The sequence below is a fragment of the Pinus tabuliformis genome, chromosome 8, assembly GCF_031772625.1.
Source record: "Pinus tabuliformis cultivar Carrire ecotype Pingquan chromosome 8, CPIR1, whole genome shotgun sequence".
In the NCBI taxonomy this organism is placed as follows: domain Eukaryota; kingdom Viridiplantae; phylum Streptophyta; class Pinopsida; order Pinales; family Pinaceae; genus Pinus; species Pinus tabuliformis.
Window position 1 is genome coordinate 1,308,434,596 of NC_142294.1, and position 72,089 is coordinate 1,308,506,684.

Here is a 72,089-nt window from a genome sequence, read left to right on the forward strand (position 1 = left end):
CGTGCTTCTTTTCAGCAGTTTTTTCCTTTTGTCTCACTACTTCTATAGAAGTGATGTCATGAAGCTCAACCTCAGCCTGGAGATGGGGTTTAAGTTCAGTGATGTATAACTGAATGAGATGAGTTTTCGATAGTCCAAGTACTCATGTAGCTAAAGTTTCCCATTCTCGGGTGTATTCGTCCACATATTTTTGTTGCAATAGACTACTGAGTGTTGAGAAGAACTTGTCTTACTTGACACCTTGGAACCTCTTAAAAAATGCATTTTTGAATTTCTTCCAACTGATAGCAAGTGTCGTCTTCTTCCACCACATATACCAGTTATATACTTCTCCTTCCATTCGCATGGACACATGTCTAATATTTTCATCATCATTGTCAATACCATAAATCTTGAAATATTCTTCTGCTTTATTAGACCATGCAACACTGCATTTCTCGTTACCCTCAAATTTGGAAAACTCGAGTTTTTCTCTTCGTTGATATGTAGCAACTGTTGGAGTGAAGGAGTATTGATTCGCGAGCTTCATATTTGAGTATTGATTCCAGAGCCGCATATTTTGAAAATTCATGTTACTATTTTGTTGATGGGGTATGGACGATGCTTTTGGAGACTCATGTGAGTTTGACGAGTTTGATGTATTCAGAGAATTGAGATGTTGAGTAGCTTCATTATATTGGGGTATTTGATCGGGTGTAATCTTCAAATTGTCACAAATACAAGTCAACATCATCATTACTTGATTATGACTTAGATCCACCTTATTTGAAAGGATTGCATGATCCTTTTTAAATTCATTATGGCTCTCCTCGAGTTGACTCTCTATTGTCTTTGATGTATTATGGAGCTGCTTGATTTTTTCACCATGTCTGGTCACCTTAGTCTCAAGATCTATCAATATTTTATTAAAATCAATCAACGACATTGATGAAAACATTGAACTGGTATGAAGTGGAATATACTTATCCAACATAACATTTTTTCTTAACTTGACCTAATTTTTTATTTATTTTTTAAATAATATATATATTATTTTTTTAAATAATATATATCTACATATATTAATTTATATGACTTGAAATTATACAATATAATGTGTAACTATAAAGTTATAAATTATTTAAGTCTTCCCTACAAAACGAATTAAATCACATCACAGAATATTTAAATGTTAATATATATAATATAGCATATCACTGATAATTATATACTTATCGAGATAAAAGGCAACAACTCGATTTGAAACTGAAGCTCCACGACTAATAACCTTTCAACGTTGGTTTTTGACCTGCTCTTTGAATTGAAGGTGGTTGTGAATGGGCACTAGTGGAGTGGTGTCGGGTCGACAAGATACAACAGAATGGTCAGAAGAGACACGGGTTGGGGCACGGTGTGGGGTTATGGGCGAATGGAAGTCATGTTGGCAGAGTGGTGGCAGCAGCCCGCGTAGGAGCGGCAAGCAGCAGACAGGGAAGATGACGATGTTTCAAGCAGGAAGGAAAGATGGAAGATGACGGGTAGGATGGTCGAAGGGACTGAGACGAACGGTGGTAATGTAAAATGCGGTGGAAATGTAAGCGGCGACACAGGTGGGGGTTACAGTTTGATGTCTACGAAGAAACAAGGTGGCTGAAGATTTAATGGCATTGGTCGCTGACAGCGTCTGCAGAGAATGATGGTGGATGGAAGGAATATGAACCGAACACAAAAATTTGTGCATTTGCAAGCATCGACCGCTCTGATACCAGATGGAGTAGACATACTCAACAATAAACAGAAATGCATATATATATATATCTAATAAATTGAAGGATGATTATAATGAATGAGGGTTCAGGCTTAAATATAGCCCAAGAGCCATTTACATGAAGGGCATGATCTTTGATCGTGCCCCTTAGTCTAAAAAACAAAGTTAATTAAGTTAGAACAATTTTATACATAACATTGATGGCATTGTGCTAAATTTTGGTGATGTTTTACCTAATACTATGAATTTCCTTTACTCTAGTCTCAAGGAATTTGACCTTACAATTTTGGTAGATGTAGTGAAGCTAGATCAAGACATTTGCACTATTGTTAATAATTATTTCAAAGGCAATAGCCTTCATGTTGTAATTTTGTTTTTTACACAATCTACACCTATGTCACTTGAAATTCTCAATCTAGAAAAAAAAATTGGTTCGCTTTTCTTTATCGAAGGGCCAACCTATTAATTCCAATCAAAGAAAATGGTTTTTGGGGGAAGCGAACTTGAGTTTATCTATAGAGATAGGAAGCTTTTTAAACTTAAAATCAAGTTCCTAGAGTCAATCCATAACCAAATGAAGATCCACATTGCACCCTTGGTTCAATTTTTGGGAAATGGAATTAACGTTAAAATGACTCAAAATTCTAGGTCAGGCAATCGCAATATCATCTATATTATGTTGGCATGTGGTAACCAATATGTGTGGCTTAGTGCTAAAAGTGGTGAGAAATGTTCTCATAATCAATTGTTAGATGTGAAGTTCAATATGTTTATCTTTCTTAGAAATCTAAGGGTAAATTCAAGGACTCATCCTTTATAACACCATCCACTTCAACAATTTTCATCATGGGAGCTGATATTAAGAGACAATTACAATTTTATTCATTGGAGTTGATATTAAGAGACATTTACAATTGCATTGTGTTTATAGTTACTTAAAATTTAGTGAAGTTGTCAATCCTACAACATTCAAATTGGGCATGTTTATTGGTTCATTGCAAGTTCATGAATTTGTTCTTTTCACTGGTTTGTTGGAAAAAAGGATTAATCCAGTTGAGCTAAAATAAGATCTAAAAGAAAGTAAACACTCTTTTCCAACACATTGAAATTCAAAGTAGACATCTAGGTTACAAGGGATTGTGTGTGGATAGGTGCAAATATGGCAAATGAGAATCATTTTATAGCATGATCATTGCCTCTCTACTCTATATTAAACAAATCAACAAGTGCACTTAGAAAAATTATCTTCTTACAAGATGAGCCTACCGAGTGAAGGCATTGAACTTGAAGGAATTGAGGAAACAGTGGTAACAATAACATTATTGTTATCTTTAGCAATATCTTGGTTGCATTGGGGACTAAACTTTTAATTGTTGTTTCATTGGATGCATAAGTGGAAGGTAATATGCCTTTGTCATTGTGTTCCTCTCTCAATTCCTTTAGCCATTGTTCTAGAGTAATGGAAGGCCCCACTGTTTCACTAGGAGTTTTTATTAAAATGGAGTTGAACCCCTATATAACTTCCATTCCAGTACAAATTACATAATTTATAATAATTCTTTTGCTAAGCCTTGAACCCTTAGCACCACTTTATATCACAATATTTCCTCAAAAGAAGCATTGATGACATGATTATGCAATGGAAATGGAAAAATTAAAGATAAGAGAGGAGACAATAATGTCTACTAAGAAAATGTAGTGCTAAGGAAAAAAAACTCAAACATATATATATATATATATATATATATATTGAAGAGAATTCCTTATTGAGAAGGCAAGGACTAAACATGATATAATTAATAATGCAATTGTTGGTTGTCTTATTGGGGAAACCTTTTATAGGTTATCAAATTTCTATATTCAAAGTTATCTTCAGTCATTTAGGTGTGGGGACATTACATATCCATTTTAGATCACATCTTCGCATTGAGAAGCTTTTTAGTCTTCAAAATCTTACAAAAAACCAATCTAGATCAATGTGTCTTCTTTCTACTTCTCTAGAACATGGCTTTGACTATGTGTCGTCTTTCTACTTCTCTGGAACATGGCTTTGACTTTGGTTGATAGGTCTAGCTATTGGATCGAGTTCTGACTATACATTTCAGTCTGATTTTTGGCTTGCGTGTTCAAGCAATGAAAAAATTTGCTCATTGATTCTTAGTTTTGAGCAATCTCCAGATTTGAACTCTACAATTAATAGCCATTCCCATCTCTTTCAAACTTGGATATGGTCAATCTTGATTCTTAGTTTTGAGCAATCCCCAGATTTGAACTCTACAATTAATAGCCATTCCCATCTCTTTCAAACTTGGATATGGTCAATCTTGGTAGTCAATGAAACCAAGTCAAATGTTGATCTTCTTGTTTAGCATGACCCAAACAAGCTATGCCATCAAGTAAAAATTCCATAAAAGGTCATGTGACTACTTTCTTTGCTACAACCAATTACATCTTAGCATGGAAAAAATTCTCTAGGACTGTGTCAATTGAATGAATGTGTTGCATACCCCTACATGGTGCTTGTAGGTGACTTTATAACTAGTAATATAGTTTATATATTGGTGAGTCATTCTTCAACTAGCTCTTAATAAAAGAAATATCAACCCATCTCTGAAATCCTTCTCTGCTCTCTCATACTTCCATTGAACAACTACTTGCTGTCCTCTACTACTACAACTCCTTGGATAGCTTCTACTCCTTGGGATGGAGATGCAAGGAATTCTTGATCATCTTTACTCCACTCTTCACACTCTCCTCTTGGTTGTGTGGTTTCTAAGGTGAAGCTTTAGATGAAGTCATCAACACTTTGCTTCCCAATGACCACTTAACTTGTAGTGGTTGAAAATATTATTGCCTTTTCCAATAGAATCCTATTCATCCTTTTTGTAACTCTATTATGATGAAATACAAACGTCATTTGCATTAATGAATTAGATGAATCCTGACCATTGATCTCAAGTGAAGTGAGATCTAATCTCAACCGATTATCACTTTGGAGATTAGGGTTATGGATTCAATCAACAACTCAAACTTATATAAGCTAGGCCAGGTAAAGGAGAAAGACACACCAGAGACATTAATAACTTGAGACACAAAGGACTATGACTTAAAGAGATTTTAGCAAGGGTGAAGGACTTTCATATAGAGAGCAACTCAAGGGAGGAGAGTGCAAGCAGATTGCAACAAGAGGAGGATAACCCAACTGCTAAAGAACAGGTTTTTTTTACGGACAGTTTGCCCAGTTTTGCTATAGCTTGTAATTTTCTCAGCAGACACATTATTTCTCAGGTTAGGAAAGCGCTTCTAAGCTTTGATCTTATTTAATAAGAAGCTGATCTGAAGGGTAGAAATTTGTGTACATGTGTAAAATTGATGTCTACTTGCTTCTGCTATTTTTTATTAACTGTTAAAATCCCAAATGTGCAATTTATTTAATAATCTGCAGTTTAATTTAGTTTACCGAAAGGAATTTACTAGGAAATATTTTGTTTGTTTGTTGGGCTTAAGAAAATTCAACAGATCGTTATTTTCATTAGGTGGAGTCATCAAATTGCAGGTGAAAATAATTATCATCTCAAAAATGACAAATGTCCATATACCAGTCATCACAATCATCATCTAAATCCAATAAAAGATGGTCATAGACTAAACCTGGCCGGTTTCTTTCATCAACATTAGCATTGCCATTTTTTAGGTCCATTAGGTTTTGAGAATAAAAAATTTCATGGCTATAACATAGAGGATATTGATCGAAAGCAGAACATATAACATAACAAATCAAACCTATGAAAATCCTCTATCCAGCGGTGTTGATCTGATGGCAATCTGAGAAACCTGTCACAAGATATCAGCTCCACGGTCTATACGGTTGTCAAGAAAAACCCCTGAAATATCTGATTTCATATCAGTAATATCTTGACCTCCCGAATTCCAATTGAGATGATTATTTTCTTTTGAAATCAGAAGTTTTTCTGAGAGGAACTCAGATATCAAATGTTTTTGCCAAATTTTACACCAATGCTTCAGAAATTGATCGAAGTGTCGCAGCCCTCTTTTCTTTTGTTCCTCTGAAAACCTGTAAAATGGAAAGAAAAAAAATCTGCCCCGTTTGTGGACAAAAAAGTGCTCTGATACAAACTGCTAAACACCTGGACATCTACTATTATTCCGCTTAGATACCTCCTCTAATTACACTACAAATCAAAAAGGGAAGAGCACAGTTTGAATTTATGTCATTCTAACACATATAGAGGTAACGCAGACATGTTATCAATGAAAGCATTAAAGATGCAGGAAGGCAAGACGAAAATCAAAGAAGTGGAGGGGCACGCATATCTCTTTCTATATATTCCTAAAAAACAGATTCGAATGGAGAGCTGCGGTGGATGTTGCTGGATTATTTTCAGTTTCTTCGGATTCTATTATATGTTTTTATAGTGACAGTCTTTAGACCTGGCTGGAAGATGCTGTTAATGATGGATAATATATAGGATTAGGGAGATATGTAAGTTATACAACTATTTTTGTCGAATGAGAGAGTTGAACAAACACAAGCTATGTATATTTGATTTCTACTTTAAAGATCAACATATGTTTTTTTTATTCTTTGAAAGAATACATTGTCATTTCTTCTTAATAGGGAAAAAAAAAATTATCAATGACACAGAAAAAGTAAAAGCGGACACATTAGAAATATATAAAAGAAGCAACACTCTTTAACTTAAAGAAGCTATAGCTAGCTGTAGGTTGTTAAAGGATTCAGTACTTACCGATGACACAGAAAAAGTAAAAGCAGAAACTTTACGAAATATATAAAAGAAGAAACCCTCTTTAACTTAAAGAAGCTATAGCTAGCTGCAGGTTGTTAAAGGACTCAGTGCATCCAATTTCGGTTTCACCAGAAATTAGTTTACGGCTCTATTTCCATCTCCATTTGTCCATACTGGTCCTCACTAGATACTAACGTTGCAGGTGTATTCTTATAGTAAATACTAAATAGCATTAGTAGAAAAGTTATATAAATGCTTAGTGGGATGTTACCACTTAATGCAGGGTTGTATTTAATAGTGTGGCAATGTTAGAATAAACTTTTGTCACAAGGTTCGTCGAATTTTAATCTTGAGGTTCGAATTTTCGCGAATCTTAATTTTTTTTGAGGTTCGAATTTTCGCGAATCTTAATTTTTTTTGAGGTTTGGTTAACCTCATTGAATGTCATAGCCATTGATCAATTCCATAGATCAAAACTCATAACTTTAAGTTACAACTCAAGCTTGTAATCTATCTTTGCAGTTTCCATGTCCATGATAACATTTTTCAGGTTTATTGATATTAACTTCTCACTATTTTTTCTTCCATCTCATTATAGAAAATGTATATGGACTAACCTAATGGCGAACATCATCCTAACCTCATCAAAAAATTCAAACTTGAACCAAACTTAAACCTAATCATTGTCGAACTCAAACTCGAACCATGTGACTTAGGAATAAACCCGATGAAAACACTTGCTTTGGTTAACACACGTCTAAGTTTAGTGTTAAGCCATTTGTCAAGGTTAACGCTGATGCAATGCAAATATTTACAATCCCATACTGTGGTCCATGCCTACTTGTATTGGGCAGTTGAGGTGGGACAACACATGAAATCTCTCTGGTTTAGTGATCTGGGTTGTTGCATGTCAGCATCATGTCTGGCATGCCTATCATCAAAGGAGATAATTTGTGCTTGATCTGCCTATGAAGTCCACTTCATAGATATGGTATGGATGAGTTATCGTGCGCTATGAGTCCAACTGTTATGGACTCAAAGACGGCACTGACATGCCAATTACTATCGCTGTAAAAGCCAAGCCCAAACCAGCTAAGTCGATCTACAGCAAACTGATATCTCTGTAACAACAGATTGATCTCTAGTACATAAAAATTTGTTCTTGAAATAACAGCATTATGATAACAACAGATTTACCTATAACAGCTGTAGATTGAGCTATAACAGCAATAGTTTGTAGTATGCAAAACACAAATTTAGAGCACCGGTCTGGTTTTACTTTAATTTAAAATTATCATAACAAGCATTGCAAAGCAATTATAAAAACTGGGAAGCATAGTAGTGAACAAAATTACAGAAATCTTCAAAAACCATTATTGATAAAATGAACTCTTTAACTGTAGAGAATACAGTAACACTTTCCTAAGAACCTATCGTCACAGGCTCAGGCCCAAGAGGTTTCTCACAGATTCCCATACAAGCATTCACCCAAGATATCCCTACTCTAAAGCCTGAGCTTTTTTATAATGAAAACTCTCACTTTTGCTTCACTATCTTTCTCAGCTTGACCAATTGAAAATATATTTAAAAAAGCCTTGATTAGTGTTGGACAGGTGAAATTTTGAATTTATTAAAATGTTGAATCTCATCATTAACTTTCATACTATTTCAGAAAAAAGGTCCTAAAGATCATCCAAGTGATGAGGGGCGAAAGGTAGCAAATTTGAACTAGTTATAAGAATGATTGCTAACTCCTTACCAAGTTTTTCAAATCCGAGGCTGCTGATTCTGATCCATTTGGCTTCTAGCATGCTTCTTGCCAACATCCCAAGGGGCAAAAGTCATTACCACACACTTGTTTCCCAAGCAAAGAAACAGAGACCATTAACAAAGCACAGAGAGAAAGTGTGCATACTAGTGTCCAATTTTTAGCTTGGATTTGAAATGTGTTAATTCCAGCTAAGTCTCATAGATATCGCAGATCTGGAAACAATCAGATCATGCTACTGTATAAACACAACAAATTTTAAGGTCCCTACATTTGGGATTTGAATATTTCCTTTTACAAGTTAACCATGATTCAAACAGTCAGAATTTCACATCTATCCCATCACATTTCAAAGGGAGAAAGCAATGCATGATCGTTGCAAAACTACTAGCAAAAAACAAATTATCTGGCAATGAGAGTTTTTTCATCTTTCAAAAACGTGTTACCTGATGCATTCTCTGTGATTGTATTACAACTGAGTATCCTTCAATTACAATCAATCACAACTGAGTATCCTTCAATAGTGCATGTTGATTGTGATTGTGGTGCGACAAAAAACTGGCCAAAACAAGATCCCAGACCGGAACTGACTGTGTCGTGATTATCTTCTATATATACTAGTTCCCACTCACTGTGTCTTCTATATATCACTCATTACTCATGTGGGCTAGAGGGATCATGGCACTGGATCATAACAGACTGATGATCCCTTGGTTAATGTTCTCAAACCTCTTTCAATCAATAAGACCAACGCAACACAATCTAACCCTCTAACCCTGACCAAAACAGAACCCGAATATCTAGTCTTTTAGAGGAGGGCAGGCTTGCCACTGTACATTTCAAGTAACTTTTTGGCATGAGGACTGCTCTGGACATATTTTTCGAGGAACTTCCGCTCACTTAAAGCAAGAGCACTAAAGAGACTAGGAGGACGCTTGGAAGGTTGCATTGCACTGAGAGCACTCAACACCTTGTGGCGGGGCTTGATCCTACGCTCCAAGCTGAAACAAGACACTACAATTGGATATGAAAAAAGAAACTTTGCAGGAAGCCCTGCAGTATGCATAAAAAAGTCCATGTTCTTCTGCACCTTATCCATGGAAGCTTTTAATATATGTGGGTGCCTCCTAACAAACTCCTTGATGTCATCTTCGAGGAGCCCAAAACTTGTCAAATGCTTCAATCTATTTTCCCAAAATTCAGGCCCGTTACGTCTAATTAGAATACCAGGTGCCGATTTAAAAACAATTGAAACATTAGTCTCTGGTCCAAACAGGTTTTGAAAATACTGGATGTTGGGACGCAGAGTTTTCTCGAGATTGCCGCCGAGCAATCTCGATCCATTGGATATGACATTTCCCAAGTCTTGTGCAGGAAGGCCCGATGTTTTCATGAACTCAATCTTGGGTTTCAACTGCCGATCAGCATTGAGAAAAATATTAGATGGGCATCTGGTAATAGTCTTTACCTTGCGTTCTGTGAATCCTGAATCTCTCAGTAACTGTACCGCTTGTTGGGCTGTATGCGCTGATCTTGCCGCAACCAGGCTACAACCTTCTCTTTTCTTCCAAGGACCACATTTCATAAATTTTCAGACTGGATCCATAAATAACATCATTCAAACATCAAATATATCTGCACCAACCAATCTCCTTTGCACCAACCTCAACTGAATCAATCAATCACTTTTCAGAGTGTTGTAACTAGAATACAGTAAGTAGAACCCAAGCCAAAACCCAGAACACTGCAACAGCAAACAGAAGTAGCTAAAGCATATTTTATGAGGTATACGCTACTTCAATGTGTCGAACCTGTGTGCATATGCACTTTTCTCAAGGCGAACCTACATATAGATCTGCAAATCAAATTTAAGATGTATACATTGTTTTGATATGCAGAACTAGCGTGTATACGCGCCTTTTCTAAAGTGAACCTGCGTACAGATCTGTAAATGATGATTTAAACTTTACAACAATTCCAGACATCAGTTATACCCAGATCATCATATTTACAGATTACAACATGCACTAGTTATTCAGATAAAAGATCAAAACCACACAAAGATACTTCACTTCAAGCCTTAAGATCTTGACCCATCATTAGATCTTATCCTTCATCAAGCGCTAAGGTTCATCCTTGATTCAGATCCAGCTATGCACCATAACCCAATAACCTGTATTCAGGATCTTGCTCTTTATCACATATTCAATACTTGACTGCTTTTGCCTAATGACCTTCTCCTCCTTTTATAGTCTTAGGCCTTGCTCAATACCATGGACCAAAACTAGTTAGAACCAATACCTTGGACCAAATACTTGGGGTCAACACTTCGGACAAGATACCTTGGACCAATACCATGGATCAAAATACCATGGACCAAATACCACGGACCAAAACTAAGTTTTCCAACATGTACATGCCTTTCCTTCCGTGAAAGTGCGTGTGTACATTATACGCTCCTTTTGGTCTACGATGTCGTGTGTACACGCGGCTTGATAAGTGAGGAACCTGAATATACCTCTCTTTCTTCATTCTGTGAGTCTGAACTGTGATTTGTCATCTGAGTGAGTTTCCATCAAGGACAACACTTGTGTCATAGTGCGAAATCTGTGTCATAATGCCAACATCACTATTAGTAAAGAGAAGCTTCTAGAAAAATACTCCCTATGAGGGACATGTGACTTTCTCCGACTATTTTTTACGAATCACCGCTAAGCAGAATGTCGATAAATGTGGATAAAGTCGAAGCCCACCAGAATAAATCCCAATGCCAATCATCAAATAGATCACAACATGGATCACAACCTTCTTGACAATGGATGAGGTTGAGCTCAATTGGGGTGTGGCCATGGCCTCCACACCCAGAATCCTTGAAAGCGCCACCACGGCGGGTGTCAAGCTCGATCTCCGAGAATGTCCACACCCTCAATAAAAATTGTGTCATGATTTGATTTCAGAATCCATTCAATAAATTTGCTTCACCGCAATATTATTAGATTGCAGACGCCAAAGATGAGCACTTCCTTGTTATACATAGTAGAAAATGTTCTTTTGTTAACTAAGCTGCAAATATTGGAAGCCCAAATTTGTCCAAACTCAATAATGGATTTCAACAAGAGGAGTTTTCTCCCTAAATTTGTATTTGGCATGGCCTTCTCAGCATTTCAAGTTTAAATCATTTTTTGCAACTCTACCTTGATGACAAGTGTGAGTCTGAAGCATTATTAAATGGTATGTTGTTTTGTAGTACTAGGGTGCATTAGAATATAGGAGAGGAGCCAATGTGTGGGATACATATTTTCATAAATTTGGTACTGCTTTTACCTTTCTAGAGCAACCCATGTTTTTCATCCATCAATGTTTATTGTATAATGTTTAATTTATGACATACTTCAATGGTAGTTTTAAGGACTCTAATGTGACAAGAATGTTAACCTCAAGAGTCAAACTAAAATATAATACTATATTTTTGTGTTTCTTTTGGAAATAATTAGTAATGGCATCTAGTTTTTGAATTTCTCCTATGACTAAGTCTCAAATATCATGATTTGAAAGGAATTGTTCCATTTTCTATTTCCATTCCAAGTAATTCTTTCAAATCAATTTGAGAACTTTAAGCATATCGTAAAAAATATGCCCTCCCCCCCTAAAAAAAACACTTTATTACTCTAAAAAAATATACTTACGACTCCAATAGAGAAACAGAAACCCTTGTAACACTTGAGGTTAAAAAAACATTGAATTAATCAACTAACTCCTATAAAGAACCGCTTATAACTAAATATGCAAGACGATTTTATAATTTATAGTTTTAAGAGGGGTCTGAAAAATAGCGATTACATTTTAAAAACAAGCTTTTTAGCTTTCAAAGACTTTTAAATAAAGGATTTACCTAATACCACTTCAAAAACAACTTTCATATCACTATTACTCCTTATTTTTCAAAGATGATCATTTTCTAGCAATAAATATGGTGCAACTTCCCAAAATTAAATCGAATTGAGCAATCTTCTAAGCTTGACTTGTGTTAGGGTCCAACCCTAACCCCCTTATTTATGTAATAGGTTCAAGTCATAGTTATAGTTAGTTAAAGAGTCAATAAAGCCCATATTAATAATTGTAAGTGGTTGACTCGCATTTAAAGAAGGGACCACAGTTAGTTGCAAATGGGCCATGGTATTAGATAGATGGTATTAATAAGAACCATGGCACTGACCCATGGTATTGCAAGTATGAATCCTATATAAAGGATAGAGACTCCCCATTGAGAAGCGTCGTGTCTTTTTTTGTAATCGAGCCCTACTCTATTGGAGGTTGCCCCCTCGAAGAGGCAAGTGAACATTGCTTTCCTTTCTGAATAATAAAATACATGTTGTTATTTCTCATTGTTTTATGTTTTGGGCTATATTTCTTTGCATATTCGGTATTCTAGTATCTTCTCACAGGTCAAGAGCATAACAAGTTGTATCAGAGCACTTTCCAAGGCTGGTGGAATCTCCATTTTTAGCAAAAAAAAAAATTGGCTAGAGACGTGTTCTGACGTCTTTAAACCACGGGATCTGTTGGTGAACGCATAAACCTGTGGATTTGGGGAGGCATGCACGCAAGAAATACAAGAGGTGGTCACGCTTGTTGGACTCCCTTGTAACCCCTGTGGGTACCCCTTCGAGTAGTAGTGCATTAGACAGAACCGTACACGAACTATCTTCCACGTACCCTCTGGGTATATTGAAAGCCCCCAGGCTCACCTGAAGTCTCGTCGTAGATAAACCATCAGTTGTCTTGCTGCTATTGTACACCAAGAACGAAACTCGGGGAGATTACTCGCACGTACGATAGGGTAGTCGAGTAGTACGGCTAAGGGTATGGTTGATCCTCCTTAGTTAGTGCCCTGAAAGATTGGGCCGAGTACTACTGTTGAACCCTTATGTATATTGCGATCTGTAGCACCTGACACTCCTTGAGACCATAGTTCCCTTGTCTCTCTACAGATCACCCATCATCTTCTTTGCCATATCAGACCTAGTAGGTTGGGTTCTGTCACAGCAACAACAATCAGATCCACCATTCAGATCTAGCAGCAGGGGTTCGGTTGCTGCCACATTCCTACTCACACTCAGCAGTTGAGGGTTTCGCAGACAGATCTAACTATTTGTGCAGGGAGGCTTGTGGCTCCTATACGTTGGGGTGATTCTCGCAAGACATTGGTCAGGATTAACTTTTCTGAGAATTGGCTACTACAATATTCCTAAGCGAGGAGTAAAACTCCATTCGGAGTAAAAAAAAAAAATTAGGACGACGGGCTCAGCAAGGTGGTACCATTCACTTGTCAGCTTCAAATTTTCGGGTGGTCCCAAATTTTTTTTCTAGTAATGACAAGTGCACCGGATCTATGCATGGTACAAACCAGAGCTCAAGCTATGGCCAATGAGAAGATAGACACCCTTGAAAAAAATTTGGATGAATTAATGAAGCAAATCCAGTCCTTAAGTGACGCAATCACAAAGGGCAAGTCGGGGTTACAATCGGAGGCATATGCTTTTAATGAAAACCATGAGGGCGAATCTAGCCATTCTCTTCACTTCTATGGAAACCACCAATAGTCCCACCCTCGACCACCTAAGCTGGACATGTATAAATTTGATGGCTCTCATCCGGCCATATGGCTATCACAAATGGAGCAATATTTCACATTGAATCACATCAGAGATGATGAGACTAAGCTAAGTGTGGGAAGCCTTTACTTGGACCAAGAAAGATGGCAATGGTGGCAATGGCATCAATGATGCTATGCAAGGCCAATGACTTGGCAGATATTCTCAAAAGCCCTTTCTGATCGCTTTGATCATGAATCTAACTTTTTGGGTCGTCTTACTAAGCTCAAACAGATAGGCACAGTACAAGAATATATTAAAGCCTTTGAAGCATTAGCCTTCTGCACAGGAGGTCTAGCAAATGAATTCTACTTGGAATGATTTATCAGTGGTCTCAAAGATGCCATATAAGCCCACGTCCGGATGCACCAACCAGTCACATGGCTGACAACTTGCACGATAGCTCGTGAAGTAGAACGCACGTTAGCGGCCCAGTCGACTCGTCCAAATTTCCTAGCCAAGGGACGCCCCACCCAGGCTCTGAGCACTACCCAAACACTTAAGGTCCAATAGGTGTCACCATCGGAAATGGCAAAAAGAAGAAAGCAAGGATTATGTTACTACTGTGATGAGAAATACTCCCCTGGGCATAAATGCAAGGAACCTAAATTCTTTCAAGTTGATGCTACTGATCACAGTTCATCTGAGGAAGCCCAACCATTTGAGGGACCAGAGGAGGAAGATGAGGACAACCAGCCGGACAATGAGCTCCCAGCTACACCAGAAGAACCAGTTATCTTGCTCCATGCTTTGGAAGGCATTTCTTCTCCCCAAACTCTCAAAATCGGAGGTTTTATTAAACATCGCCCTGTAGTAGTCTTGATTGATAGTGGCAGTACACATAACTTTATCCATTAAAGATTCGTTGAAGCAGTGCATTGTTTTGTCAAAGCAGTTTCTAATTTCCAGGTCCAGATTGCTGATGGGGGGACAATGAAATGTGACAGCTGCTGTGAAAATGTCAAACTTTAGATGGGGGATTATCACCTAAAGATCCACATGTTTGCCATCATCATGGGTGGGTGTGACATTGTCTTGGGTGTTGAATGGCTCCGCACACTCGGCCCAATCACAATGGATTTCTAGGAGTTATATATGAGCTTTAAGCAGAATGACCACACGCATACCCTCCCAGACTCTAGGCAGGTGCTCCTTCTATCATCAGCCCGCATAGGATGGAAAAGTTGTTAAAAAAGGGCCACCATGGAGTTATAGCCCAATTTAATGCCATCCAGGCCTTCGAGCCCACTTCTCTTCATATTCATCTTGAGATGCAACAGGTCTTAAACAACCATCTGCAGGTTTTTGACAAGCCTCATGAGCTTCCACCCTCAAGAGGGGAACATGATCATAGCATTACTTTGGTCCTAGGGGCACAACCACCAAATGCGCGCCCATATAGATATCCTTTCGCCCAAAAGAATGAAATTGAAAAAATCATCAAGGAAATACTGGAAGTCGATGTCATTCATCCTAGCATTAGTCCTTATTCATCGCCTGTGGTCATGGTGCTCAAGAAAGATGGGGAATGGTGTATGTGTCCAGACTTCAGGGCCCTCAACAAGCTGACAGTCAAAGATAAATTTCCCATCCCGGTTGTTGATGATTTGCTGGATGAACTAAATGGGGCTCAATTCTTTACTAAGCTCGACCTTCACTTGGGCTATCACCAAATTCGCATGAAAGAAGTAGACATTCCAAAGACTGCTTTCAGAACTCATGAAGGATTTTATGAATCCCTGGTCATGCCATTTGGTCTTTGTAATGCCCCATCCACTTTTCAGAGCCTCATGAATCACCTACTCAAACCATATCTCAGAAAATTTGTCTTTGTTTTCTTTTTTGACATCCTCATCTACAGCCTCACCTCAGAAAAACATCTTCAGCATGTAGACCTGCTCTTGCAATTGCTCCAGAAGCATAAATTATTTATCAAATTGTCTAAGTGCTCTTTTGGCATGAAAGAATTCGAGTATTTGGGCCACATTGTGTGGCGTGAAGGTGTCAAGGTGGATCCCAAAAAGATCCAGGAAATGTAGGATTGGCCTCAACCAAAGACCTTGAAGAGTTTGAGATGATTTTTGGGTCTCACCGGCTACTATCGCAAATTTGTCTACAATTATGGTCGCATTGCTAGACCCCTCTCTCAAATTCTCAAGAAAAATTCATTCCTCTGGAATGATGAAGCGCAACAGGGATTTATAGCTTTCAAACATGCCATGTGTTCCACTCCTGTGTTGGCACTAACCGACTTCACCAAATCTTTTGTGATTGAATGTGATGCTTCAGGTACGGGGATTGGGGTTGTCTTAATGCAGGAAGGTCGACCCTTGGCCTTCACTAGCCAACAACTAAGTGGAACAAATTTGGGAAAATATACCTATGAGAAGGAGATGATGGCCATCTTACATGCAGTGGATACCTGGCGACCATACTTATTGGGGCGGTGTTTCCAAATCCGCACAGACCATCAAAACCTTAAATATTTTTTGGAGAAACGCCTATCCTCGCCACAACAAAATAAATGGCTAGCCAAAATGTTGGGATATGATTATGAGATAATTTACAAGAAAGGGCACAAAAATGTTGTAGCAGATGCTTTATCACACCAATTTGAGGAGGAAAGCACCCTACTAGCAATCTCTCTTCCCATTCCAGAGTGGATTGAAGAGGCTCGCAAGGAATGGTTTTCACATCCTTCGCTCTCCCAACTCATTAATAAATTGCAGGCAGATCCAAATTCCACAGTGGGCTACTCTTGGCAAGATGAGATTCTTCGCTACAAGGACAAAGTAGTGATATCACCAACATCCACCCTCAAAAGTCGCATTTTGGCAGAGTTGCACTCATCTCCCACTGCAGGCCATTCAGGCTTTCAGAAGACTTATGCTCACACTTGGCATTCATTCTTTTGGACAGGCATGAAAAAGGACATTCTTACTTTTGTAGCTGAGTGTGATGTGTGTTAGTACCACAAAGGAGAAATAGTCAAATCCCCAGGCACTTTACAACCATTGCCCATCCCTACCTCAATCTAGACGAAGGTTTCTATGGATTTCAATACTGGTATTGTGAAGTCAGGCAACATGTAAGTCATCATGGTGGTTGTGGACGGAGTTTCTAAGTATGCTCATTTTTGCACCCTACCTCGCCTTTTTACACCCGCTTTGGTGGCTCAATCTTTCATGGACCAGATCTTCAAATTGCATGGCATGCCCATTTCCATTGTGTCTGATCGTGACCTGATCTTCACCAGTAACTTTTGGCAGGAACTCTTCAGGCTACAAGGTACCCAAATACAACTCGGTACTTCATATCATCCCCAAACGGATGGTCAAACCGAAGTAATCAACAAATTTTTGGAGACCTACCTCAGGTGTTTCACTTTAGAAAAGCAACATCTATGGGTACAATGGTTACCTCTACTCGAATGGTGGTATAATACTAACTATCATGCCACCACCAAGATGACTCCATATGAAGCAGTTTATGGTCAACTTCCCCCTTCACATACTTCTTATATCCCAGGATTCTCTAAGGTACAAGCATTGGATCAACTCCTACAGAACCGTGCAACCATGCTTGCCCACCTCAAAGATAATCTCCATCAAGCTCAAAATCACATGAAGCAACAGGCAGACCAACATCGTTCAGAGCACACATTTCAAGAAGGGGATCAGGTATTCTTGAGGCTGCAACCATATAAGCAAACATCACTCAAAGACAAGGGTTTTCATAAATTATCTCCAAAATTCTACGAACTGTATCAAATACTTCAGCGCATCAAAGAAGTAGCCTACAAGCTAGCCTTGCCACCCACTGCAAAAATCCATCCCGTCTTCCATGTCTCATGCCTCAAGAAAGTGGTGGGGAATAATTGCAGAATTCAAACCAGTCTACTGGAATTGGATGAAGAAGGTTCAATCTAGCTCCAACTTGAACAAGTTCTTGACACGCGAGAATGGCACCCGCGCGGCCGCATGATCAAGGAAGTCCTCATCAAGTGGAAAGACACCTCTCCAGAAGATGCGACCTGGGAACCAACCACTGTTCTTCAGTCATTTCCACAGCTTCAGCCTTGAGGACAAGGCTATTTTTAGGGGGGAGGGCATGTTAGGGTCCAACCCTAACCCCCTTATTTATGTAATAGGGTCGAGTCATAGTTATAGTTAATTAAAGAGTCAATAAAGCCCATATTAATAATTGTAAGTGGTTGACCCGCATTTAAAGAAGGGGCCACAGTTAGTTACAAATGGGCCATGGTATTAGATAGATGGTATTAATAAGAACCATGGTATTGACCCATAGTATTGCATGTATGAATCCTATATAAAGGATAGAGACTCCCCATTGAGGAGTGTTGTGTCTTATTTTGTAATTGAGCCCTGCTCTATTGGAGGTTGCCCCCTCGAAGAGGCAAGTGAACATTGCTTTCCTTTCTGAATAATAAAATGCATGTTGTTATTTCTCATTGTTCTGTGTTCTGGGTTATATTTCTTCGCATATTTGGTATTCTAGTATCTTCTCGCAGGTCAAGAGCATAACAACTTGTGTGAACTCGAATTGTCGTCGATGTCAATCTTCTATGGTCGTCAATGTCTTACAATAGTCTTCAATTATGCCCACAGTTAATATAAGTTTGGCCTTCCACACAATAACCAATTACCTGTCTCTTCCTTCCTAAAATCATCTCTACGCAGACGTTGCAGAAGACCAATATCATCGTTACAGGGTGAGCCTCCCTGCAACCAGATCCAAAAACACCCATGTTAGAAGGAATGCACTGTGTATAATCATGTGATCAATAAGTTGTGCAGGAGGATATCTATCTTATGGCGGATATGGGGATGGATGCCTACAGATTTTTAAATGAAGTATCATCTAAAAAGAAAATTATTGTTGAATGGAGAGTTGATTACATCTGACAAGGTATTAATACCAATTAGTTTGTATGTGTATCATATCAAAATCTTTCTTTGACATTAGGAAATGAGAATTTCGGAATCAAATTCTTCTCCACTTGCTAATGGTAAGAAGAGCATTACAGATTGGACATCAAATTCCTCTTTCACTTTCAAATTACCACAAAAGAATTACAGATTAGACACCAAATTATTTAAGAAAATCATTACATATTTCATCATTATCACTCCAATTTAATATCCATCGATTGGCGGGGAAAAAACACTACAGTAGCTCAACGCGGTGGGCTTCACGGCTTTCAGAATCAACACTTTGTAAGGCACATACTCTATTAGAGGTGAATACTCTATCAGAGGTGATTTCAGTGCTTTCATCCCCAGATCTTCCACCGACTTGCACGAAACAAGAAGGAGATTTAATATCATAGTATAAGCTCCCTCTTCGTTAACCCAATGGGAATTCCCTCGGCATCTTCAAAATCGTGAATGGAAGCAGAAGCATTAATGACTCCATTGATTGGATGTCCATGAACTTGTGGAGTCGTGGCAACCACAACCTACACGCAACCACCACTTGGAGTAATGTATTTTTTCCAACTCCCACCATTCCCCACACATTGATCACCTGAGGCTGGGGATGAGGTTCATTAAGCCATGTCAGCAGTTGCTTCTGAGAAACTTCTATGGAAGACCCCACGAAGCCAGAATCTGGTAGAGGTTGAAGAAGCACATCTGCTTGAGGCTCTGCGGACACCTAAATCTGTGCAGCATGGGAAACTGTTGAAAGAACAACATCAAGGTGTTTGAAGGGCTCACCAAATCCAGTCTTCCATTGTCTCATATCTACGGTGATTTTGGGGGTGAAAAAGAGGCAACAAGAGGCAGCAACTACTACATTGTCCTCACCATCTGTTGGTGCTATGGATGGGGACTTTGACTTCTTCTAAAGCATCCCTGATCCTTCTCAAACAACCATCCACTAATTTTGGAAGTTGCATTTGTTGATGAAGCGGAAACAGTTGAAATGGCAGAAGAAGAAAGGGGTGAGGTACTGGTAGTAGCAGCAGCTTGCCAGGCAGAAAAGGGTGAGGTACAACCAGTCGCAGCAACTTGCCTAGCAGTAATTTTCACTGCGTTGACACGTGTTGTGTTTTAACGAGATGGAATGAGGAAAATGGAGGATAGTGATTGGTTGGGTTGAACAGTGTTTGCCAGCCAAATCCATAAAAAGAACACCTTGAATGTAACTAGTAAATTCAAGTTCAGGGTGTAAAAATGTAACAAAGATAATGGAAACTAAAATAAAAAGTTCACACAAATCATATGGTGGGTGTATCCCAACCACAAAGACCATTGATGAAGCGCTTGCACCTTGGGAAGCAAGCCTCAGTGCAAAAGAGTAAAGCATTGTCCTAAAGGGGCAATAGGACTAGGAAATGATAGTTTAGATTTTTAAGTGGTTTCAGAAGAAAAAGTGTTATGAAGTTAATGTAATTCATTATAATATCTTGCTTGTAATTCTAGGAAGAGCACATAAATAGAATCAATTGAAAAGGTTTGGGAAAATATGGTGAAATACAAGGTCTTTCCAACCACCACTTAAATGGGTGGTTTCTAATAATGGTATAATTTGGAAAAAAAATTGCTAGAGTCCCTAATAATTGCACGTTTTTTTACATATAAATATATATTTTAAAGAAAAAACTATAAAATTATTTTAAATATAAAATGGAGAGCAATTTATGCACACATATCATAATAGCTTTAATAAAAACTAATAATTAAACCAACCTAGATCCAACCTAACTCCAGATCTACCAAGAGCCGAGAGGTATCAAATCTCTTTTCACTCTAAAAAAGATTTTCACCTCAAGAGATTTGATCCCTTAGGGTGCTTAGTAGATCCAGAGTTAAGATGGATGTAGGTTGGTATCATACCATCCTAAGTTGTTAACTAAAACTTGTGTTAAGTTCATTTGTCCAAGGATACGAAAGAGGGCATGATTTATTGTTATTATGAGTAAAGGAGTGTGGAGGTGATCTTGATACTTATTCGAATGCTCTGATAGTTCCTACCATATCAAATAAGACTCTCTCATTGAAAGGGAGAACCAACAATTGTTAGAGTATGACCATAATTTAATTAAAAGAAAATGAAAAAAAAATGAATTTACTTAAGTCAATTTTGTCACAGTTACTATAACGGTGTTGGTTTAGGAAACCAAATAATAGTTATCAAAACTATTGTAATTGTGTGTACTTCATTTATGAAACTCGAGAGATTGAGGAGGTTGGTAAACCTAATTGTAAAAATATCTTCCTAACAATAAAATCATTGCACTGCACGTGGATGTTTCTTTGACAAATCATCAAGGCTTAACCATGTAAATTCTTTATATATTATTTGTTTTAGTCATTATTTATGTCTTAAATGTTTGTACATTCTCTAAAAACCATCAAGTGGTATTAAACCATGGTTAAGAAAGAAAAACAATTTTTTTATTTGTGAGAGTGGTCGTCGAATGGAAGGAGACTTGTAGTCTCGCAAACATGATTTCACATTGAGTAGCCACTGGACATGTTGAGCAAGAGCCAATTGTTGGTCCCATCAAGTAGGGGTATACTATAGAGGATGTCGAGCGTGGTTTCTTCAAGCCAAACAAGATGTGAGCCATTGGGTCAAGTCATAGATGTCATTAAAAGAAAAGGATAAAAAAAGGTAGTGTCGTGTAGTCGATGAGGACTCCTTGGAGCATGTAGTAGAGGCCCACACATAGAAATAATTCGATGCAACAACAAACCTGAGCCGCAAATCAAAAATCATCCAACTTTAATCCATGAAGTGGAAGAAAACCCTAGCCAAAAATTGAAACCCATGGAATCAATGAAACATATGGCTATGAAGCCAAAGAAAGTCTGGAGCAAGTTGAAGTTGAGTCTGAGAAGTTGCAAGTAATAAATTAGATATGCCTATTTTTGAAATTTCATGGTGTTTATTTATTTTTTGGTTGAAGTCAATAGACCTTAGTGGAGCAATTTTTTTAGAGGGAAAAGATATGTGTGTGTGAAATTGGGTGGCAATATATAGCCAAAGAGAATGTGAACCTTAGATCTCATTGTTTACATAATATTTCATAATGCATCCATTGTCAATTGAGATCGCCCACATTATATATATATATATATATATATATATATATAGATAGAGATATAGATATAAACTTCAAAAAAATAAGGGTGGACAAACACACACACAAATATACATGTGTGTGAAAGAGAGAGAAGAGAAATATTTTTAAAAGTTGCGGTTTTTTCTATAAAAACGAAGTTTCTAAAAGGATTTCAAAATACCGTTTCAGGTTTGTGAAGCATGGTGTGTATATATTTTTTAATTGTGTAGAGGATTTTGAAAATAGCAACAAGAAATGTTAAAAATAACCTCAAGAAAAATCCTAATTTCATTTGTCCTTGAATTAAATTGTAATTCTAATTCTCATAGCAACGTGTAATAGTTAACTAAGTTAATTTGACTTAGTTGGCTCAGTTAATTAGAGTTGGGAGTCTATGTAGAGTCATGTAGAGTGGTTCCTAAATTTTAGGGGCCCAGGTTGAGTTCTTTTGAGTTGTAATTATTTAATTCCAGTAGTGGGGTGTAACCTGCGATAGTGGGGTGTAACCAACACTGCTCAACTAGTGAACTAAATATTAACTCATGCATGTCAGATCAGAGAAAGACCCATTTGAGATTGGAGTTCAGGGACAGTGTACTATCAGTTGTAAAATCATCTAAATTAAACCGATGGTGCATGCAATCAGAGGAAGGCATATGACGATTGTGCAATTCATAATTGAGGAATTTCTCCATTAAATAAGGTCTAATTCCTTGAGGAACAACACAAGGAATTAGGAGCTTAGAGGCTTGGAAATTTGGCCAAGTATTGGCCAAAGACAGTCAGTCAGGCAGAGGATAGAAAATACTTGTGCAGGTTGAGCAGAGCATATTGTATTCATCCAAATTCTTTGACTTATAAAATATACAGATAGAAGAGGTTTTTAGTCGTGGCTTTCCCCCAAAAATCATTGTGTTATGTGTGATTGAATTCTTTCTCTTATATGTTTCGTGATTTCATTGATCGTTTATTGTTTCCACTGATGAGTAGAGTAGATTCAAGTCTTTTGTTTTATAAAATTACATAAGCAGTTTGAATCTACAAAGAATTTCTACATGGTATCAGAGTTAGATTTGTAGAAATTTCTACATGGTATTAGAGCTAAAATCATAATAGAAAATAATTTTAATTTGTCCTTGCAGATTGATGGAGCTCTATTTCAAGGCAGATCCAGAAGACCCTTTGTGCAGACTTCTTAATGGAGCTAGAAGGATGCTAGTGGGTAGATCAACGAACCAATGTTTAGTGACACAAAAGGGAGTTTTGATCATTGATATTGGTAGATTAAGGGGTATAGAAATTTCCCATAGGGAGATCAAGACTCAGAGGGAGTCTAGTTTTAGAGGGAGCATCCCTATGGAAGCTAGTACTTTAGGATCTAGGGAGATCAGACTCAATTGCAGTGGTTGTAGCAGCAACACGAAAGTAGCAGCAAAGCATTAGCAACAACAATATGAGTAGATCAGATTTAGCTCATGTATGCAAAGCCTCGAGGAGTAAGGAAGAGACTAGAGATTTGGTGGTTGAGAGGGAGCATGAATTACCTCTCAACATGTAGCCTCAGAAGCAGCCTCAGTAAGTTGTGGAGTAGCCACAATTGGAGAAGTAGAGAGGAGACCGAATGGAGACATCCACTCAAGCATAGACCTCTAGTAGGGGGGAATTTTGAGCCAAGTGGGAAGAGGGAGCACATGCAACCATACCTCTAGGTGAGAGGTGGGGCAATGTGAAGTAATAGTCCCAAGAGTGTAGAAATTTGGGCAGTATCCATTTAGGTGTTTTTTGTCTCATGGATCATTACCTTGCTACGGGGGCCTACAGTATTCAATAGCAGGAGAATCAGTGTCAGCCAGATACTGAGGAGTGCAAAGCAGGAGGCTCAGTAGCAGAGTCAGCAGCAACATAATTTTCCTAGTATACAGTTGCAAACACAATTAATTCAATTTATTTTGTTTGGATGCTTTTTGGTTGTAGATGTTGCAGTAGCAACAACAACGGTGACAAGAGTTGCATGCAGAACATTCCAAAGGTGTCAGATCGGGATAAAGTTTAATTCCTTTCTTGTTGAGAGGGAGCGTTGAAAATAGCAACAAGAAATGTTAATAATTACATCAAGAAAAATCCTAATTTAATATATCATTGAATTAAATTGGGAATTAAATTGTAATTCTAATTCTCATGGCAACTTGTAATAGTTAACTAAGTTAATTTGACTTACTTGGCTCAGTTAATTTGAGTTGGCAGTCTATCTAGAGTCATGTAGAGTGGCTCCTAAATTTTAGGGGCCTAGATTGAGTTCTTTTGAGTTGTAATTATTTAATTCAGTTTAACTGAGTTAAATTCAATTAAATTAGTTCCAAATGATGGAGGAATTAGTGGGTGATCCAGTAGTGGGGTGTAACCAACATTGCTCAAGCAGTAAACTGAAGATCACTCATAATTAACTCATGCATGTCAAATCAAAGAAAGACCTAGTTGAAATTGGAGTTCAGGGACAGTGTACTATCAGTTGTAAAATCATCTAAATTAAATCGATGGTGCATGCAATCAGAGGAAGGCCTATGAGGATTGCACAATTCATAATTGAGGAATTTATTCATTAAATAGGAGCTAATTCCTTGAGGAACAACGCAAGGAATTAGGAGCTTTGAGGCTTGGAAATTTGGCTAATTATTGGCCAAAGATAGTCAGTCAGGCAAAGGATAGAAAATACTTGTGCAGGTTGAGTTCAAGCTTGAGTAGAGCATATTGTATTCATCTAGATTCTTTTACTAATGCAATATAAATATAGCAGGGGTTTTTAGCCATGGATTTCCCCATACAATCATTGTGTTATGTGTGATTGAATTCTTTATCTTACATGATTCGTGATTTCATTGATCATTTATTGTTTCCACCGATGAGTAGAGTAGATTCAAGTGTTTTGTTTTAGAAAATTACATAAGCAGTTTGAATCTACAAAGAATTTCTACATGGTAATAGAGCTGGACTTGTAGAAATTTCTACATGGTATCAGAGCTAGATTTGTAGAAATTTCTACAGAGGATAATGGCAAGGCAGAAAATACTAAATTTGAAGTTGAAATTTTTAATGGAAAAAACAACTTTGAAATGTGGAAACCTAAAATGAGGGATTTATTAGTGCAACAAGGGTTGTAGAAAGGCATCAGATGGGAGGAGGAAGAAACTTGTAACAATGACTGATGAAGAGTGGAAGGACATGGATACTAGAGCCCTCAGTACAATTAAGTTATGTCTAGTTGATGATGTCTTGTTTAACATCATTGGAGAAGCAAAAACAACAAGCTTGTGGGCTAAGTTAGAAGGACTTTATATGACAAATTCCTTGATGAACCGAACTTACTAGAAGAGGTAACTATGCAGTATGAAAAATGAAAGAAGGTACAAAAATTACAGATCACTTGAATGTGTTTAATACTTTTATTTTCCAATTGGATAGTATGGATATTAAAATGATGGTGCATATAAGGAAGTTGCATTGTTGTGTTCATTGCTTGAATCGTGGGATCATTTAATTACTCAAATTAAACTAAAACTCTTGAATTTAATTATGTTGTTGGAGTTTTGTTGTATATGAGGAGGAAATCAATTATTGAAACCTCCACACCAAAAGCAATGGTGGCTAGAGGTTAGTCCAATGAAAGAGGAGAAAAGTCGAGAGTTACATCCAACCCAAATTCCAAAAGCAAAAAGAGAAAACTCAAATCTTGGTACTATAACATGACTAGGGGTCTCAAGAAGGATTGTTGGAAGAGACAGGAATGCAAGGATGACTCCAAAAAGAGGAAAATCTGAATGAATCAAACTCGAGTGTGATTGATGAAGTTTTTTCTATTAGTAATGTTCCCCAATACTGTGAAGAGTGATTGTTACATTATGGTGGTTCTCATCATATGTGTCCACATAGAAATTTGGTTTTCTTCATATGAATAAGTTGATGGTGGAATTGTTCTTATAGGAAATAACATTTCTTGTAATATTGATGGGGTGGGAAGTGTCAAAATTAAAATGTTTGATGGTATTATAGGAACATTAAAAATATGTGATACATGTGGCTAAACTAAAGAGGAATTTAATTTCTTTGGGAGCTTTGTATTCTAGAGGTCATATGTTTACAGGTCAAGTTAGAGAGCATTGAAGGTGTCCAAGGGCGTTTTAGTAGTCATGAAGGCTACTAAGACAATAAATGTTTACAAGTTGGATGGAAGTACTCAGATCAATGAGGCAGCCATGGCATCTAAGGAGACAACTAAATCCACTCATTTATGGCATCAACAATTGGTTGATATGTGTGAGAAAGGACTACAGGTACTAAAGAACCACAAATTACTTCCAAATTTGAAATCTCTAAATTTGAATTTCTACAAACAATGTATATTTCGAAATCATTGTAGACATAAATTTAAAGACAATCATGTTAGTAAAGGAATTTTTTATTATATTCATTCTGATGTTTGGGGGTCAACCCCTACTATTTTTTTTGTAGAATCATCATATTTTGTAACATTTATAAATGATTTCTCTAGAAAAAGTGTGTGTTTATGTTTGAAAAGAAAATTTGATGTGTTTAATACATTTAAACAATTTAGAGTAATGGTAAAAAGCAAAATTGGCAAAACATTCAAATATTTAAAAATGGATAATGAAGGCATGCTCACTTCTTTAGAATTCAAAGGTATTACAAATAAGATGGGATCATAAGACACAAAACCACTACATATCCGCCCTAGCAAAATGACATAGCAAAACACATGAACATGACTCTTCTAAAAAGAACAAGAAGCATGCTCAACAATGCCAATTTGCAATAAGATTTGTGGGTAGAATCAATCATTGTTGCTTGTTATCTTATAAATTGATCACCATCAATAGCAATAAATTATAAAATTCCTAAACATGTATGGACAGGTCATTCTGCGATTATTCAAACTTAAAATTTGTTGGTTGTGAACTGTATGTTTTTACTCCTAAGAATCATTGTTCTAAACTAGACCCTAGATCAAAAAAATGTATCTTTGTTGGTTATGATGATGTTGCTAAGGGATATAGATGATGGGATCCTCATACTCATAAAATCATCAGCATCAGAGATGTGATATTTGATGAATCTCCTCTCATTAAATTAGACAGTATAGAAGATGTTTTGAAACAAGAACAAGTACAGAAACAAGGACCATTAATTCAACAAATTCAGTTGGAAACCCAACCATTTACAGTCACAAGGAAGTAAGAAGAAGCTTATAATGATAAAGAAGCCATAGATGCTAAAGATATTTAGGAAAATGTGGAAATTCCACGACCAACATTGAGAAGATCTACATGGGAGAGAAATCCTCCTAAAAGGTATACCGATTTTATTTCATCTATTGCTTCGATTATTGATAACAGGGGTCTTTCTTATTATCAAGAAGCAATAGATGATATCAAAAATGCCAAATGGAAGGTAGCAATGAAAGAAGAAATGGATGCCTTGGAGAAGAACAAAACTTGGGACTTGGTATGAATTCTTAAAAATAGAAAGGTTCTCAAATGTAAATGGGTCTACAATTTAAAGAAAGGAGTTGATGGTAATGTTGAAAATCATATTGGCTGCAAAAGGTTACTCTTAGATAGAAGGTATATATTTCCATGGAATATTTTGTTATTTGTTAAGCTTGTATCTACTTGTATTATGTTGGCACTAGTTGCTTTGCTTGGTTTAGAGTTAGAGAAATTAGATGTGAAAACAATATTTCTACATGGAGATTGAATGAAAAGATATAAATGGAATAAATAAAAAGTTTTGTGGAGCATCACAAAATATTAGTCTGCAAGCTCAAGAAATCATTGTGTAGCCTAAAGTGGCCACCCAGGCAATGGTACAAGAAGTTTGATTCCTTCATTATGAATTGAAACCATACTAGAAGTGGGTATAACAATTGTATGTAATTCAAAAGTTTGAATGGTATATTCATTATCTTAGAGTTATATGTTGATGATATGCATGTTGCAAGCAAAAGAATGGACGAGATTGACAAGTTGAAGGCTCAGATGGCTAGGACATTTGATATGAAGGGTCTAAGAGCACCAAAACAAATATTGGCCATTGAAATACACAAAGACATGAAAAAAGGCAACCTTGGGTTTTCACAACAAATGTATGCTGAGAAATTACTTGTAAACTTTGGGATGAATAATGTGAAACCTATAAATATCCCTTTGTGGCTTCTCGTTTTAAGCTTTCTCCGGGTTTATTTCCCATTAGTAAGGAAGTAAAATATTATATTTCTTGTATATCTTATTCTAATACAGTAGGAAGTTTGATGTATGCACCATGCAGTGGGTATAATCAGCAGGTACTTGGCAAATCCAGGAAAAGAACATTGGCATGTAGTGAAATGGGTGCTTCGGTATCTTAAAGGCACTAGTGATCATGGCATCACCTTTAATGGTTGTAATGACTATATATGTGGCTATATTGATTAATATTATGCAGATGATTTAGACAGGAGGTCTAATTTGAGTTATGTTTTCACTCTTGCAGAGATATTTATCAGTGTCACCTTATCGACCACAAAGGTAGAATACATTGTTGTCTCACATGCTTGCAAAGAGGCAATTTGGTTGAAGGGTCTTCTAGGTGAAATTGGAAGAATGCATAACAAATTAACTATGTTTTATGATAGTCAAAGTGTTATACATTTGGCTACAAATCCATTTTATCATGGTAATACTAAGCATATTGATATAAACTACCATTTTGTAAAATAGACCATTGATGGAGGTGGAGTATAACTTAAAAAGGTCCACACTCAAGAAAATTGTGCAAACATGTTTACAAAAACAATATTGTTAGAGAAGATATGATGGTATTTGGCTTCTCTTGGCTTACAGAAGAGGTGATGGAAGGACTTTGGCAAGGTCAAGGTATCAAGAAATTGTTTTCAAGGTGGAGATTGTTAGAGTATGACAATAATTTAATTTTAAGAAAGTGAAAAAAATGAATTTACCTAAGTAAAATGTGTTACGGCTACTCTAATGGTATTGGTTTACAAAACAAGATGATAAGTATCAAAACTATTGTAATGATGCCTACTTTATTTATGAAACCCGAGGGATTGAGGAGGCTGGTAAGCCTAATTGTAAAAATATTCTCCTAATAATAAAACCCTCGCCTTGTCTATGGATGTTTCCTTGACAAAACGTCTAGGTTTCACCATGTAAAATATATGCATATCATTTATATCAGTCATAATTTCTCTATCATAAATACTTGTACATACTCTTAATACCAACAACTCAATCCTAGCAAACCTCCTAAACCTATGCTAATATTTGGCGTACAATGTTAGGTAGATATTTGGAAAAAATGAATAATGGAGAGAATTGTAAGAATCAACAAAAGGGAAGGTATTAGGTATCCAAATTGGCATATTGTCAACACCAATATGTAACATTTTTTATATCGTTATTCCACTTTCCCTCACCTCTTTATGCACTTTTCATCCACTATTACCCCATTCCTAGTGTAGGTATGACTAATCTCTTTTTTGCCACTTTTACACTTATTCTTATGCATTAGATTGTGAAATTGTCATCTTTCATACTAATATTGTCATACAAGAGAAAAAGGGCAATGGTTACAACTCCTCCACATTGTTGTAACTCTAGTTGTAACTCTAAAATGGTGTTGCAACTCCACAAACCATGATAGGTAGAGTGCTACGACTCTCTTCCATCCTGTAGGTTTTAACCCCGTACAAAAATTACCTGCATACAAATTCTAAGAACAGAAAATAAACAATGTGAGAGCATAACACATAAAACACATATACATAGAGATTTTCCCCTGGATCCCAAAACCGAGACTACCAACTTGATTTTTCATTATGTTCCTTTGAATGTTACAATACATATATACATGCCGAAGCATCCAATACCATGGACCAAAAAACCATCGCGCCCAAAATCATGTGCTAAAACCATGCACAAAACCATAGGGAGGTTCGTCCCACCTAATATAGGGTCCCAAAAAAAATTCTTCGGCCGCTGCCCGGACCCCATAGAGGGGGGCTACTCGCCCCCCTCAAACCCCCTGTGACTCCCCCTCTGCGCAATCGACACAACGAAGGGGTGGCTCCGCCCCGCCTCTAACCCCCCAGTTGACTAGGTGGGATAGTCGTGGAAAGAATATAACACAACCTAACCTTCTCCCACTTGTTGTTTTCTTTCCACAGGCGGCCACAGGAGAGCTTAGTCATTTATCTAGCCCTGCAATGCCCATTGTTTCTCTACACCAACAGAACTTCTCAGAGCTCACAGATTTTGTCAATGCATCTACAATATTCTTCAAAGTGTCCACCTTTACTAGCAACACCTTTTTGTCTTCTATCATATCCCTCAAAAAATGATATTGAACATCAATGTGCTTTGTCTTTGAATGGTAAGCAGGGTTCTTTGCCAAGAAAATTTCACTTTGGCTATCACAGTCTATTCTTATAGCTCCCTACACTAACCCCATACTTGAACACAATCTCTGCAACCAAACTGCTTCCTTGCTTGCATGAGTGGCTGCCATGTATTTTGCCTCTGTAGTTGATAGTGCCACTACAAATTGTTTCTTACTCATCCAACTGATTGCACCTCCAAATAGGTTAAACACATACCCACTTGTATACCTTCTTTGATCCAGATCTTCAGCCTAGTCTGCATCAACAAAGCCACGAATATCCAAAACTCTGTCCAATCCTGGTCTTCCTTAGTAGCACAAACCATAATCACTAGTGCCATGCAAATACCTGAAAACCCGCTTCACTGTTGTCCAATGCTCCTTCCCTGGTTTTGACAGAAACCTACTCAATACTCCCACTACAAGTGCAATGTCTGGTCTAGTACAGACCATCGCATACATCAGGCTACCGATTGCACTTGCATATGGAACACAGGACATGTCCTCTTCCTCTTCTTGTGTCTTGGGACACTGTTCAACAGATAACTTTACACCTACAAGAATAGGAACCTTCACCGGTTTACTATCCTGCATATTAAACCTCTGCAATATTGTCTCGACATACTTCCTCTGGTTTAACCAGAGCTTCCTCTTTGCCCAATCTCTTTTAATTTCCATGCCCAAAATATAGCTTGCAGCACCAAGATGTTTCATGTCGAATTTGGAGGACAATTGGGTCTTCAAATTCTGGATAATTTATTTGTCATTTCCAACCAACAACATGTCATCCACATACAAGACCAAATAAAAAACCCGGTCAGAAATTAATTTATAATACACATATTGATCTGCTTTGCTTCGGGTGAAGCCAAGTCCCCGTATAAATGTATCAAATTTCTGATACCACATCCTTGGTGATGGTTTTAACCCATACATAGACTTTTTTAACTTGCATACCAGTTCTTTCTTACCCTTCACCGCAAAGCCTTCAGGTTTCTTCATGTATATCTCTTCTTCCAGATCCCCATGAAGAAATGTTATCTTCACATCCATCTGTTCTACCTCAAAATCAAAAGCAGTAGCAACAGATAAAAGTAATCTAATAGAAGCTACCTTGGCAACAGGAGAAAAAATATCACCAAAATCAATTCCCGACACCTGAGAATAACCTTTTGTTACCAACCGAGCTTTGTATTTCTCCACCTTTCCTTCTGCATTTGTCTTCTTATTGAACACCCATTTTCTGCCAATGGGTTTCCTTTCAGCCGGCAACTCCACCAGATCCCAAGCCTCATTTTTGTGCAAAGATGCCATTTCATCAACCATGGCCTCTTTCCAGAGTTTGCCATCTTCTAAATCTACTGCTTCCTTCACAGTTCTGGGATCATCATCAGTAATAGATAAAGCAAAATTTGAAAAGAAAGCAGATGGACTATACCTTTATGGTTGCCTTATTTTTCGAACTGATATTCTCACACCCAGAGTTTGTGGCTCTTCATCTTCTGATTCCTCTTCTGCTATAGAGTCTGATTCTTCCTCCTTTAGCTCAAACTCTATCTTCCCAGGTTCCTTTGATGGGACTTCAAGTTTAATAAAAGTTTTCACCTCTCTGAACACCACATCTCGGCTGTAAACAACCTTCCTTGTTACTGGGTTCCAAAGCTTATAACCCTTTAAACCATCCTTATACTCAATAAAGATGCACTTTTCAGATTTACTATCCAACTTTGTTCTTTTCTCCTTTGGAACACGTACATATGCATCACATCCAAATACCCTCAAATGTGAAAGAGAGTATTTCTTACCAGTCCATAACTCTTATGGAGTCTTATCCTCCAACACCGAGGAAGGTGATATGTTGACCAGGTAACATGCAGTCTCCACCGCCTTTGCCCAGAATTTCTGTCCTAACCCGACACCACTGAGCATGCTTCTTGCCCTTTCCATCAACGTATTGTTCATTCTTTCTGCAACTCCATTTTGCTCAGGTGTGTATGGAGTAGTCTTTTGTCGTGCTATACCACACTTCTTACAAAATTCTTCAAATTCTTTATTGCAAAACTCTCCACCGTTATCTGTCCTCAACACCTTTATCTTCTTCTCTGTCTAGTTTTCCACTAGAGCCTTAAATTCGTTAAACCTGTCAAAGACTTTATATTTCTTCTTGAGGAAATATATCCATGTATTCCTTGAGAAGTCGTCTATGAATGATACATAATACACAAACTTACCCAGTGATGGAACCTTCACAGGTCCAAACACATCATTGTGCACAAGCTCTAATATATGTTTCGCCCTCTTACCACCAAAGGGGAAACTCACCCGATTCTGCTTCTCATATACACAATTTTCACAGAAATCAAAATCCAAAGAGCTATTAGTCATACTTTCTACCATACCTTTACCATGAAGTATTTGAAGGCCCTTCTCTCCAATATTTCGAAGCCTTTGATGCCATAGCATGGTCTTTTCTCCAGAGACCATTAGATTTTATGCTCCACTTTCAGGAACCACAGAATTGTTGCACCCATCAATAACAGTGCTACCTTGCATCTTGTACAGAGTTCCAATCCGAACTCCCCGCATCAATACCAGTGCTCCTCGAACCATCTTGCAAGTGTCTTTCACGGACACTATTTTTACACCTGCATCATCCAACTTGCTTATAGAAATTAGATTTCTGGCTAATGCAGGAATATGCAGAACACCCAGAAGTGTTCTAATCCTTCCACCTTGCAACTTCAACTTGACTTTTCCACGACCAACGATTCTAGCCTTCATGTCATCCCCCAAGAAGACATCACCACCATCATATTTCTCATACATGCAGAACCACTCTCTATGGGGAGTGAAGTGAAAGGATGCACCTGAGTCAATCAACCATGCCTCATGATCTACATGTGTACTTGAAGAAGCTAAGTACACATCCCCACCTTCATCTGAGATGGTTTTCACCTCTGTAGAAGGAGCATCATCAGATCCATTACCTTTGTCAGGAGCTTTAGATTTACAGTCCCTTTTGTAGTGCCCTTCCTTTCCGCATTTCCAGCACACCACCTTTACAGGTTTTCCTGGAGATTTAGATCTCCCACTCGATGACTTATTTTTGTTTCTGTTCTTGGACCGTCCTCATATAGACAAGGCATCACCATTCTGGCTCTCCATATTTTTCCTTCTCATCTCCTCCGTCAGCAAGTATGAGACTATTTCATCAAACAACAAGGCAGTTGCATTGCTACCTATTGCAATAGCCAATCTATCCCACGAATCTGGTAGAGAACACAACAAAGTGATGCACTTATCTTCATCTGAAATTTTAATATCAACAGACAATAACTGACTTACCACAATATTAAATGCATTCAGATGCTCTGTCACCGAGTCTCCATCTTTCATCTTCAAGTTATACAGCTTTTTCCGTAAGAACAAATTATTCACCAGAGACTTATATTGGTACAAAGTCCCTAACTTGACCCACAAAGCCTTCGTCATAGCTTCCCCTGATACATTCAATAATACTGAATTTGAGACACCATCATATTGTGCTCTTTACCTTCCGATCCAACTTCTTCCATTCTTCATCGGACACTCCCGTTGGTTTAGTACCCAGATCTACCACGATCCACTAATCTTTATCTACCAACAGATCCTCCATCTTGAGTTTCCATAACTCAAAACTCTGACCATTAAATTTCTCGATCTCTATATTTCCACTGCTCGCCATCTTCTTTCACCACCGAAATCGATCCCGCATATCTCCCACTGAACAAGGTCCACCACAGGCCCGAGCAAAACCCCTCAGCAAAAAAGGCGTCCCCTTTAAGCCAAAACAACTTCGATACCAAATGTAGGTTTTAACCCCGTACATAAATTACCTGCTTACGAATTCTAAGAACAGAAAATAAACAATGCGAGAGCATAACACATATACACAGAGATTTCCCCTAGATCCCAAAACCGGGACTACCAGCTTGATTTTTCATTATGTTCCTTTGAATGTTACAATACATATATATACATGCCGAAGCATCCAATACCATGGACCGAAAAACCATTGCGCCCAAAACCAAGTGCTAAAACCATGCACAAAACCATAGGTAGGTTCGTCCCACCTAGTATAGGGTGCCAAAAAAATTTCCACAAGGCGCTGCCCTGGACCCTATAGAGGGGGGCTACCCGCTCCCCTCAAACCCCCTGTGACCCCCCCACTGCGCAATCGGCACAACAAAGGGGGGGCTTTGCCCCCTGGTTAACTAGGTGGGCTAGTCGTTGAAAGAATATAACACATCCCACTGTTGAAACTTCTCTACAAAGTTGCAACTCCAGCATGATCACTGAAGGGAATGTTGCAATTCATCCAGGACCAACGAAGTTGTTGCAACTCATGAATGAATTGACTTTACATCGCTACAACTTTGGCACACTACGATAACTTGACAGTCAATGCTCTTGCTATACAACAAACATGTGTTTCTCACAATTGAAGGTGATGGAGGAAAGTGGGTGACCAATCATGAAGAAAAACTCAACTACCAATAATGCCCAACTAACCTAAGTCATCTTTTTCCCAAATTGTACCAAATTCTAAATATATTGTTGTAACAAGATGTGTCGCCTTATTTTCTCAAGTTGGTCATATAATCTATCACTCGGTTTAGACATTGGCATATTTGTATATATAACCAACTTCCTTCGAAGCTCGGGAGAGGAGAACAAAAGAAATTATTGTTAACTATTGTACGATTTTTTGTTTGTTGTAGTCAAAATATTCCTCTGTTCCACTCGTTCAATATCTATCTTGTGATAATGTGATTGAAGGTGTTACGATATCTCATCTAAAGAGGTAGCGACCCCTCCTTAGATTGGTACAACTAGTTAGCATTAGCAAGTAGATTAGCCTTACAATTCTGGTTAAATTACAATTAGTTACATTGTTGTTAATTGATTTACGTTTCATTGTAACTTTGATTAATGTCCTTTTGTTGTAACTCATAGTTTCCTTTTGCTACAACACAATTAATTTCCTTATGTTGCAATTCTAATATTTGTTAATGTTGTAATCACATTACTTGCTACTGCAACTCCGGGTTACGTAATTCTAGGGACTAATCATAGGATTAACGGTTTGCGGATGGATTTGTGTTTTTCTAGACAATCTGGTTGTTGTTGCAACTCGTTTGAAGCTTACTTTTATTTTGTTTTCAGCGATATCTTACAATTGAGAATTGTGTCTTGTTTGAATATTATTTCTAGGTTGTTTGTTTACCATACATTGCATCCTAGGCGTGTGCCATTGCATCATTGTTACAACAAACTAAGAAACCATCACGTTAGAACATGTCACTCGTAGTAATTGGTGTGTTTCCTTTTCTGCAAGTGTGATTTACTTTTCCTGCAATAAACTTTCCTACAAGTGTGCTTTATTTCCCACAAGTGTGGCTTGTTTTGCTAGATTATTGACCTATGAAAGAATATATATCTTGAAGTGTGACAACCATTATATTACTAGAAATTCATGGCACATAACAAATTACACTAGCATAGAATGTGCGCGACAGTTCAAAGTTTCAAACAAACCTTAGATTAACAATTTAAATGCACAGTTGATCAATTGTTCATTAAAATAATTATAATTAATTTAAAAGCCCATTATTTTTTGTGCCATTGATGGGGAACTGTCAATAGTACAATCAATTTTGTGTCAACTTTTGTGTGGATTTATTTGTTGATTTTCAAATTTTCAAGATTTGATTATTCTAACCTTTTATCTTTAAGTATGACTTGTTAGATTCCTAGGAGTAGGGACCAACTTGGTAGATTTATCAAGAACACCCCCATACTAACATTGTAGGACATTTTCAAAAGGGAAAGGAACAAGGCCAACGAAATTACTTGACACCAATAGCAAGCTCTCTTGCCAAAAAGAAGCCTGGACCTTTTACTTCCACGGTTCAAAGCCTTGCACAAACAGTTGGAGTTGAATAGATCTTTGATATAACATTAGAATTGATTCTGGATAATCCATCTTTCCAACTCATTAGGCAGAGCTCTATAGAGAATGAACAATACCTTCTTGAAAATCAGTTCAATGATTAGAACCCTTCAAAAAGTGAACCTTGTCCTTCTGACGAGTACCACCTCGAAAGCAAGAGCTTTCCTGAATCTTTAAAGGCACCTTTAGAAGAAGAAAATACTCCTTTAGAAGAGATGGCACACCGGCTTGTTAAAGAAGAATTTGACTCCTTTGGATTCCCCATCACGGAAATGGACTCGGATGCTAAAATGAAGAACATTCCTCACTCTTCACTGTTGAACTTCCATGGTCTCTCTAAGGAAGACCCTGATACCTTGTTTTTGAGTTTGATGTCCTTTGTTGAATCTATGATTATGTAACCAATGCTTAGAAGCTAAATCTCTTTCCCTCCACATTGAAATATGTGGCATTATGTTGGTTCATGAGCCTCGACCAAGTTAGCATTGCATTAGAGAAATTTTGAGGTCTAAAATGGGTCTCAAAACAAAAATGTACAACCAAAATAAACTTTATAAGAACCAATAGAATTCAATATGATGATGTCAACCATGGAAGATGATTCACCATTTTTGGAGTAAAAAGGCAAAAAGATTAAAAAATAATAAAATAAAAAAAAACTACTTTTTCAACTCGTATTTTCAACTTATCTCCCTGCGGTTTTACTCAAATTTTGAGCGGGAACACTTGTTGCATGCGAAATTTAATTCTTCATTCAAGGAGTACCCATGTTGCATACTTTCGATGGAACTCGCTACACAAAAAATAAGAAATACGTGAAAAAACGTGATTGCAATCATTAAATTATAGAGGGAAAAAAGAAAAAAATATTCCAATGTCATTCTAAATGGAAAAAAGAGAGGATGTCTCTAGAATGACCCAAGAGTAAGATTAAAGTCCTGAGGATTTATGTTGAGATATTTAATTACAAGTTGAGCAAAGAAAGGCAAGAAGACTTGACCCCTTAGACACATTGAATTTTGTTGTTACAAGGAATTTGAGACGAGTGTGTGGATCTCCTACACATGATGGGTGGAGGAGATGTTTCTCAGCTAGAATATAATGGCATCATAAAAATATGTCGAAGATAAACTCGAATAGTATCAAAGCAAGCAAAGGACCACGACAAATGATGGCAAGAAATACTAAGGTTGTCGCAAATAGAGTCACCAAAGTTGAGTTGGAACTTATTGGAAAACTTCAAAACTGACCTGCTCAGTTCCTTGGGTTCTCAATTGGATTTATTGGATACCAAGAAGAAAAAGGAGGAAGTAGAAGTGGCTTTGGATATCTTCCATCCAAAATGTTGAAAATGACATCCACTTAGGGAATGTCGAGTGAATCAGGTAGATATTTGTGCTATCTGTGGGAATTACAATAACATTGATAACTGCTTGTATTTGCTTGGTTTGAAGGTTGTACATGAAGAAGCGAAAGAGCAAGAGAAGTTGTACTTTATGGCTCCAAAGAAACCATGGCAGCTCAAACCTCCAAGTGTGGTCCAAGGCCAATCTTAGTTTTATAATAATTCTTATTGGAGTAACCCTGATATGCAATACAACTCATAGTCGTGGAATCTGCCAACATAATCATGGGCTCCTCCTCCCCCAAACTAGCATTGGAAACTAGGGTGGAGGTATCCTACCTATGGAGCACCCTCACAAGTTGTTGTACAACCTCGCAACTCCTTCCTCCTCCACAATTGCAAGTGCTAATATCTAACCCTCCTAGACTTCAATTGTCTGCACAACCAATCCCTAACCTGAATAACGGGAGGGAAACTCAACCTGCACAAGTTGCAACCACCTATCCTACTTACTCTATCTCTTCACTGGATTGCAATGATATTCATTTGTTATTTGGGAGGACCCTAACCAATAAACAAACTCAAGCTTGTATTGAATATCTAACAAAGAGGTGTGGAATGAAGAATCTAGATAGAAATTAACTTTAGAATCTCCACATCATGAACCCCAGACTCTACCTTACCCTGACAGATTAAGCTAATAGAAACCTATTGTTTAACTTGAATTTGATCTCTTGGGGGAACTTAAAAATGTGTGTGTAAAGATACCATTAATTCAAGCCATCAAAGATGTGCCCATTTACTCTAAAGCAATTAGGGAACTTTATTTGAGGAAACCCGAGAGAAAGAAGAAAGACCCCCAAACTATCCATGTTATGGGAAAACTGTCAAAACTAATGATGGGTGCGATCTTGGCAGCCAAGTATTATGACCCTAGCAACCCAGTGGTTAATTTGCAGTTTTACAACATTGTTATTCCTAACACATTAATTGAATCATTTGGGTGTTGCAATTAATGTTATGATGTGTGAAACTATGTAAGTCTTAGGACTCTCTAGTCTTAAGCAGATCCCCACCATGTTACAACTTGGTAACAAATTTACCATTAAACAAAAGGGATATTAGAGGATGTCGTAGTTTTAGTGGATTCATGGGAATACCCTACATCTTTCATGATTTTGGAAACCAAAATCTCCTTCGGTGGGCATGCTTTGATATTGGGCAGACCTTGGTTGGCCCCTGTCGATGCTTACATTCGCTATAGGTCAGGAAACACGACCATCTCACATGGAACCTCTATGAAACAGTTAACCCTTATCATCCCATCGAGCCCAATATAGATTCCAAAAACCTATTTGGACTAAAGAGGAGGATAGTGATGCAGAGAGAGAAATTCCTCAAGACCTTTCGATACACCAATACTTGGTCATTCATGAGAAAATAGAGGATTATGAGATAAATGATTTCATAGCCTCCTCTTCTTCCTCAAATCACACACACACACACAATCACATTTTACACCCTGAGATCAAAGATTCCCTCACCTCAACAAGCACTTCACTTATAGAGAATGATCTTTCAACCGAAGAAGATTAGGATTCCACTGTACAATCCATAGAAATTAGTCTTGGCCAAACCTTGAACATTAACAAGGGATTGAATGAATAACAAAAGGAGCAGTTGATCTAGGTAATACAAAAACATAGTGATGCATTTGCTTAGGATTACTCAAACATGAAAGGTATCAATCCTAAATTATGAACACATCACATATATATTAAGGAAGGATCTAAACATATTTGCCAACCCCAGTGCCGGATGAATCTAGTATTGAGAGATATACTAAAGGAGGAACTATAGAAATTGCTTGCATCTGATTTTATTTACCCAATTTGTGATAGTCAATGTGTCTCCTCTCTTTTCATTGTACCCAAGAAAAATGGGAAATGGAGAGTTTTCATAGATTATCAAGGATTTAACAAGGCAACTCACAAAGAACATTTTTCGCTTCCTCTTACCGCCCAGGTCTTGGACACCCTAGTAGGAACGAAGTATTTTCCTTTCCTCAATGAATTCAACAATTATAACCATATCCAAATTGTGTCTAAAGACCAAGATAAGACACCATTTACTTGTCCATGGGGGACATTTGCATATCAATATCTACCATTCAAATGGTGTATTGTCCCTACCACTTTTCAATGAGTTGTAATTGGTATATTCTCTGATCTGATACATGACTGTGTGGAGATATATATGGATGATTTCACAACTTATGGTGATGAGGTTTATGAGGCATTAACTAATTTGGAAAAAACATTAATAAGGTGTAAGGAATCTAATGTGGCCCTTAGCAATCTCAAGTGTCAAATGATGTTAACTTATGGCATTGTGTTAGGTCACTGCATTTCAACAAAAGGTATTCAAGTGGATCCAACAAAGATTAAGATGATATTAAATTTCTCCACTCCTCACTCACAAAAAGAAATATGCAACTTCCTGGGACATGTTGGTTACTATCAATAATTTATTGAATTTTTTCACAAATTGTTTGTCCATTGTTTGCTTTACTAACTAAAAATTTTGAACTTGTATGGACAAATGATGTTAGCATGCTTTCTAAGAATTAGAGTCGCTTTGGTTTTAAGATGGCCTAATTGGTCTGTCCCATTCCATGTTTCCACGGATGCCTCAAACACCACAATAGGAGTTGTGCTATGACAAGTTGAAGAAGGAGACATGTATGCAATCTACTATGTCAGTAAGAATCTCTCACCTATAGAGCTAAACTACATGGTAGCTGAAAAAAGGTTCCTTGTGGTTATCTATGCAATCAACAAATTCCAACATTACATCACAGGTTATCCAATAAAATTACACACTGACCACGTTGCAATCAAGTATTTAATGAATAAACTAATTACAAATGATAGAGTTACTAGATGGTTATTGTTATTACAAGAATATGATATCACCATCCTAAATAAACCAGAAAAGGATAATATTGTGGGTGATTTTCTCTCTAGAATCACATCTAATGAAAATGAGCCCCTAGTAGAAGATTATTTTCCTATTGAGCACTTATTTCTGATTTCTACTAACTCTCGTTGGTTTGCAGATATTGCTAAGTACTTGGTTGCAGATAAATTTCCACACTATCTCTCAACGAAAGAATGTCAAAAGATTGTGAAACAAAGCAGAAGGCTCACATGGATTGATGGATGTCTCTATTACATAGGTGATGAGCCTCATCATTGGGTAACTATATGGACCTTAATACACCTCCAAGCTTATTAAAATCCACTTTTCTCATAATTCCTTACATATTTTGATTATATTTTGCTTAATGAGATGAGTAAAAGTAAGGTGTTGTGTCTAGTGGACTAATGTGCATTGATTGCAGGTTTTTGAGAGAAAATCATGGCAATTTTGGTTAATTAAGGGCAAAAACTCGAATGAGACAAGGAGGAGAGATTGTAGGAGATAGATCATCCTCATTTAATCCTCACTCATTCGAATATTCCTCCATCAAATCACACTATCTCGGAGTTGCAAGCGGCCGAGCCAGTGACAGTTAAGAGCTAGTTCATCTTGAGTTTGGGAGCCGAGCCTCCCTAGATTTAAGGAAGTCGTTGGAGACTTCAGTTGTATAAATAAGGAGGCCTCATTAGGATTCAGATTTTCGAGTTCAAGACTTGTGGAAGACATTGTTATGTAATTTTCTGATATGATAATGAGAATGAGCATTTTCTTGATCCAGCACTGAGTTGACTCAGAGGGCTGAATCTCTTGGGTTAGGGCCCAACCCTAGCAGCAAAGGCTCCTCTTCTTGTACTTGTATGCTTAGTTGATTTCATAGATTAATGGTTGAATTGGTTTTAGCATTATTTTATTGCAAGTAGTTGTGGATTTGATTAGTTTTCTTCCATTTGTGCGTTGCTCTAGCAGTAGCTAAGAAAGATAGAGGAATACCAAAAAGTTGATAATAAGTAGGTTTGGCCTCACTCCTCCCTTCAGGGACCATGGTTTGAGGAAAGAACTCCTATGCAGCCCCAAAAAGACAGAATTATGATTTCTTATGGAATTTAGGGTTTTCAGTTTTCAAGAATAGAATTCCATTGTCATTTATGATATCTTCAGCCTTGTGTTAGATCTCATAGTGTTTCACATTATTTTGCAAGCATTTCCATGCGTGAACTAGGCAACTAGGTAATGAAATTTTGTTTTCTTAAGATGGTTGGAAATCTTTCTTATTTGACATGATTCATGGATAAATGCCAGTGATTGATGCAGTGCAGGAGTTTCAATAGTGTAGGGAGATCTCATGACCAGCAACCCCAAACTAACTTCATCCATCCATGATCATCAAAAGCCACTAAGTCCCTCACCAAATTCATCATTCCACAAGAACAACTTTCCAAGTTTGTTGAGCGAATCCAGCCATCTTACAAACTATGTTTTGAGCTCTGAAGAAGTCCTAGTCACTCTCTTGCCTTATTTCTCCCACCATTCACCTTCCCTAATCCCTACACCACCTTCCAAATCACTCCTATTTCTCTCGGCCGGATCTTGTATGAATATAGGGGATCTTGTAGGAGCATTAGGACATCTTGTAGGAGGCATTAAGACATCCTGTAGGACGACCTGTAGTGGCAAGTTTTGAGGCTGAATTGTGGAAAAAGCATCTAGGAAGATAGGAGAAGACCCCTACTTGCCTCCTAAGCCATCTAACATTCCACCACCATCTCTAACCCACCTGCCACATCACCAAGAGGATTTAGCACTCACATTTTCACACAGAAAGGACAAAAAGGAAAAAGAATTATTGTGTTCATTTATATGGACAACAGTAGAATGTTTGGTTATTTCAGATTGCATGCCTAGGACAGTAGGATTACACACATGTTAACTTAGCATTCTTTTGAAGCAAAGCCTCTTAGCAGTTAGTTAGATGAATGGTGTGTTTGAGCATTTGATTTCAGTCTTTCCTTACTACAGTAGACAAGATTTCAGTTAGTGCAAATTTTCCCTTTCCTCATTGGTAATCAAGCTTCTTCTGAATCAATAGAACGTTGGTTTGAGAAACCATATTGATCTATCGCTAGCTTAGCAGTGACAAAGAGTGGACTCATCGCATATGCTTGTGTATACAACACTGTCACCTCCAAGTTTGTACAGACCCCGGGTTGATAAAGTAAATTTGGTAGCCCCAGGAGTTGCAACACTCTCGCTGCAATACTGGTGCTCATCACTTTTTGGTGCCGTTGCCGGGGAGGTGTTTGAGTAAGATGTGATTTATGTTTTCTTTCTTCCATTTCTTATCTCTAACATTTTTCTATTAGCTTCATTTCTGCAAAAGTAATTTTAAGTTGGTTTGCTTTCTTTTCCATTCTACAAGTGAGATTTCATTCAGCAGTTAGTTTCCATTCAGTTTGTTATTTCAATTCTGCAATTAGTCTCAAAGTTTGAAAAACCCCACAAAACAAAACAAAAACACTTCTTTCATGCCTCATAGGAATAGGGATAACCTAGGAAAATTTCTACCAAATACCCCACCACTTCAAACAACCAACCTTCCCTCTTCTTCGGTAGCTATGAATTGGAGGACCCCTTAGGCGAACAACTAGAGATTTTTGAAGAGCCTACAAGCCTGGGAGAAGAAGAAGGAAAACCCATTCCAACCGACTTAATGGCTGAAAATAGAAATGACAGAGGAGATAGAGAAATAATTGAGGGTGTCTTTCCCATCAGAGAAACTAATGGGGATACCAAGATGAAAAACATAACCCCCTCTACTCTTCCTCACTTCCATGGCCTGACCTCAGAAGATCCAGATGCTTTCTTGTTTGAGTTCGCTATCATATGCAGAACTTATGATTACACCACTGATGAGCAGGAGTTGAAATTATTCCCATCCACTCTCAAGGATGCAGCTATGCGTTGGTTCATGGGTTTAGCTAGGGATAGCCTCATAACCTGGGCTTAGATGCAGCAAGCCTTCAACAAAAAGTATCGAGACTACTACAGGTCCAAAGACACTAAAGAGGAGATTTTTAGGATGACCTTGGTGCATGATGAATCCTTAGAGAATTATGAAGAAAGATTCCAGCTTAGCTACAAAAGGGCCAGGTGCACACTTGATCCTGAGTCACTGAAGCTAGTCCTACTACGAGAGGTAAGGGAAGATCTTTTGGATACCTTAAACCTGCTCGTAGGAGGAGACATCTAGCAGCTACCCTATGAAGATATCAAGATTGTTTTTAGGAACCATTCTAGGGCAGCCAGGAAAAAGGGTAGGGGTAGTCAACCAATGGCCGGCTCATCCTCTTCCAACACATCCATAAAAGGTGAAATTGGAAATATGCTAGAAGATTTCAAGAGTGAAATGCCGCAAACCCTTGCCCTACAGATGGACACTATGCACATCAAGAGAAAGAAGGAGGAATCAGAGGGAGCATTAGCCATCTTTTGCCCTTGATGCACAAGGAAGCACCCTAGGAATGAATGTCCATTAAACCTGATCGAAATATGCTCAGTCTGTGAAGAAAACCACTCCACAGACAAGTGCCCTTCTCTACCTGGACTAAAAGTTGTGTATCAGGGAACTGAAGGGGTGACTGAACAGCTCTGCTACATAAATCAAAGGAGACCCTAGGGGCCTCGGCCATACCAGCAGGGCATGCAAGGGTCATCCCATGCATATTACAACCCTAACCAGAACACATCCATTCCCTCTTGGGGGCCCCTTGCACATCCCTCCTGGTCTACCCCTCCTCCTTGGTCTTTTGCACCTCATTACCATTCCCAGCCAACCAGCCAGTCATTTCAGCCATATACTCCACCATAGCCTCAGTGGAATGCACCACCCCAGGGGTGGAGGCCCCCATACAACAATACTCAAGCTTTATTGCCTCCACCTCCTGCTCAACCACAACTTTTACACCCTGCTCCATCTAAACAACCTCAGATCCCTGCCTAGCCAAATCCGAACCAGAACAACGGAAAGGCACAACAAGTATATAGTGGAGATACATCCTATCCTGCTTATGCTATGGAGATTCAGGAAATCAACCTAAGATCTGGGAGAGTACTCCCAGACAACCAACCTCCATCTCCACCTAGGGAGAGTGAGGAGGAAAGAGAGGAAAGCATGCCTAGAGTGAATCCACCACCCTTTCCTGAAATATTAACTCATCCAGTCCAACCTACCCTAGAGGAGAATGAACTTCTTGGTGAATTGAAAAATCAATGTGTCAAAATTCCACTTCTCCAAGCCATCAAGGATGTACCTATTTACAACAAATTGATTAAAAAGATGTGTTTCAAACATCGAGGGAGGCGAAAAAGAGACACCCCTACCATTAATGTCATTGGACATTGTCCGACTTAATACTAGGGCAGGTAATTTGCTCAAAGTATTTGGACCCTGGAAGCCCTATAGTAGATGTGCACATCAATGGCACCATTGTCCCACACACTTTGATTGATCTCGGGGCTACCATTAATGTAATGACTAAGGACACGGTTCTCAAGTTCAATCTCCAGTGGTCATTAAGAAAGACCACAACAGTCTTGCAACTTGCAGACCGTTCCATAGTAGCCCTTGAGGGGATTGTTGAGGATGTGATGGTCTCCATTGACTCCTCGGAGTACCCTGCAGACTTCCTAGTTCTCCAGCCTAAGGCCAAACTTACTGGTTATCCTCTCATACTTGGGAGGCCTTGGTTAGCCACTGTCGATGCCTACATCAGTTGCAGGGCTGGAATTATGACTATAAAAAAGGGCATGTGTCCAAGTAGTTGGTCTTGTACCCTCCTACTCAACGATCTCTAGAACATGACTTACCTTTATGGCTAGAAGAGGAGGAAGAAGATGAAATCTACTCAGCCCAACTCTGTACCCTAGAAACTGCCATGGGAGGAGGACAACGGGATGAAGATGATTTGATTATACACATACTCCAAAGTCCAACTCCTAGCACCTTTTCCTTAGAAGAAGTAGTAAAGGAAACCAAGAGCAACCATCAGATTGATCTATGCTTAGCTGATTCAAACCCTACCCGTGTCAAAACCATAGAATTCGGCCCTGAAAGAACTTTGAAAATCAACCCCTCTTTCTGTACACCAAGAAGAAAAGTTGTGCAACATGCTAAGGGAACATCTGGATGTCTTTGCTTGGAGTTACAAGGAAATGAAGGGAGTGCACCCCTTGGTGTGTACTCACCACATTTATATCAAAGAAGGGTGAAAACCAGTTCAACAACCCCAAAGGAGAATGAATCCAGCTCTCAAAGATATAGTCAAAGAAGAACTGCAAAAGTTGTTGGATGCAGGATTTATTTACCCTATCTCAGACAGTGAGTGGGTTTCTCATTTGGTGTTGGTTCCAAAGAAAAATGGGAAGTGGAGGATTTGTGTCGATTACAAAGAGTTAAACAAAGCAACAAAGAAGGACCATTTCCCTCTACCTTTCATTGACCAAGTGCTAGATGGCCAGGTAGGGAAGAAGTTTTTTTCTTTCCTAGATGGGTTCAGCGGGTACAATCAAATCCAGATTAGCCCAGAGGACCAAGATAAAACCACCTTCACCTGTCCTTGGGGTACTTTCGCTTATAGCATCCTTCCTTTTGGCCTATGCAATGCCCCTGCCACTTTCCAAAGCGCAATCCTGAGTATCTTTGTCGAGCTAGTCCATGATGCAGTAGAAATTTATATGTATGATTTTACACCCTATGGGTGTGATTTCCAAGAGGCTCTGTCCAACTTGGGTAAGGTGTTGAACAAATGCATTGAAATGAACTTGTCCCTTAGTCCCAAAAAATGTGAATTCTTAATGACTGCAGGGACTGTTCTAGGTCATTCAATATCCCAAAAAGGACTGCGGGTGGACCCAAATAAGATAGCCATCATCCAAAGGGTCCCACCTCCGCAAAAACAAGGGGATGTCAAAAGTTTTCTAGGTTTAGTTGGATACTATAGGAGATTTATAAAAGACTTCAGCAAGTTAGCTTCTCCTTTATTTGGGTTATTGGCCAAAGACTCTGAATTTTTATGGTCAGAAAGTTGTCAAGAGGCTTTAGACACCTTAAAGGACAAGTTGACCACTGCACCTATTCTCCGAGGCCCAAATTGGGCCCTTCCTTTCCATATACATGTTGATGCCTCTCACAAAGCCATAGGAGCAGCTCTAGGCTAGATGGATGACAATTTACCTTGTTCCATTTGCTTCATCAGTAAGAATCTGTCAAAGGCCGAACTGAACTATACAGTGATTGAAAAGGAGCTCCTAGTTGTTGTGCATTCATTGAACAAATTTAGGCATTACATTACAAGTTACCAAACATTTGTACATACTGACCATGCTGCAATTAAATACTTGATGAATAAACATGATGTAAATGCCCGGATTATTAGATGGTTACTTTTATTACAATAGTTTGATCTAACTATTATTGATAAGCCTGGCAAAGAGAATGTTGTTGTAGCTTTTTTATCTAGATTAACTTTGCCTGCAGGGGAGGAAGGAACGGTTGATGATCAGTTACTGGATGAACACTTATTCGCCATTTCAGTTCTCTCTCCATGGTTTGCTGACATAGCAAATTACTTGGTGTCTGCACAGTTTCCATCGAATTTGTCCTCCAAAGAGAAAAACAAGATTGTGAGGTAGAGCACCCCATTCACTTATATTGGGGGAAACCTCTTCAAACTAGGCCCGATAAATTCTGAGAAGATGTGTCAGGGAGGAAGAAGTCTTTGACATCCTTTTGACCTGTCATGATGGGCCTTATGGAGGTCACTTAGCAGCCAAAAGGACAACATTCAAGGTTGTACAAGCTGGTTATTACTGGCTCACTCTTCACCACGATGTGAGGAGGTATACTAGTTAGTGTGATAGGTGCCAAAGGATGGGGAAACCTACCCCAACGGATGAAATGCCTCTGCAACCTCAAGTGACTTTTGAGCCATTTGACAAGTGGGGCATGGATTTCATTGGAGCCATTGACCCTCCATCCAGGCGAAAAGCAATACATCATTGTGTGCACTGACTATTTAACCAAGTGGGTTGAAGCCAAGGCCATCAAAGCAGCAACAAAGGAGAAAGTGGTTGAGTTCTTAAGTAAAAATGTATTTTATAAATTTGGGTACCCTAGAGAACTGGTCACTGATCAAGGCAACCAGATTACATCTCACATAATTGAAAATTTGTTAATCCAACACAAGATCAAGCATAGAACATCCACTCCTTACCACCCACAAGCTAATGGGCAAGTGGAGGTAACCAACAAAGCGCTGGAAAACATTCTGACCAAAGTGATTAGCAGCAGCAGAAAGGACTGGGCAGATAGATTAATTGAGGCCATTTGGGCCTACAATACCACCTGGAAGACCACCACTAGATTCACTCCTTATGATTTGGTCTATGGGAAGAAGGCCCTGTTGTCCATTGAATTTGAATACAACACCTTAAGAATGGCAGCACAACTAGATCTAGATCTCACCAAGGCACAACAAGAGAGATTGCTCCAGCGAAATGAGTTATATAAGTTTAGAATGCAGGCCCTCCTGCACACAGAGGTGACTCAAGTTCAAAGGAAGATCTGGCATGACAAGAACATAAAGGACAAACAGTTTCAATAAGGTGATTTGGCTCTGTTGTATGATTCCAGATACAAGGATTTTTCAAGGCAAGTTAAGGACTAGATGGTTAGGGTCTTATGTAATAGAAAAATGCCATGATAATGGTTCAGTACAGGTAAGAACCATTGATGCAGAGGCTATTCCTTTACTTGTCAATGGGCATAGATTGAAAGTCTACAAGAAGCCCTTGTCAAAGCAAGAATTCATCAATGGCATCAGCAAGATAGTGATGATGGTAGAGCAAGTCTCAACTTCTACTCCATCAAGTCCTTGTAAAAAAAAAATAAAAAAATATAAAAAATAAAGAGGCTCAATTGAAAACCTCCATGAAGCACCTAAGTCCCACTGTTGGGTTGAAAACCTCTTGAGGCAGCCCAATGGTGTCGAAAAAAGAAAAAATAAAAGGATCTCTGGGTGAAAACCTCTTTTGAGGCACCCAGAGCAAGCAGCTAGGATGAAAACCTCTTGGAGGCATAGTATTTGTTAAAAAAAAAACAATATATATATAAAGAGAGAAAAAGAAAACTTTGAAAATGTTGTTTGCAGGTCAACGGAAGGAGGATCATAGCAACTTGAGAGGAGCTGAAGGACCTATACACTCCATATTTGCATTCCTCCATCCCATATTCTTCATCATCCCATCAATCCCTCCATTTATGAACTCCTCCAACTCAGTTTACACAGGCTCTGTGTTTTCTACAGGATTCCCTGTAAACCTACAAGAGGATCCTGTAGGAATTACAGTGGCTTGGGAATCCTAAGAAAAATGAACCTAGAGCAAGGGGATGACCAGCCTGTGTCAAAAAATAAAATTTTCACTCCACCATGTCATCACCATGCCTCTCACCATCATGATTATCCCCACATTCATCCAATAAGTCAGTTCCAAAAAGATTACAGTTTTCAGAGAAAAAAAAAACAAATAGAAGAGGGTAAGAACAAAAAACAAGGGGATAATACTTGAAGGCTAGACCTCTCCCCTACCAATCAGTAGATCCCTTCTCTACCCATGACAACAATCCTCATGCTCCAGAAGTGAGAAAAGAATGAAAAGTTTAGGGGAGAGGCAGCTACAGGACATCCTATAGGTTTCCTATAGGAAATCCTGTAGCAGCCTATCCCACAAAATGAAATTTCACAGGGTTGCAGTCATCTTCAGCATAGAGATCCCAATGTCAAGGAAGCTCCTCCGGAGCTCAATAGGATCATCAGCAGCACTCTCCAGCACTCGCACATCAAAGAAAACAAGCATCAAAGGAGGCCAATAATAAAAAATATGCAGCAAATACACAACACAGGGACATCATTCTTCAACAAGCAGCATCATCAAAGCAGCTTACCCACATGTATGTCATCTTGCTTAAGCTCTCTCGTTAGCATAATAGGATAAAAAAATGTAGGATTGTGTAAGAATTGATTTTATAAGCAAAGGTGGTGAGTTAACTTGGCCACCTTCGGCCAGTCGGCGAGGAGAATACAGTTAAATCACTCCACACGTGGCAGTGGTCAAATCAGAAGAAAAAGGAGATAAGGCCAAAAATGGCTAAGTTACGGATGATCGAAGTGGGAGATGATTACAAGGTAAGGAGGAATGATGGAGTGGTAGTGGGATCAACGATCCAAAAGTGGGCGCTCATACTTAGGCATCCAACACATCATCCCACATAATCACCCATATGAGGAAATAAAACAATGATTTCCATGAAAAGGAAGCATTCGCAATCTCGAGGATTCATCAAAGCAAGGTTGCTCTTGGCCCTTGAAGCAGTATCTACAGGAAAACCAGTGAGAATTTTTTAGCGCAGGAGCACCTACAAGGTCCTATAGGATACAGAGCAGTCATCTACAGGATTATCAATGGGCATTTAGAGAGGAAAGATTAAAGGTTGGCTTCATCAGACAGTAACCAAGAGGTAGGAGCTATACCTTCCCAAATTTTCCAGTTTAAAAAAGTAAAGAAAAATCCTCCATTTGGTTAAGGAAGTTGAAGTCTAGGGGAATTACATTGCAGGGTTATCATTTAAATCTCTCACCCACTATAATTCTCAAATTATACCCATACAAGCCTCCACAATTACCAAAGGAAAAATGACAGGGGGATTTAACAAGGGGGAACCCACAAACACAGTAAGAATTCATGAGCACCCTCCTGTAGTAGAAATTTTCACAAGGCACAATTAGATGGTTTCTTTGAAAGAACGAAGGGATCCGATGATGAGGTGGCCAGAGAATTTGCTCTCTCACTCATACCCCTCACTAGGACCCATGCCACTGCTGTGGTGAAAGGCCTCTCAGTAGAAATCACCCCTAAAATCATAAGCAGAATCATCACACTTCCTTTAGGATTGCCTTGGAGAAAAGAAGATAAGGGCAACAACACCCTTGCAAAGAAGAAATTCTTTTTGGAAGGGGAGGAGGCAATGGAAGACAAAAATGGGGTCAGAAGAGAAAGCCTTACATACCCTTGGAATGAAATTAGCTACCACCTCATTAAATATATATCATGTGAAGGGAGATACAATGTGGTGTATGGATACCATTTTAGGCTTCTCCAAGAACTGAGATTTGGAGCAGACACACCTCCTTAAAACAGACTAAGTATACCCTACTTCTTCTTCAATCAGTGATAGATATGAGCATCAAAGTGTAGGAAGGAAAAAATCAACAGCTAGCCCATAATGGGTTAATCAAACTTATCCTAGAATATGCTCTCCAAAACCTAAGACTCCCTATTACATGGACAACTTTTAGAGGCATACAAGCAGAGGGAGAAATAAAAGCTCTTGAATATGACTAAATCCCCACTGCGAGTGAAAGGGATGAAGAGGAAACAGAGGAGGAAGAAGGGGAAGAAAAGGAGGAGGAAAATGATGAAGAGACAAAAGAAGAAGCAAAAGAAGAGACAAATGAATAGAGTGAGGAACTAGAGGAAGAAGAGGAAGAGAAAGACAAAGATGAGAAGGAGAATGGGAAAGAGGAAACAGAACAGAAAGAAGAAAAAAGGTCTACAGTTCAAGGCAAGGAAGGGGAAGAATCACCAAGAGACTCCCCAGAACCCACTAAGAAAGAGGCAACAACTGCTCTTACTGCCCTAAGGCTATCCAGTCAAAATGGAAGAGACAAAGACAAACCCCATTGTACTTTAGGACAAGAAAAAACACAAGGATCAGGCAAGGAAGACCTCAAACACCCACCAAAATTCCTATTGTCATTGAATACTGACCAAAGCAGCAAAAAAAGATAGCTCCTCTTGAGAAAAATCAAGGAGAAGGATCATTAGGACAAGCCTCTCCCAAATCTCCCATCACTTATGTTAGGAGGCCTGTCACAAGGTCTGCCTCATCAAAGGGAAAAGGTCTCCTACAGGAGACATAGAAAGACCTACAGGAAGCAGAGGCAATCCTACAGGAAACTTAGGAAATGGACCAAGAAGGTATCAATCAGCAAGAAACAAAGAATGAAGACCCAGAACTAAAAGAACCTAGTCCTAAACCCAACCTCGACTCTTACTACAGGTTTATTGAAGGGGGTAGGGTCATTCCACAGAAATTTGTCATCCCCTTATTCTTTGAGCTTGAAAAAGAAAGGGCAAGAACACATAGGTGGATGCAAATTGTCAAATCTAAAGGAGTAGAGGATATAGGCCACATGGAGGAAAAATTAAAGGATATGGGCAGAGAACTGAGCAGCATAAGGGACAAAGAGGCAATCATGAAAGCTCAACTGGAAGCAGAAAATGCATGGCTAAGGGGACAGTTACAAGAAAAAGAAAGTCAATTGGCAGCTATGGCCAGTTTATCCTTAAAGGAAATCCAGTGCAAGATGCCAACAAATTATTATGCCTTGTATCTTAAGGAACAGTGGCTACAATTCCAAATTAAAACGTTAGCACAAAGAGGCACTATGCCCTTCCAAGACTACAGACAATTCATTGATCTCTGTGATCAAAGCACCTTTGAAGATAGAGCAAAAATGTCTAAGTTTTAGCTACACAACTTGGCCTTGACAGATTTGAATGTGTGGGACCCAAATTCAAAACTAGGGGACTTGCAATTGATGGCCTTAGCCTCATGGATGAATCATGAGGAGGCAAGAGTTGTAGAGATGAAGAAGGTAATGGAAAGAGAAGAGACAGAACCCCTCATGATAAGAGCTGAGCAATCTAACCCAATGGTTGTCATCAACACCCACAACCTGATTGCAAATGACCCTAAGCTTGCACCTAGGTACCTTGTTGCCCAAGAGCAAGCAGTCACACACTTTGAAGACATGTTCAAATTGTTAGGAGATGACAACATGCAAGCTTGCCAAAGGAGATGGAACACCTTGCCTTACAGCCTGGAAATAAGAGAATACCATTCTCCTCAGAGAATGAGAGAGGCACTAAATAGAACACCCATGTACAAGCAAGCTCTACAAAGACTCAAAGTCAATTGGATTGGCTTGAGACTCAGTCCACCACTGCTCTTAGGAATGTTGGAAGGAAGGAAAGAAGAGGAAGAAAGAAAGCAGTGAGAAGAGATAGAGAGGAGGGCAGGATTATATTCACGGGAAGAAGAAACTACATCAGAAGCATGGGATGTCAGGGAGGCCACTAGAGCAATGAAGGACATGGATATAAATTGAGTTTCTCAGAGGATGAGCAACACTTTCAGTAGGGGGGTGATGATGAGCCTCATCATTGGGTAACTATATGGACCTTAATACACCTCCAAGCTTATTAAAATCCAATCTTCTCATAATTCCTTACATATTTTGATTATATTTTGCTTAATGAGATGAGTAAAAGTAAGGTGTTATGTCTAGTGGACTAATGTGCATTGATTGCAGGTTTTTGAGATAAAATCATGGCAATTTTGGCTAATTAAGGGCATAAACTCAAATGAGACAAGGATGAGAGATTGTAGGAGATAGATCCTCCTCATTTAATCCTCACTCATTCGAATATTCCTCCATCAAATCACACTAGCTCGGAGTTGCAAGCAACCGAGCCATGAAGATCAAAAGGCAGCCGAGCTAGTGACAGTTAAGAGCCAGTTCATCTTGAGTTTGGGAGCCGAGCCTCCTTAGATTTAAGGAAGTCGTTGGAGACTTCAATTGTATAAATAATGAGGCCTAGAGCTTCATTAGGATTCAGATTTTTTATGTAAGAGCACTAAGCATTTTCGAGTTCAAGACTTGTGGAAGACATTGCTATGTAATTTTCTGATATGATAATGAGAATGAGCATTTTCTTGATCCAACACTGAGTTGACCCAGAGGGTTGAAGCTCTTGGGTTAGAGCCCAACCTTAGCAGCAAAGACTCCTCTTCTTGTACTTGTATGCTTAGTTGATTTCATAGATTAATGGTTGAATTGGTTTTGGCATTATTTTATTGCAAGTGGTTGTGGATTTGATTAGTTTGCTTCCATTTGTGCATTACTCTAGCAGTAGCTTAGAAAGATAGAGGAATACCAAAAAGTTGATAATAGGTAGGTTTGGCCTCACTTCTCCCCTCAGGGACCATGGTTTGAGGAAAGAATTCATGTGCAGCCCCAAAAAGGCAGAATTCTGATTTCTTATGGAATTTAGGGCTTTCTGCTACGTAGGCCAGCATCTTTTTAGTTTTCAAGAATATGATTCCATTATCATTTATGATACTTTCAGCCTTGTGTTATATCTCATAGTGTTTCACATTATTCTGCAAGCATTTCCATGCATGAACTAGGCAACTAGATAATGAAATTTTGTTTTCTTAAGATGGTTGGAAATCTTTCTTATTTGACATGATTCATGGATAAATGCCAGTGATTGATGCAGTGCAGGAGTTTCAATAGTGCAGAGAGATCTCATGACCAGCAACCCCATCCTAACTTCATCCATCCATGATCATCAAAATCCACTAAGTCCCTCACCAAATTCATCATTTCATAAGAACAACTTTCTAGGTTTGTTGAGCAAATCCAACCATCTTTCAAACTCTGTTTTGAGCTCTGAAGAAGTCCTAGTCACTCTCTTGCCTTATTTCTCCCACCATTCACCTTCCCTAAGACCTACACCACCTTCCAAATCACTCCTATTGCTCTCAGCCGAATCCTGTAGGAATACAGGGGATCCAGTAGGAGCATTAGGACATCTTGTAGGAGGCATTAGGACATCCTGTAGGACGACCTGTAGTGGCCTGTTTTGACACTGAATTGTGGAAAAAACATCTAGGAAGATAGGAGAAGGCCCCTACTTGCCTCCTAAGCCATCTGACCTTCCACCACCATCTCTAACTATTAATTTTAGGTATGTCCTATGATTAGAAAAATTTATTTCAATTTTCACAGTTAGCTCAATATCTTTTCCAGATTAGCAATCACATCAACATTAAAGTAAACTGCAGATAGAACATAAACATAAATCGCAGAAGACAAGCCAGGACAAGAGGACACAAGATGTGGCGCTAGCCAGGGACAAACCCCAATGTGGGGAAACCCTTGATCAATTCTTCTTATATGTTCTTCAATAGTTCAGCAGAGAGAGAGAGAGATAGTACGTTTACAACAGAAGTCAACACTTTGACTTATCTAGATAAGAGCATAGATTATCTCTAAGAAGATGATACATGAGATCAGTTGAAGACATGCAGCTTCAAATGATTCTCCAAGGTGACTCCTTCACCTATCGTTGTGTTGCATTTCGTCATCATGTTGCACCTCACCGCGCTGCACCATGCTGCACCCATCATCACTATGCTGCATCTCATCACGCTTCATTAATCATGATTGTACCCATCACTGTACTGCATTATGTGCCATTGCTGCACCATGTTGCCATACTGGCCTATGTGTAGGCTGCACCTTGATTTCTTATTGTCCCTTGCTTGCTTGGTGTCCCTAGCATGCTTGTTGTCCTTAGCATGCTTCTTGTTGCATGCTAGTTGTCTCTTGAATGCTAGTTGTAACATTGCATGCTTGGTGTATTCGCTGCTAAGTACCATACAACTGTCCCAATGTTAGTTAGTTTTCCCTTGCATGTTGCTCTCCTTCGGAGACAGATGCTCCGACAGTTCTCGACAGTTCCGGCAGTTCCCGACAATTCCAGCAATTCCCGACAGTTCCGGCAGTTCCCAACAGTTCCAGTTGTCCCGGCTGTTCCGGCAGTTCTCGGCAGTTCTGGCAGTGCCGGCAATTCCCAGCAGTTCCCCGCAGTTCCCCACAGTTCCCAGCAGTTCCCGACATTTCCCGGCTTTTCCTGGAAATTCCCAGCAGTTCTCGGCTATTCCCGGCAGTTCGGTTGTTCCAGCTGTTCCGGCTGTTCCCGGCAGTTCCCGGCTATTCGGTTATTCCCGACAGTTCTGGATTTTTCCGACAGTTCCCAGCTATTTCCGGAAGTTCTGGCTTCTGTCCTCTAGATTAGGGCAGCGTTATCCCTTAGGATCTCTCCTCCTACTAAAACCCAAAGACAAGTAGAGAGGAAGAGATCCCAAGTGTGTTGAAAATGACTTGAAGGCCACCTCTATTTATACTAAAACGTTGAGCACAAGTGGGGTTTATTTGGTTGCTGGCCGACCTTGACGAATTGTCCCATAACACAAATAAATTCATATCTCCATGAATACTTATCGGAATCGGATGATCTTTAGATCAATCCTACACCTCTCGATGAGAGGGATCCAAGAAAAATATCAGATTCCATTAATAAGATGACCCATATGGAGTTTGGCCCTAGTTGTCAATTTTAATACTCCCTCTCAACTAGGGAGAAATCCATCTGTTGATCCATATGTCTGACTGTACTATCTTTGCCATCAGTGCCCTGCACTGCTCTACTCTGTTATGCTTTGTTGAACCATGAAGAAGAAGAATTGATCGAGAATGTCTCATTCTACTGACCCGAAGTCAATTTCATCTAAAGAGAGTGTGTCACATCACTCTTACTGACCCGAAGTCAGTTTTATTGATCCTAGATCAATATCACAAGAGAGTGTCTCAAACCACTCATACTGATCCCAGATCAGTTTCATTGATCCCAGATCAATGGAGGTCATCCTAGCATAGGGAGTATGGTAGATACAATGATGTGTCCATTGATAGTACTACTATGGTCCCTAACCCCATTTCTATGCTCATTGATCAGATGAGAGGTATTTCCCATGAGTCCCAGACTGCATGGGTAGGATGCCTCGACAGGAGAACTAATCATCCTGTCCACAGGAGAACGAATCATCCTGCCCCACAGTCGCCACAGGAGAACTAATCATCCCGGCCCACAGGAGAATTAATCATCCTGCTTCACAGTTTCCACGGGAGAATTAATCATCCTGGCCCACAAGAGAACTAATCATCTTGTTCCATAGTTGCCACAGGAGAACTAATCATCCCGGCCCACAGGAGAACTAATCATCATGTTTCACAGTTTCCACAGGAGAACTAATCATCCTGTTCCATAGTTGCCACGGGAGAACTAATCATCCCGGCCCACAGGAGAACTAATCATCTTGTTTCACAGTTGCCACGGGAAAACTAATCATCCCAGCCCACAGGAGAACTAATCATCCTGTTCCACAGTCGCCACGGGGTATCACAGGGGAAGGTTGAACCTGTCATCTTGTACATAGTGCACCATTAGGGGAGGGTGAGTCACCCTGTGGTCGTATGTTGCTCCAGTAAGTACCCCAAGCCCCCCAGAGCTCCAAGAGCTCAATGCATGCAACATGCAGGACCCTTATGAGAAGGTCTCTCAACAACTCCAAGTCGTTCGGGAAAGTCACAGATTTGACCTTTCCCCGGGGCTTTGACAAAATGTCTGCGACCTATACATCAGTCTTAATGCGATGGAGCCTCCTCGCTCATCGACTTACCATATCCCAGATAAGGAAGTATCTGATGTCTATCTGCTAGAGCGATCATCGAATACAGGATTCCTCAATAATCGAATCCCCCCTCTAGTTGTCACAGAGAATCACAGTGGTATTCATCATGTGTACAAACAGCTCACTGAAGAGCTTCCGCAACCAGGGAGCTTCACACGAGATCATACTCGTAGCTATGTATTCGGTCTCGGCGGTGCTTATAGCAACCGACTTTTGCTTCTTGCTCATCCATGATATCGAAGCAGAATCCAAAGAGAACCAACACTGAGAAGTGCTCTAGTGATCCTCCACACTACCTGCGCAGTCAGCGTTCGAATAATCATGCAGTTTCATATTTCCGGCAGTGTATCTCAATCCATGAGAGAGTGTGCCCCGAAGATATCTCAAAAGATTCTTGGCACCAATCCAGTGAGGCTCAACCAAATATGAGCTCACCATGCTAACTGCAAAACATATGTCCGGACGGAAGTGCACCAAGAACATCAACGCGAATGAGTTTATGAAACTCAGAGGCATTTCCCAAATCTAGTCCGACATCACTACCATATAACTTCTGAAAGTTAAGATCCTCGAGGTAGTCACAGGCTTGCAGTTTATCATTCCACATCCGAAATCCAACTCCCTCTTACTTCTGCAAATGAGAGGGTCTGCACCTATCAGAAATAGGTCGTCCTCATAAGGTATCAATATGAGAGGTCTATCATCCACAATCTTCGGGTAATGGTTTGGATCGGTTTCACTCCTAGTGAATCTCAGCTTCATCTGACAGCTATCAATCCTCTCATACTACGCCCGGGGAATTTTGCTTCGAGCCATAGAGGGATTTCTTCCACCTGCATACGTGAGATTCCCGATCATTAATCTCAAACTCCTCGGGTTGTTCCAAACCTGTGGACCTGCTGCATAAGGGGAATGGTCCCCTTATAAGATTTTCCTTCAGACATGTACCTTCATGCTCTTCTTGAATTCAGGCATCCCTATCACCATCTGACTCACATCGGGTAGGGCCCCATAGGTAGACCTCCAATGTTATAGATGTATTATGTCAATTGACATGATCCCCAATGGACCATCCTGCAACTTGATACAAATTGCCAACCTTGAACCCATGAGAAAAAGCATCTTTGAAAATTCTATTTTTTAACACATACCTTTCCATCGATGAATACCACCCTAAAACCTTTGACTTCCATTTCTGAGATGGACACCAGGTTCTTCTTGCGATCAGGTACATAAAAGAGATTCTGTAAATGAATCGGGTTACCCTCATTCAATTGAGGGGTAACATTCCCTACACCCTTTCCGGGATAGGTGGCATCGGCTCCAAGTATAATCCCACGATTGTTTCCATCTCTACCAAATTAGAGAGTGCACCCTACTATCCGATGAAGTGCCTTGAAGCACTACAATCAATAAGCCAAATTCCCAAAGAATCTGAAGGAGAGGGCCAATACAAGATAACGCTTTTTTATCTTATCAGAAACAACATTTGATGCTTCATACCAGGGGTTCCTTGCTTTCTCTGAAGAGTCGGTCATTTCGTTGATGACCTGCATTATCTGTCATTCCTTTGATCATTGAAGATGTCCCTGGAATGATTGTTATCTTCATCAAGAGATGTGTCTCTGCCATTCAGACACTCCTTCGCATAATGGCCGAACTTATTACAACCAAGGCATCTGCCTTTCCTTCCACCCTTAGATCCGAGCTTCCATTGAAGTGAACTTTAGGTAGGCCATCAGATACTTCCGCTGCGCCATTCTGATAATATTCTCTGCTTCGACATCACCCTCGGTGAATTGGAAGAGGGATGAGGAATCCATTGATCCTTTTGTCCTTTCCCAACTGTCTTCAGTGATTGCTCTTTCATTCTTGCTTGGGCATTGTCTTCACCTCAGCTCTAATACCATGTTAATTTTAGGTATGTTCTATGCTTAGAGCAATTTATTTCAATTTTCACAGTTAGCTCAATATCTTTTCCAGATTAGCAATCACATCAACATTAAAGTAAACTGCAGATAGAACATAAACATAAATCGTAGAAGACAAGCCAAGACAAGAGGACACAAGATGTGGCGCTAGCCAGGGACCAACCCCAATGTGGGGAAACCCTTGATCAATTCTTCTTATATGTTCTTCAATAGTTCAGCAGAGAGAGAGAGAGATAGTACGTTTACAACAAGAGTCAACACTTTGACTTATCTAGATAAGAGCATAGATCATCTTTAAGAAGATGATACATGAGATCAATTGAAGACATGCGGCTTCAAATGATTCTCCAAGGTGACTCCTTCACCTATCGTTGTGTTGCATTTCGTCATCATGTTGCACCTCACCGCGCTGCACCATGTTGTACCCATCATCACTATGTTGCATCTCATCACGCTTCATTAATCATGAATGTACCCATCATTGTACTACATTATGTGCCATTGCTGCACCATGTTGCCATACTGGCCTATGTGTAGGCTGCACCTTGCTTGCTTATTGTCCCTTGCTTGTTGTCCCTAGCATGCTTGTTGTCCTTAGCATGCTTGTTGTTGCATGCTAGCTATCCCTTGCATGCTAGCTGTAACATTGCATGCTTGGTGTATTTGTTGCTAAGTACCATACAACTGTCCCAATGTTAGTTAGTTGTCCCTTGCATGTTGCTCTCCTTCGGAGACAGATGCTGCGAAAGTACCTGACCGTTCCGGCAGTTCCCGATAGTTCCGACAGTTCCCGACAATTCCGGTTGTCCCGGTTGTTCCGGCAGTTCCAGCAGTTCTCGACAATTCTCGGCAGTTCCCCGCATTTCCCAGCTTTTCTCGGCTTTTCCCGGCATTCCCGGCAGTTCTTGATAGTTCCCAGCAGTTCCTGGCTATTCCCAACAGTTCTGGTTGTTCCGGCTGTTCCCGACAGTTCCCGACTATTCCCGACAGTTCCAACAGTTCCGGCTTTTCCCTGCAGTTCCGACAGTTCCCTGCAGTTCCCGACATTTCCCTTTTTCCTGGCAGTTCCCGGCGTTCCAGGCAGTTCCCAGCTATTCTTGGCAGTTCCAGCTTCTGCCCTCTAGATTAGGGCAGCATTATCCCTTAGGATCTCTCCTCCTACTAAAACCCAAAGACAAGTAGAGAGGAAGAGATCCCAAGTGTGTTGAAAATGACTTGAAGGCCACCTCTATTTATACTAAAATGTTGAGCACAAGTGGGGTTTATTTGGTTGTTCGCTGACCTTGACGAATTGTCCCATAACACAAATAAATTCATATCTCCATGAATATTTATCGGAATCGGATGATCTTTAGATCAATCCTACACCTCTCGATGAGAGGGATCCAAGAAAAATATCAGATTCCATTAATAAGATGACCCACATGGAGTTTGGCCCTAATTGTCAATTTTAACACTAACCCACCTGCCACATCACCAAGAGGATTTAACACTCGCATTTTCACACAAAAAAGACAAAAAGGAAAAAGAGTTATTGTGTTCATTTATATGCACAGCGGTAGAATGTTTGGTTATTTCAGATTGCATGCCTAGAACAGTAGGATTACACACATGTTAACTTAGCATTCTTTTGAAGCAAAGCCTCTTAGCAGTTAGTTAGATGAATGGTGTGTTTTAGCATTTGATTTAAGTCTTTCCTTACTACAGTAGACAAGATTTCAGTTAGTGCAAATTTTCCCTTTCCCCATTGGTAATCAAGCTTCTTCTGAATCAATAGAAGGTTGGTTTGAGAAACCATATTAGTCTATCGCCAGCTTAGCAGTGACAAAGAGTGGGCCCATCGCATCTGCTTGTGTATACAACACTGTCACCTCCAATTTTGTACAAACCCCGGGTTGATAAAGTAAAGTTGGTAGCCCCAGGATTTGCAGCACTCTTGCTGCAATATTTGTGCTCATCAATAGGCCCCAACCTCATCATTCAGAGATGTGTGGGAGAAGACAAAATCTATGAGATCCTTAAAGCTTGCTATGGTGGTTTATGTCGGGGCTACTTTGTCAACAAAAGAATAGGGTACAAGGTACTTCATCAAGGTACTATTCACCAACCATCTTCAAAAATTCCAAGGAGTCTGTAAAGAGGTGTGACAATTGCCAACACATGTGAAACCCTGTGCAATTCCATGAGATGTCGCTACAACCACAACTAGTGTTGGAACCATTTGACAAATGGGACATTGACTTCATTAGGCCAATCAACTCGCCATCTCACCACAACTCCTACATTCTGGTATGGATGGATTATGTCACAAAATGGATGGAGGCAAAAGCATTTCCAACTGCAACTAAACAAGCTATAACAAAATTTTGCCAATGAAGAAATATTCACCAAAATTTAAGATACCGCAAGAGATAGTCACAGATGGAGGAGCCTAGTTCACATCAAATCTCATTGAAGACTTAATGGGTAAATACATGATCAAAGCACAAATTTACCACACAGTATCATCTACAGGTTGATGGACAAGTGGAAGGAACAAATAAGATTCTTATAACATCATCACCCAAATTGTTCAGTTACATATGAAGGATTGGGTTGACATATTTCCTAAAACTTTATGGGCCTTTTGGACCGCATGGAGAACTATTATTGGTTGCACTCCTTACAAGTCAATATATGGGAAAGGAGTATTGTTGACAATTGAGACAAAATTCCAAACACTTAGAACAACCATCCAACCTAGAATGGACCTAACAAAAGCTCAAAAGTAGAAACTCCTCCATATCAATGAACTAGATTAACTTTGTAGAGCTTCCTTGCACCAAACAACAATGATACATAATCAAAGGGCACAATGGCATGATAAATTGATCAAGAAGAAAAAGTTAAAGGCTAAGGACTCGGCTCTATTATTTGATTCCAAGTTTAAAGACTTCAGTGGAAAGTTACGCACTAGATGGCTCAGGCCTTTTGAGATTGATACTATCTATGACAACTGAGCCATCAAGCTCCGCACTATAAATGAGGATAGAACTCCCCTAATTGCCAATGGACATAAGTTTACTTATATCATCAACCTTTATCTAAGGAAGCCTTCCTATGGAAAATCACAAGCGGAGGACCCAATAGTGATCTGGAGTTAGTTCAGAAACAAAAGGTTCCTACTAGATAATTCATTCATTCATTGATGAATAGGTCTTAAAGTGGCAAGAGTACTTCTGTATCATTACCTACTACTGCCATTCCCTTACATCATATTCCCAAATCATAACTCATTCAACGGAAATCGTTAAACCCATCACTCTGCATCAGAATTAGAAATTACCCCTCGCACATTGTCAAAGTTGTCATTTCCTCTTGTAACAGTGACAATCGAAAGAAGATAGTTACAGGTACCATGGGTGGCTCGCTTATCCATCATGAACCTGCTAAAGTAGTGATATTGGGAGCATATGACCATGTTCAAGCTATTTTTCAACAGGCAGGATGGATGGAATACGTGCGCAAGTTAAAAGGTTACGATGATGAGATAACATTGGAATTTTCCCTGAATTTCAAGGCCAATAGGCCTATAGTTGTTGGAGTTGTTGTAGAAGTGACAGAAGAGGTTTGGGCAAAAGTGATGGGACTTCCTCAAGAAGAGGAGCAATGGTACTACAAATGAACCTCCAAGCCTGAAATTCTACAAAAATTCTTAGAGCTAGAAGAAGCTTTGGTGAAGAAGGGGATAGCATTTGATCGCCATTCTTTGTCGAATGCTTGGGAAGATGTAGCCTCACTTATACAGAGCTACATCACATGCAAGGGTTATTACAGGACCATGTATCTTCAACACATTTTCCTCCTCGACCATCTCAAACATGGTCGCACTATCAACCTGTTATATGTATTCAAGACTTTGCAAAACATGGTGTCCCATGCACAGAAAGAAAACATGTTGAGAGACACCTTTTCCCATCATGGCCCTATTAGGTTGCTCGTGGAACGAGCTCTAGACAGAGCAAGGAGAACATGGGAAGAAGTCACTGCAACTCCAATGGTTGCAACTTTGTCACACAAGCCCGACATTGTTGTAACTCCACCTGCTGCAATTGCGGAGGAAGAAGAATATATTGTTGTGACCCCCTTAGCTCTAGAGTATCTGCTAGTTCCTATTGAGGAAGAAGGGCCAAGCATTGCAACACCATAGAAGGAAAGCAACCCTCGTGTCGAAATAATTAGCAGTAAATCAACCACCAAGAGGATGAGAGGGTATCGAAAGAGACCAGCCATGTTCCAAGGAAAGGACACGATACACTCCTATTGCCACCCAAACCCCTACTGGTCCACAAGAACTAGTAGGGAAACAAGGGCAAAAGAAACCAAAGAGCACCAGGAAGATACCACCCCTACTAACACACAAGAACTAGCAAGGGCAGAGGACCTAAGGTTTGAAGAATTTGGGATAGGCAACCTTGTTGCTCCACAAGAACCAACAAGGAGTGCTCTTGGGGGAGGATTCGTTGTTATGTTAGATGCATATTTGGATGATAAGGCCGCAGTCATAGTTGCTACTACTCCCAATGACACAATTGTTGCCACTCCTGTAGGCACACTCGTTGACATCATGAAGAGATTAGTGTTGTTGACCATGAATAAGTAATTGTTGCTACTCTCATGGGCACAATTGTTGCCACTCCTATAGAGACCAATGTTGTTGGCTAAGAAGAAGTAATTGATGCCATTCCCATAAAGCGTAAAAGGTAAGGCATATTCCCTCTTTACTTTTATATACATCACTCATTCCAAATAAACAAGCTACTCAAAATGAAGAATCGGGAATTGCAAATCATGATTAATGTAATGAGGAAAAACTTGGATGAAGGGAAATCCTTTGAAGGACTAGAGTTTCTCACCCTGGTAGTAGATTCTCTTGTTGCCAATGAACCCACTAAACAACAAAAGGAGACAACACCTGACGAGGAAAGAGGAAAGAAAGATATGGCAGTACAAACCATAAGTTCCATTGTTGATAAAATTATTGAAACTAAAACTAGGGTAGAGGAAGACAAATAGTGGATAAAAGCAAAAGAGAACAGATGGAAACAATTGCTAACTTCTTATGGGGAGGAGGTGTTAGCCCTCAAAGAACGCCAGAAAGTTGTTAGAGAACTAAAGGAAAAATGGGCTGAGACAACAAAGATTTATAAGATGAAATGGGAAGCAGAGGAAGAGGATGGGAAGAAAGTGGATCAACTAGAGCGCATAATCAACAAATTAGAGATCCAAAAGGTCCAATTGGGCATGTTGATAGATGCTAACCTCAGCAGCAAATCTCCCTCACCTCAATACATAATGTTCTTCCAAGAGAAATATTTATTGTTCCAGAAAAATGCATTAATGACTGGTAAGCCTTTTGAAATCATTAGTCCTCTCAGCGTCGTTGCGACTTACTTAGAATGCACTCACAAGGAGAAGAACCTCCTTTGTGAGCTCTATCAACATGATAACGTATTATTTCATGACAAAATTTGGAAACCTGATCATTTTGTAGGGGATATTCAATTGAAAGCTTTTGTTTCCTTTCTATCCAACCAATTTGAATGGGCTACAACTCAGAGAGTTGTAGAAAATAATATTGACAATGGTTTGTGGATAAGGGGAGAACACTTCATGCCCTTGCAAGTCATCCAAAATCATAAGAGTTGGACCTCTTCTCCCCCTCAAGCAACCTTTGCATTAAAGAATAAGCAAGAGGTTGTTACACAATGTGTGGATCAAATCAATATACTTAGGAAACCTGATGAGGGAGGGCGTAAAGTGAGATGGAAACAGGGTAGGGTGACATCAAGTAGAAAGGCTTGTTGATTGCCTTGGAGAGAGTACATAACTATGTAAGGTGCATAGGAGAGTGCATATATAATTGGATTGGATTGAACTTCCACTATCCTATGATACGGTTTCCAGACAGGCTCTAAAAAAGGGAATTTAAATTGGCTAAGAAAAAGGAGGTTGCATGCTGAAAAACTACACGGGAAAAAGGAGGATACCACCTTCCAGAAGAAGCAGGGCAATCAGATTTCAACCTCAACAACCTCCATGGGAGCCCTATTCTCTCTAACTCTAAGTAATTGTTGGTTGCATAAGGGACATGCAACAATTTTGGCTAGATGGAGATGGCGTGTGTCCAAATTGGCATAATTTCAACACTCGTGTGTAACCTTTTTGATATCATTCTTTCACTGCCATCACCTCTGTGTGCACTTTTCATACAATACTACCCCATTCCTAATGTCGGTATGACTAATCTCTTTTCCACCACTTTTATACTTATTCTTATGCATTATGTTGCAAAAGTTGTCATCTTTCATATTAATATTATCAAGCAAGAGCAAAAGAGCAATGGCTACAACTCCAATTGTAATGCCACAATGGTGCTACAACTCCATGAGACATGATAACCAGAGTGGTGCGCCTCTCTTCCATCCCTTCGCTGCAACATCTCTATAATGTTACAACTTTAACATGATCATTGAAGGGTATGTTGCAATTCATCCATAGCCAACAAAGCTATTACAACTCATGAGTGCCTTGACTTTGCATTGTTGCAACTTTAGTACAATATGACAACTCGGCGGTCAATGCTCTAGTTGTATGACCAACATGTGTTTTTCACGATGGAAGGCGACAGAGGCAAGTGGGTGACCAATCAAGAAGGACAACTCAACTGCCAACAACGCTAGTTGATCTAAGTCAACCTTTGCCCAAATTGTACCAAATTCTAAATGTATTTTTGTAATAGGATGTGTCGCCTAAGACATTAGCATTGTTTTATAAATACCCATCTACCTTTGAAGCTCACGTAAGGACAAGAAAGGAAAAAATTATTATTGACAATTGTACGATTTTGTATTTTTTGTAATAGAAAATTTCTTTTGTTCCACTCGCTAGATGTCTATCTTGTGATCATGTGATTGAAGGTTTTACAATACTTATCTGAGATAGGGCCCCCTCATTAGCTTGGTACTACTCGGTAACATTAGAAAGTAGCTTATTCTTTACAATTATGATTAAATTACAATTAGTTTACATTGTTGTTGCTTGATTTACATGTCATTGGACCTCTGATTAATCTCCTTTTACTGGAACTCGTATTTTCCTTTCGTTGCAACTTTAGTTTCCTTTTCCTACAACACAGTTAATTTCCTTCTACTGCAATTTCAATATTTGTTAATGTTGTTATCACATGACTTGTTGTTGCAACTCTAGGTTATGTAATTATAAGCACTAATCATAGGATTAACGATTGGCTGACGGATTTACGTAATTTTGGACAATCTGGTTGTTGTTGCAACTCGCCTGTAGCTTACTTTTACTTTGTTTTCAGCAATAACTTATGATTGAAAATTGTCTTGTTTGAATATTATTTCTAGGTAGTTTGCTTATCATACATTACATCCTAGGCATGTGTCATTGCATCTTTCTGACAACAAACCAAGAATACCATTATACTGGAACATGTCACTATTAGTAATTGGTGTGTTTCCTTTTGTGCAAGTGTGATTTACTTTTCTTGCAAGTATGCATTATTTTCCACAAGCGTGGTGTGTTTTGCTAGATCATTGACCTATGAAAGCATTTATACCTTGAACTGTGACAACCATTATATTACTACAACTTCATGACACATAACATATGGTACTGGCATAAATTGTGCATGGCAGTTCACAAGTTCCAAACAAACCTCGGATTGACAATTTAAATGCACAATAAGATAATTATAAGTAACTAAAAAACTTGTTAGAAGGGCCCACTCAAATTGGACCTTGTTGGTTGTGAACATACTCTAATTTTTGCAATTGAAGTCTATAAGGAAATGAGTTCAACAATGTAATGAATGCAATGTATGGTCAATATTAACAAGATGAAACAAGACATTAGATAGGAGTAGAACAAGATTGACCGTGTCAACCATTTTATGGCTATTTAGAAACCTAGTCCCAAGTTGAATGGGTTAGATACTTTTTGGTATTAAACTTATTCTATTTGTTATATTATATGTTGATTTCTCCTATGAATAAATTGAGCTCTAAAATTTCAATAATGGATTTTTCTCCTAGCATCTGGGTTTCCCACTTATTCTTAGTGTGTCACTGTGTATTATTTATGGTTATGTTTTGTTTTGACATTATTTTGTTATCATTGTTCTCTTTGCTATAATTTATTATTGTTCAATTATAGTTAACTTTTCAAGAAATTGATATTTGCCTATACTTTATTAGCCAATTATTCTATCATAAAAGTATATTGATTTTGTTTCATAGGTTGAGCCCCATTTAATCCCAACATTTGACAAGTAGTCCCATGAACTCACAAATCTTTCAATGTGAGGAGATACCACTAGCAAACCTTGAAGCAAGGTTCTATACTGCAAGTCAAAATGACCTACAATGACCTTGCTATGTCATTGAAGAAGAATGCTTGAAAGACCACTCCTCCTAACCAATAAGAAGGATAGCTACAAGGAGAGATCCCACATCCAACAACCATTTTGATCTAAGGTTTTCAGAATGAAGATATGCATAGGAAGATTCCAAGATATTAGATAGACTACAAAATTGGAAAGAAAGTCCAAACAATACAAAGTATGAAATAAGACCTTAGAAAGGTCAAAGAAGGTGAGTCAAAGAGTTTGAAGTGTCATGGGTGACATGTATAGGGAAGCATAAAGATAAGGTACACAACAAGTGCTAGTCGAATATGTCAAAAGTTTCCCACCTTCGATGGCAAGTCATTTGGTGAATAAACTTAGGTGGATCATTTAATCACTTTTGGTATCAATTGGGAATGTTAAAAGGGGCAAATGCCACCATCTAATGGGTTAACTTCAAAGGTATCGTGTAGGATGCCACACTGAAGTGGTACTAAAGAATAGAGGATTAGAAACTTTTTCTCTACTAGGAGCACAGTGTTTGATAGTTCAAGAATACATATGGATGCCTAGAGATGAATACTAGAGTACTCAACGAACATTAGGTAGATCACCAATTGCTCACAAACATTAGGTGATCCTTGGGAAGCCTCCCTTGTGATAAGATTCCACTAAAGAGAAGAAGGAAGATTCTTGAGGTGACAATGGCAATCTCCCTCTGTTATGCTCTTAACCTGCAAGACGATACCAGAATACCAAATATGCGAAGAAATATACCCCGAACATAGAACAATGAGAAATAACAAGTATTTTATTATTCAGAAAGCAATGTTCACTTGCCTCTTCGAGGGGGAAACCTCTAGTAGAGCTAAGCTCGATTACAAAATAAGACACAATGCTCCTCGAGGGGAGTCTCTATCCTTTATATAGGATTCATACATGCAATACCATGGGGCAATACCATGGTTCTTATTAATACCATCTATCTAATACCATGGCCCATTTGCAACTAACTGTGGTCCTTTCATTAAATGCGGGTTAACCACTTACAATTATTAATATGGGCTTTATTGACTCTTTACTTAACTATAACTATGACTCGATCCTATTACATAAATAAGCGGGTTAGGGTTGGACCCTAACATGCCCTCCCCCATAAGAATAGCCTTGTCCTCAAGGCTGAAGCTACGGAAACTACTGAAGGATAGTGGCTGGTTCCCAGGTTGCATCTTCCGGAGAGGTGTCTTTCCACTTGACGAGGACTTCCTTGATCGTGCGGCCACGCAGGTGTCGTTCTCGTGTGTCAAGAACCTGTTCAGGTTGGAGCCAGATTGACCCTTCTTCATCCAGTTCAGGTAGACTGGTTTGAATTCTGCAATTGTTCCCAATCACTTTCTTAAGGCATGAAACATGGAAGACTGGATGGATTTTTGCAGTGGGTGGCAAAGCTAGCTTATAGGCAACTTCTCCAATGCGCTGAAGTACTTGATACGGTCCGTAGAATTTTGGAGATGATTTCTGACAACCCTTGTCTTTGAGTGATGTTTGCTTATATGGTTGCAGCCTCAAAATTACCTGATCCCCTTCTTGAAATTGGCGTTCTGAGCGATGTTGATCTGCTTGTTACTTCATGCGGTTTTGGGCTTGATGAAGATTCTCTCTAAGGTGGGCCAACATGGTTGTGCGGTTCTGTAGGAGTTGATCCACTGCTTCTACCTTCGAGCATCCCTTGATATAAGAAGTAGGGGAAGGAGGGAGTTGACCATAAACTGCTTCATATGGAGTCATTTTGGTGGTGGCATGATAGTTGATGTTATACCACCATTCGGCTAGAGGTAACCACTGTACCTAGAGATGTTGCTTTTCTGAAGTGAAACACCTAAGGTAGGTCTCTAGACATTTGTTCACTGCTTCAGTTTGACCATCAGTTTGTGGATGATAGGAAGTATTGAGTTGTAGTTGGGTACCTTCTAGCTGGAAGAGTTCCTGCCAAAAGTTACTGGTGAAGATTGGGTCACGATTAGACACAATGGAAGTGGGCATGCCATGCAATTTGAAGATCTGATCCATGAAAGATTGAGCGACCAAAGTCGGTGTAAAAGGGTGGGGTAGGGCGCAAAAATGAGCATACTTAGAAAGTCTGTCCACAACCACCATGATGACTGACTTGTTTCCTGACTTTGGAAGACCCGTAATGAAATCCATAGAAACCTCCGTCTAGATTGAGGCCGGGATGGGCAATGGCTGTAATGTGCCTGGGGATTTCACTGCTTCTCCTTTGTGGCGCTGACAGATGTCGCATTCAGCTACAAAAGTAAGAATGTCCTTTTTCATGCCTGTCCAAAAAAATGATCGTCGAGTGCAAGCATACGTCTTCTGAAAGCCTGAATGTCCTGCAGTGGGAGATGAGTGCAATTCCGCCAACATGCGGCTTTTGAGGGTGGATGTTGGTGATATTACGACTCTGTCCTTGTAGCAAAGAATCTCATCCTGCCATGAGTAGCCCGCTGTGGAATTTGGATCCGCCTGCAATTGATTAATGAGTTGGGAGAGCCAGGGATGTGAAAACCATTCCTTACGAGCCTCTTTAATCCATTCTGGAATGGGAAGGGAAATTGCGAGTAGGGTACTTTCCTCTTCAAATTGGCGGGATAACGCATCTGCTACAATATTTCGCGCCCTTTCTTGTAAATTATCTCATAATCATATCCCAGCATTTTGGCGAGCCATTTATTTTGTTGTGGTGAGGATAGGCATTGCTCCAAAAAATATTTAAGGCTTTGATGGTTTGTGCGGATTTGGAAACGTCGCCCCAATAAGTATGGTTGCCAGGTATCTACTGCATGTAAGATGGCCATCATCTCCTTCTCATAGGTAGATTGTCCCAGATTCTTCCCACTTAGTTGTTGGCTCGTGAAGGCCAAGGGTCGACCTTCCTGCATTAAGACCGCCCCAATACCCGTACCAGAAGCATCACATTCAATCACAAAAGATTTGGTGAAGTCAGGTAGTGCTAAGACTGGAGTGGAACACATGGCATGTTTGAGAGCTGTAAAGGCCTGTTGTGCTTCATCATTCCAGAGGAATGAATTTTTCTTGAGGAGTTGAGTGAGGGGCCTAGCAATGCGACCATAATTGCGGACAAATTTGCGATAGTAGCCTGTGAGACCCAAAAATCCTCTCAAGCTCTTCAAGGTCTTTGGTTGAGGCCAATCCTGCATTGCCTGGATCTTTTTGGGGTCCACCCTGACACCTTCACGCCCCACAATGTGGCCCAAATACTCAACTTCTTCCATGCCAAAAGAGCACTTGGACATCTTGACAAATAATTTATGTTTGCGGAGCAGTTGCAAGAGCAGATCTACATGCTGAAGATGTGTGGCCCAGGTGCGACTGTAGATGAGGATGTCATCAAAGAAAACAAGGAAAAATTTTCTGAGATATGGTTTGAGCAGGTGGTTCATAAGGCTCTGAAAAGTGGATGGGGCATTACAAAGACCAAATGGCATGACCAGGAACTCATAATGGCCTTCATGAGTTCGGAAAGCAGTCTTTGGAATGTCTACTTATTTCATGCGAATTTGGTGGTAGCCCAAGCAAAGGTCGAGCTTAGTAAAGAATTGAGCCCCATTTAGTTCATCCAGCAAATCATCGACAACCGGGATGGGAAATTTATCTTTGACCGTCAACTTATTGAGGGCCCTGAAGTCTGGACACATACGCCATTCCCCATCTTTTTTTAGCACCATGACCACTGGCGATGAATAAGGACTAATGCTGGGACGAATGACACCTGCTTCCAAGAGTTCCTTGATTATTTTTTCAATTTCATTCTTTTGGGCGAACATATATGTATATGGGCGCACATTTGGTGGTTGGGCCCCAGGGACCAAAGTAATGCTATGATCATGTTCCCCTCTCGAGGGTGGAAGCTCATGAGGCTTGTCAAAGACTGGCAGATGGTTGATTAAGATTTGTTGCATCTCAGGATGAATATGAAGAGAATTGGGTTCGAAGGCCTGGATGGCATTAAATTGGGCTATAACTCCATGGTGGCCATTTTTTAACAATTTTTCCATCCGATGTGAGCTGATGATAGAGGGAGCTCCCGCCTGGAGTCCGCGGAGGGTATGTGTGTGGTTGTTCTGCTTAAAGCTCATATATAACTCCTGGAAATCCATTGTGATTGGGCCAAGTGTGCGAAGCCATTCAGCACTAAGGACAATGTCGCACCCTCCCATGATTATGGCAAACATGTGGGTTTTTAACTGATAATCTCCCATTTGAAGTTTGACATTTTCACAGCGGCCTTCACATTTCATTGTCCCCCCATCAGCAATTTGGACCTGGAAGTTAGAAACTGCTCGGACAAAACAATGCACTGCTTCCGCGACTCTTTGATGGATAAAATTATGTGTACTGCCACTATCAATCAAGACTACTACTGGGCGAT

At 39.3% G+C, this 72,089-nt stretch overlaps 1 protein-coding gene across 1 annotated transcript; it reads right to left on the reverse strand.

Moving 5' to 3' along the window:
* Window positions 1-5,420: 5,420 nt before the first annotated feature.
* LOC149240287 (transcription termination factor MTERF8, chloroplastic-like) lies at window positions 5,421-55,661 on the reverse strand. The gene is made up of 3 exons (XM_089370125.1): window positions 55,536-55,661; window positions 8,276-9,848; window positions 5,421-5,822 (listed from the first exon to the last, which is right to left on the reverse strand). Exons 1-2 carry the CDS (start codon window positions 55,659-55,661, stop codon window positions 9,093-9,095), a joined length of 882 nt encoding a protein of 293 aa, XP_089226251.1. The 3' UTR covers window positions 5,421-5,822; window positions 8,276-9,092.
* Between the last annotated feature and the right edge of the window lie 16,428 nt (window positions 55,662-72,089).

Bases quoted from the DNA above. Each gene is read 5' to 3' on its own strand.
- LOC149240287 (XM_089370125.1), bottom strand. From the start codon at position 55,661: ATGTCGGGAACTGCTGGGAACTGTGGGGAACTGCGGGGAACTGCTGGG. The intron at 9,849-55,535 runs GTCGGGAATTGC...GGTCCTTGGAAG, and splicing joins TGTTGGGAACTGCCGGAACT to AAAAGAGAAGGTTGTAGCCT.